Source organism: Lolium rigidum, chromosome 1 (genome assembly GCF_022539505.1).
Source record: "Lolium rigidum isolate FL_2022 chromosome 1, APGP_CSIRO_Lrig_0.1, whole genome shotgun sequence".
NCBI lineage: Eukaryota > Viridiplantae > Streptophyta > Magnoliopsida > Poales > Poaceae > Lolium > Lolium rigidum.
This window is the reverse complement of record NC_061508.1, coordinates 55145192-55216938: the sequence shown is the minus strand read 5'-3', so window position 1 is coordinate 55216938 and position 71747 is coordinate 55145192. Positions and strand designations below refer to the sequence as shown.

The 71747-nt window shown below is 45.0% G+C and overlaps 4 protein-coding genes, 1 long non-coding RNA gene and 2 pseudogenes across 5 annotated transcripts; 3 read left to right on the top strand and 4 right to left on the bottom strand.

The window, feature by feature from the left end:
• Positions 1–9346: 9346 nt before the first annotated feature.
• Positions 9347–12072, bottom strand: LOC124685372 (probable peroxygenase 5). The gene is made up of 5 exons (XM_047219717.1): positions 11959–12072; positions 11764–11849; positions 11096–11196; positions 9596–9721; positions 9347–9506 (listed from the first exon to the last, which is right to left on the bottom strand). Exons 1-5 carry the CDS (start codon positions 12059–12061, stop codon positions 9347–9349), a joined length of 576 nt encoding a protein of 191 aa, XP_047075673.1. The 5' UTR covers positions 12062–12072.
• Positions 12073–18068: 5996 nt separating this feature from the next.
• On the bottom strand, positions 18069–20516 carry LOC124685371 (1-aminocyclopropane-1-carboxylate oxidase homolog 4-like). The gene is made up of 2 exons (XM_047219716.1): positions 19606–20516; positions 18069–18521 (listed from the first exon to the last, which is right to left on the bottom strand). Exons 1-2 carry the CDS (start codon positions 20449–20451, stop codon positions 18267–18269), a joined length of 1101 nt encoding a protein of 366 aa, XP_047075672.1. The 5' UTR covers positions 20452–20516; the 3' UTR covers positions 18069–18266.
• Positions 20517–21806: 1290 nt separating this feature from the next.
• LOC124685373 lies at positions 21807–22558 on the bottom strand. The gene is made up of 3 exons (XR_006997419.1): positions 22232–22558; positions 22080–22151; positions 21807–21985 (listed from the first exon to the last, which is right to left on the bottom strand). It is a non-coding gene; the product is annotated as an uncharacterized LOC124685373 (long non-coding RNA).
• Positions 22559–25068: 2510 nt separating this feature from the next.
• LOC124685369 (1-aminocyclopropane-1-carboxylate oxidase homolog 4-like) lies at positions 25069–27777 on the bottom strand. Its single transcript, XM_047219715.1, has 2 exons — positions 26923–27777; positions 25069–25377 (listed from the first exon to the last, which is right to left on the bottom strand). The coding sequence occupies exons 1-2, from the start codon at positions 27760–27762 to the stop codon at positions 25123–25125; spliced, it is 1095 nt and encodes a 364-aa protein (XP_047075671.1). The 5' UTR covers positions 27763–27777; the 3' UTR covers positions 25069–25122.
• A 1596-nt stretch (positions 27778–29373) lies between these two features.
• LOC124673301 lies at positions 29374–31232 on the top strand (annotated as a pseudogene).
• A 7443-nt stretch (positions 31233–38675) lies between these two features.
• On the top strand, positions 38676–39671 carry LOC124708067 (probable carboxylesterase 15). Its single transcript, XM_047239756.1, has one exon. It carries the CDS (start codon positions 38676–38678, stop codon positions 39669–39671), a length of 996 nt encoding a protein of 331 aa, XP_047095712.1.
• A 2089-nt stretch (positions 39672–41760) lies between these two features.
• On the top strand, positions 41761–56610 carry LOC124708058 (annotated as a pseudogene).
• Positions 56611–71747: the final 15137 nt, after the last annotated feature.

The window sequence follows — 71747 nt, the reverse complement described above, 5'->3', positions numbered from 1 at the left end:
ATTGATTACCTTCGAGAGATTGCATTGAGGAATGCACATAGCTTCACAATGGCTACTCGAACATTTTCCGGCAGGAGCCCCTCAAAGCAATCGGAAGCAATTGCGTCATAATCACGTGGCGGTCGTGAGACTTCGAGTTTTGGAACTTTTTCTCCGCCATGTTTATTATTCCCTTTATATTGGACGAGAATCCTGACGGGACCTTCATACTCGCTCGGGCATTCAAAAAAGATGACCTTCTCTTCTTTGGTCGGAGCGTAGGCGGCACGACCTTGAAACCGTTCCGGATACAGGTCATCGGGGTCTTTCAAACTTTGCTTGGTCCTGCCGTGCTTCCTTTGTATCATTTGACTTCCCATACACGCCCAAGAAGCTTAGGATGTTCACGCAAATATTCTTCGTAACGTGCATCACGTCGATTGCGAGAGCGGACTTCTAGGACTTTCCAATATTCTAGCTCCCGAATATAGATTTCTTCTTCCACATGGCTACGTGCCCGTCGGCTCCCTTCGGAACCGATTGTCCGCCAGGACCCTTTCCAAAGATGACTTTCAAATCCTTGACCATATCAAATACCTCAGCACCGAGTGTGTTCCGCGAGGCTTCGGCCGGTGATCTGCCTTGCCGTTGTAATGCTTGCCTTTCTTTCTTATTGGATGACCTTTCGGAAGAAATCGACGATGCCCAAGGTACACGTTCTTCTTACAATTTGGCAAATGTACACTTTGAGTCTCATGTAAGCAGTGCGTGCATGCATTGTATCCCTTATTTGACAGTCCCGAAAGGTTACTAAGAGCAGGCCAATCGTTGATGGTTACGAAAAGCAACGCTCGTAGGTCAAATTCCTCTTCTTTATGCTCATCCCACACACGGACACCAGGTCTGCCCCACAGCTATAAAAGCTCATCAACTAATGGCCTTAGGTACACATCGATGTCGTTGCCGGGTTGCTTCGGACCTTGGATGAGCACTGACATCATAATGAACTTCCGCTTCATGCACAACCAAGGAGGAAGGTTGTAGATGCATAGAGTCACGGGCCAAGTGCTATGGCTGGAGCTCTGCTCGCCAAAAGGATTCATGCCATCCGTACTTAGACCAAATCTTATGTTCCTTGCGTCAGCTGCAAAATCTTTGAACTCTCTGTCGATCTTTCTCCATTGCGTTCCATCTGCGGGGTGTCTCAACTCCCCGTCCGACTTACGGTCCTCTTTGTGCCATCGCAACAACTTGGCATGCTCTTTGTTCCCGAACGGACGTTTCAACCGTGGTATTATAGGAGCATACCACATCACCTTGGCGGGAACCTTCTTCCCGGGTTTCGGCCCTCAACATCGTCACCGGGGTCATCGCCTCCGATCTTATAACGCAATGCGGTGCATACCGGGCATTCATTCAAATTCTCGTATTCACCGCGGTAGAGGATGCGATCGTTGATGCATGCATGTATCTTCAGAACCTCTAAACCTAGAGGGCGAGACAACCTTCTTTGCTTCGTACGTATCGGCGGGCAACTCGTTATTCTTTGGAAACATATTCTTCAACATTTTCAGCAAGTCTTCAAATGCCGAGTCAGCTGCACCTGCCTGTGCCTTCCATTTCAGCAAATCCGAGTGTGCAGCCCAGCTTTTTCAGACCATCATCGCATCCGGGTACAGCGCCTTCCTGTGATCCTCTAACATGCGATCCAAATTCTCCCTCTCTTTTTCAGTTTCGCAGCGACTCCGTGCATCAGCAATGGTCCGACCAAGATCATCAACGGGATCATCACGTGCCTCTTCTTCACCTTCCCCTTCACCTTCCCCTTCACCTTCAGCATCCTCCATGAAAGTATCACCGAAATGAGCAAGATAGCTTTCATCGATGAAATCATCCCCTTCTTCATCTTCTTCCATTATAACCCCTCTTTCTCCATGCTTGGTCCAACAATTATAGCTTGGCATGAAACCGTGCCGAAGCAGGTGCAGCTGAACATCTCTTGAGGAAGAGTAACCCTTCTGATTCTTACATTTAACACATGGACAGATAACAAAACCCCCCTGCTTGTTCGCATTAGCCACTACGAGGAAATCATTCAAACCCGTACTGAACTCGCCGGAGAGTCGGTTACCGTACATCCATTGTCGATTCATCTGCATTATTATAATATAAAATATATAATTAACCATCATGCATTTGTTAAACTAACTAGCTACAAACAATATAAATTAAACAATGAACTACACACACATGCACATTTTATCAACGACACATCAAAGGTTCAAGTTGCTAACCGCGATCGAGGAGGAAAAAATAAATGAGAAAGCTCAAGTGTGGCTCCAACACTTCATATCATGTTTGTTTCATGCTCTTGGGGCATTTCATCAAACACCTTATGTGCATAAGAGGAACCAAAAGCAAACCTAACACCCACTTGTGAAGCTTGTGAAGAAAATGGCACCAAATGGCTAAGTGTTGGCTGCTGGGTGGGTATATATGGGGGGGCGGCTTTAGCCGCGGTTGGCCAGGCCAACCGCGACTAAAGGCCTTCGGGCACCTTTAGTCGCGGTTGGCCCGGCAAACCGCGGCTAAAGCCCCCACGTGCAACGGCTGGCCACCGAGCGCCCTGGGCCCAGGCCTTTGGTCGCGGTTCGCCTCCCGAACCGCGATTAAAGGTACCATTAGTCGCGGTTCCTTTACCTTCGCGACTTATGGGGCTCACCGGAAGCCTGTTTTTCTAGTAGTGTTTGTCGAGATTTTCGACAGCGGTGTAAGATATGTACAGCGGGAGCAGGCCCGGGCCCATGGGACTGCAGCCCGTCCAACCGCACAGGTCCCCATTTTTTTAAATGATATTCAATTTTTTAAAATAAAATAAATATTGCATGTACATATTACCTTGATATTACCAGAAAAATACAATTGTATGCGGCCTACAAGAGAATGACAAAATGTCCAAATGAAACTTTAATAATTTTATTTATACTGTTCAAAGAAATAGAAAAATCTACTTCCTCATTTTTCTTGTAAGTCTTATACAATTGTATTTTTCCGTGAAAACTTACATGAGTAAGTATCAAGATAATAGATACATGTGTGCATTTTTTTCAATTTTTCTAAAACTTTCAAATAGAATATTTTGAATTTCTCATAATTTGGTGCGCGCGCACCTAGGTCAAACGAATAGGCGTCGCAAAGCTAGCTCCCTATCACCTATGTAGGTATCCCGGTATATTATTGAAGACTCGCAAACGCTTAATTAAAAAAGAGTTTAGGTAATTGAAAAGGAACAGTAGTGTCTCTTAGCAAAAGATTAGTACCCGCTAATTCGGTACCAAGTAAAATGGTACTCTATACGATTTTTTCATCTATCTAAATAAGTTTTGTAACCATTGGATTATTTTTTATCAATATTTATTTGGCAAGTAGATAGCGAGAAAAATAGATATTGACTAGCTAAATGAATTATAGTTTGTCGTAGAAGACATGGAATTCATGATGTTGAGATCAAGAACAAGGCTCTTATAGGTAAATGGCTTATTAAAATTATTACCGAAGGTGGAGTGTGGTAAACACTTCTAAAAAGAAAATACATAGGCTCATATGCATTGTCTCGGATTTATTGGAAACCCATGAATTCGTATTTCTAGGATAACCTAATGGCGACGAAGAAATAACTTTTTTACATATGGTTCGGTCGTAATTAAGGATGACTCAAAAATAAGGTTCCGGGTAGATAAGTGGATGGGACTAATAAACTTTTTTACACTCCGAGACTAATATCTAGCTATGTAAAATAGTGTGCATCACAAAGGCGATACAATCGCTAAGTTGTTGGAGTCTTCACCAAAAAACATGAGGTTGAGAGGAGATTGGGTTGGCCTCAGGCTTGCATCATGGATTACATTGAACAGTGTTTGGCTTCAGTCTAATTGACGTAATGGACAACGAATTTTGATAAAATCTATGAGAGTGGTCAATTCTTGTGGACTCCATATGTAAAGCCTTAATCCAACTATACATGTCAGGTGATAAGAACAAAAGAAAATTAGAACATGAAGGTTTGCATGGTATCTTTGTACAGGTGTAAATTTCACGAACAAGGACATCCTTGTGAAATGCAGGCAGTGAAGTAAAAAAGTGTGTATTATATCACCGTGATGAGACTATCAAGCACTTATAAATTCTTAGTTCTATATGATCAGTCACCTAGCTAGGTAGGTTCTATCTTATACCGCCATGTAACTTTATTAATATATTTGAAAATTGGCTAAATGGTGTGGATCATAGGTTTAAAAAACTTATGCAGGTTTGAGATTTTGCAGTTATTTGGACGCTATGGTAATGTAGAAATGATAAGGTTTTTACTGGTAAATGTTGTTCTCTCATGCAAGTTATCTACAGGTACACAACTTTGCTTCATTCATGGTCGTCTGATGCTTGTAAAATGCATACATGAACTTTGTTTTTATCATATTGAATTCCCACATATTTGCAACATATATGCTGAGAATAACATGTTTTACATTGATTTATGGGGATTTACAAATGATCTTCTTTATTTGGTTTATAACCCTGTAGAACAGGAATACCCTGTTTCACGTATTTTTCACTTTCAGATACCTATACGGAGTCAAATTGACCTGATATTTTTGAACCATCATTTTTTCACCGGGAGAAACATAATGGACTTTTGGAGCACACCTGGCGAGGCCCAAGGAGCGAACAAGGCTAGGTGGCACGGCCTAGAAGTCTGGTCGCGCCATCCACCTCCATTCGCACCTCAATCGTTCGATTGCCCCTGATTCTTTCGCCCACCAACGTATTTTGCCCTAAAAACGACTATATATATGATCTCGAAGAGTTCTCATGAGGAGAGTGCCGCAGGAAGACAGAAACACCAAAACGGAGGCTGCTGCAGAGAAGATTGGAGTGGAAAACTCCGTCGGGATCACCGCCAGAGGGATCTCCACCTTCTTCAACGTCTTCATCAATATCACTATGACCAAGAGGGAGTAGTCCACCTCTGGACTACGAGTTTGTGACAGTAGATTGATCTATTTCTCTCATGTTCTTCATAGTACTTAGTGCCATATGAGCTGCCTATCATGATTATGGTCATATTTGTAATACCTATGTGGTGGATCCTTATTTTATGGTATTGTTATATGAGATCTGATGGTATTATATTTTTGAGATGTGTTGATAGATGCATATTATGTACCCCGTTCTTAAGTTTATGTTCTGATCCAACATCTATGCAAGAGCATGTGTGGGGTCATGTGTGTGTTAGATGGAGTAGTAGGGTTTTAGTAATTGGATAGTAACAATATGTTCAAGAGCTATTATGACTTTGTCTTTCTTTTGCTACCTCACTAGGGATAAATTGAATGCATGTGCTATGTTCATCATGTGATAATAATGGTGATCTTGTTTGTTCAAGGTAGCATATTTCCTATTCAAACTTCATGTCAAAGTACTTATTGCTATGCTCTGTTAATTTTTAATACAAGATTGATGAAGTTTTATTCTTGTGGAGCATAAGAGAGGTGTGTTGCATCATCTCTATGTTAGAACGTGATGTCCATATTAATTTGATCTTACGTATAATATGATTTGTACCTTCGAATCTGATCGATGAATTGCTTTTTGTCCACCACAACTTTACGAGAGAATAGTCAAGTGAAACCATGAACTCCGGTCCACTTTTTATCATATGAAACACCTTTATCTTGCATTTACGTTGTTTTCTATTAGCTGCACTATTTTATTTCGAAAATACAAAAATATTTACTTTTCTTATTTGCATCCAAAACACCAAAAATAATCAATCTCTTTACAGTTTTAACTTAGTTATTTTAGCTAGATTAGTTTACTACTTGTTTTATTACTACTTGTGTTATTTACTTCCGCAAAACCTTGTGTTTGACAACCACACAGTGAAGTAAGGGACACAAGGCATTTACTTACTTGCAGGATTGCTTGAAGAAGAGACAAGAGAAGTACTTTTCCATCCAGTTCCCCGAGAGTTTGATATAAACACTCGAGTCACCCTCGTGGGAAAGATACTTTCTTGATACAACACTCTGCACTTGGAGTCCCAACTTATCAAGGTCTTTTTGGCGTTGCTAGTAGCCGCCATCATCGTCTCAACAAATTGTGTAGAATCGTGACATGTTTATGGAGGTGTTTGCACGGTTAAAGGACACGACGAGAGATGTTTTTATTTAACATGAATGTCAACGTAATATTCAGATTGGTTCTCCATCATCTTAGACTCCTATGTAGTTTCTATGGGGATTACTTGTATTGTGCCACTTTTATTTTATCTTTTGTTCGATCAGATTTGAGCACCGTTTTTTGCTGAAACTTTCTGGTAGCAATTTTTTGACACAATTTTTTAACAAGTTATTTTTGGCTTTATTTTTTCAGAAACAATTTTGTAACATCATTTTGTCGATGTCATTTATCCAATAGTATTATCCCAACGGTGGTCTTCGATGAATCATGAACAATAATATTTAAATTTAGACTATATCTCATTTTTTCAACATGTAATTTCAAGTATAGTTCACTATTAAAACGATATAGCGTGTATGAGCAATTGGAGGAGGACGCTGCTATTTATCTTAGCACGTTATTTTAAACATTGCCGCTAGAGCCATGGCGTTGTGAAGGAGGCTCGGTAATGGAGTTGGCCAGAGAGCGTTGGCAAGCGATGACTGTTATCCTTGAGCAGCAATGGCGAAGGGGTGGAAGAGGTGACCTTCCATGATGAGTTCTCCTTTCTACTAGCGAGATAAATATTTAAATCTATCTGCATTAGCATTTTAAGTGTGGGCGTGTCGGTATACATTTGTATACAAAAAAAATGGTTGTGAACACATAGAAATGAGAAACTTGCATGTTATCGATTCTTGAAAATTTAAAGATTCCCATCTTCGATGTATTTTCTGTATTTGCGCCTAAATATATCTAACAAAGACGATTGCAGAGTTCCCTGATTCCTAGAGCCTCGAAAGACTTTCCCGTTAATTATATTCATCCATTGACTTAGGTCTATGAAATACCTCTGATTATGTTTTCATCAATACGGTCATCATTAGTAGCTCTCGTGTTAAATCCGCAACATTGAAAATAGAAATGGTGGAGCACACTTGACACAAAGTTTACCGTGAAAAAGCCAAATTGGGAAAAAACAAAACCACGGTGGCATGGAGGCCAAATCCACTATAAGAATAATTGTACATGTGATGTTAAAATGATCTTGTATCCACTGATTAATATTCATCTAAATGGTGTGTACCACCTGCTTGCTTTGCCTTGCCTATGATCATAATCTTCAATTGTCATGCTTCATCTCCAAAGATTTCCATATAGCTCCAAAATAACTGTTTGGCCTCGTCGTCTGCGGACAAACCGAATACCGCCTAATCGGTCAGGGAGTGTATTAAATTCCATTGTCCACTAAAAACATGACTAAAATTTAGATTGTAGGAACACCCGCCACACATCCTATATAGCTCGAAACCTATATGTGCAACACGATGATCAGGGTGACGGACAACCGTCACACATCTTGTATGGCTAGAGGCCTCCACCAGGAATGACGACCAACCAGTCACAAAGCATGCTTGGCTCGAAGCCATGATTGCGGGTGATGATCACAAGCCATATAACAGCTCGAAGCCATGATCGGGGATAAAGATCATCCGTCATATAACCTGGTACGGCTTGAAGCTGTGATCGGGATAAAGATCACCCGTCATATAATCTGCTTGGCTCGAAGCCATGATCGGGGACAAAGATCACCCGTCATATAACCTGGTACGGCTCAAAGCCGTGTGTATTTCCATTGGAGATAATGATCATCCATATTTGGGTGGCTCCATTGACGGCAAGCCGAGAGGCCAAAAGAGAGACCACGCCCGCTTGCTATGGGGTCTCTAGATGAAATCTGCAGATGAGCATGTGCAGCGGTTGAATTTAGTGGATGCCGATGGATCGATCTGCTGCTAGTTGGGATGTAGATGTATTTCTGTGGAGAAATCGGTCTCCCTTGCACCTGGCAACCGGCTCTTCGGGGAGAAAAGCATCCGCCTTGCCTCTCAATGTGAGGTCCATTTTATACTTGCCTGTGGCGATCAGGCCTCGCGGAAGACTGCGCCGTCAGTCGCGGAACTAACCCTCCGCAGCATTTTCGGCAAGCGCTCATCCTAATACTCGCTAATGCTTATCAATCCAAACAAAACGATAAGCTAGAACCAGCTCAGTCAAACGACCAGGTTCCGATGCGTGCATGTGCGAGCCAGAACAAATCGATCACCTATGTGCACGTATCATTCCTGAATGGCAATACGCTTCTATTTCTCTCGTACGTGTGCATTAGTGCACATGATCCTCATGATCCTTTGTACTCTTCTTCCTCTTTTTCACTGGGGAAACCTTTGTTGACATTTTGCTTGCACTTTCAACTAATTTGAGATTTATGAACTTGTATAACTATGACAATTCTTCGTTAAACACTACACTTCTCTAATCTCGCAGATTTAGCTTCGCTAGTGACTGAGGTGCCTCGGACTTCTGCTAAGGAATGGACAAAATGAGGAGATAGTGGTTGTTTGGAATCGTACATAATTCTTGAAAAAGTGGAGAAAGTGAATCCCTATCCTATGAAATTCCAGCCTTCATTGGTGCATTTGAAACACTACAAAGGAAAAAAAAATCATGTATAAACAACATTCTTCCGATTCGGGCTAGATGTTTGGATTCCTAGAGAATTTCTACAAAAGCAAAGAAAGTGAACTTCTATCCTACGAAACTCCTGCCCATTCTTGTGCTCCAAGTGCTGTAAAGGAAAATATAAACAAAAAAATGCAAGAATGAATAATAATTATTTTTCTGTCAAACATATTAGTTGTTATAATATTTTAATAATTCCTTGAAGTCACATCAACACGGTGCAAGAGAATACAATGTGTTATGACATTTCTATGTTCATGCAACCATAAAAAAATCGTAAAAGTGTTGGCCTAACCTAGTCAAACATTAGGTTCATAGTTAGCCAAGGACTAGTTACAATGCACATATGTTGAGAAGAAAATAAACAGAAAACATAATAATGGTATCATATATTTGCTGATAAGCAAGACTAGCAAAAACATGTATAATTAAATGGACATGTGAATTGAGAATTTCACAAAATTAAAATGATTGCCATATCTTTAGAATCAAACTCTCAATTTCATTTCACAAATAATGGAAAACAAATACATATGAAGTCACCATAAACACACTAGTTCGGGGTAACAAACTCGATCAGAACCACACCATAATTTACAAATACTAGGTACCATTGGAGGTTTCATCATTTCTTCCTCTCTAATTCCTTAGCTTGCTTTCTCTCTTGCTCCAACTTCACAAACACGCTGCCATCGTAGATTGCCCTGATAGTATCCTTATGAAGAAATCCCTCCTTGTCTTTGCACAGTGAATAGATAAGTTTCCATTCTCCAAATGCACCCGCCCTGCCATGTTTTTTTTTTGCCAAAAATTGAGCTCACGCGAGAAATTCTTGTATTTACATTATTCCTTATCCAGATAGAGTAAATCTTACCGTCCTTTTAAATCATTAGGCTCCCTGTTTGCTTGAAGCAACTCATCCAACTCTTTGCTTGTTAGGGCATCAGGCCTGGTGTGGGCATGCTTCTTGAATATCTCCTCAAACTTCTCAGGAACAAACCTGGAATTTTTACATACAATACAGTTAGAATTTGTGGATCCATGTTACACACCCTAGGACCCTAGGTAAGAAATTCAAACGTTTAGTGTTGTATCATTCCTTATCGAACAACTTAACATCACAAAGTGCGATTCAACAATTGTAGGACTTTCACAAGCAAAACTGGAACATTTTATAGTGACACGACCAAATAGAATTATACATTAATCTCATCTGTTTCGCATTTGGAAGTAATGGCTTATTGAGTGTACATTGCTATTACATTACCCAGGTAACACACAAAAATACCAGATGTTTACTAGCCTTGCATCCATGCCATAAATGTGGAACCGTTCTCTGCTTGTCCCTTTTAGGATTTCATGAGTTGTGACTGGCATCCATGTATCTCCCCCCTCTCCCCTCTCTCTATATATTCATACATATCGCCCCTGTCCACATCTCTCTCCCTCACTCTCTGTCTCCCCCTCTCCCCCACTCTCTTTCTTTACCTACCCCTCTCTCGCTCTTTGTCTCTACCGGACTCCCGCTCTCCCTCTCTCCTTCTGTGTCGCCCTCAACCTCTCCCTCGTTGTCTCCCTCTCTCTATCTCTACATGTATGTCTCTCTTGTGGTGGACTTTTTGATCCTATGATCCATGGAGTCGAACAAATTTGGATTTAAATATTTTTGCGGTTTTCAACTATTTGAAAAAAATTACTCTATGGACTCATAGATGTTTCCCTAAAAATACATTCGAATAATACCAGTAATAAATAATTTTAACTTTGTGCTATAAGGAAAAAATGAGAATATATATTCGAGCGCAGATATAGCGATTTAGTACTAGAACTATTATAAACCATCATATTTGTCGTTGTTGTATATCCCCAAATTAAAATATCCGTCTTTGAAATATATAAGTATGTAGAAAGCATTTAGTTTTAAATGTGGAAAACACTTTATAAGAGTTTTAAAATATTTGAATGTATTTTTTAGAAAAAAGAGCTCCATGGAAGCTAGAATTCATCTCTCCCTCTCTCTCTCTCTCTCTCTCTCTCTCTCTCTCTTGCTCTCTCTCTCTCTCTCTCGCTCTCTCTCGCACATTATTTACCAAGTAATTGGATGAATTTTATTGCATACAATATGTCATTTCTAATAAATAAACTACTATATTTTCTTAAAAACCATGTTACATTAGGCCTATACATAGTTTTTGAGACATGTATTTGACAGCTATTATGATTTGAATAAATTGGTAATATTTGTAGAACTAAGGATTGAATTTATAACAACCTCAACTATGATATTTTCAATTTCCCCATATCACTTTTCTATATTTCGGTGTTCTAAGTTAGATAAGTATTGGGAACGTACTATTATTACTAGTATATATACCTTCCATGGGTATCGTAAGCATCTGTATCACTCCCATGTTTGCCCTTCTGGATATTCTTTACATAGATGGGGAACTTGAAGGCTGGAGCCTTCACATTCTCCTGCATAAATAAAACAAGAGTTAATAATGGAAAACTCAGGTCGATCATCATCACCTCTTTACACCTGAATTAACAATCAAAACCTCATTACGTGTCACTGGAAGTCATTATTTGTTGTAAAACTTGAAGTGGCCGACAAGAAATTAGCCTCACTCTTATAGTTTGTTAAGTTTTGAATGATTCAGACAGAAGGGACTCTCTAATTTGAAGGATCCTCAAAGTTGGAAATAGAAAAATGCATGGATTAGTTTTCATCTTGAATATTGACTTGTTCCTACTATACAAGGCCTTCACATATTTCTAAGTTCTAGATTTGACCAACAAAATAAAATTGATATGCCAAAAAATATACCATTAGAAACCTCTCGAATAAGATTCCAATGATTTATTCTTATGGAATATAACAAATATATTTCGTTTAATGTGTGCCAGGTTAGAATACTTGTTATTTTCTGGGTAGAGCACAACTGTAATGTGAGCACAACAGTACATGAAACGCATCTCCATCATCCACACACAGAGATAGATGAGGGAGCGAAAGTGAGGTTGGTTGTGCTCTTTGCATACCGGGACGGTCTTGGGCCCGACAAAGCTGTTGATGAAGACGGCGCCGACGGCAGACACCGCGACTCCGCACCCGATCGCGCGTAACCCTGCTAAGAAGAAGCTCCACCATCACTGAGGCAAACATTTTGAGGCGCAGAGAGGTAACTGTATATATCTTCGGCAAATTAATCGGCATGGCGCGGGTGACTGACTCACCCTCGTAGGTCTCTGAGGGGTAGATGATGCCGTCCTTGTTCCGGTCGAAGAAGGCGGCGTGCTGCTGCAGTGGCGTCAGCTCGGAGTTGTACACGTCCGCCATGTGGACGACGACGGCTCCTCCTTCAGCTTGCCCCCTGATCGCAGAAGACGCAGAAGCACCGCCGTGAGCGCCAGCATCAGAGGCTTGCCGCCGAACAGAGCGTAAAACAGAGCCATGAACGGTGGAGTTAGTTACCTGCTGTGTCCGCCGATTTGGAGGCCATGCGTGGTTCCGGCGATGGATGGAAAAGGGGAAAGTTGCAGGGAGAAATGTCAGATACGCAGAAGAGGAAAAAGGATGCAGTGGCGAACTGCGATCGACGGCTAGCTTATGGGTGGTACAGTGATATCCGGCGCACTCGTGGGGTATATATGCTCGAGCGGGTAGATGCCGTGCGCGCGCGGGTCAGTCCCAGACGAACATGTACAGCTTACGCCTTTTTAGTTTCCTATTTGATCAACAAGCTTTGCCTTTGCGGACCTGACCCACGACGACAATACCGTAGCCCAAGTATGTGGAGCCTCCATTACCTAGCTCCCTTGCGCTGCCCAAAGCCAATACACAGCTCCATGGACCTAAAAGGGATTAACACCTTTGACATGTACCCACTGCATATCCTGTCGAAACAGAAGTATCTACGTACTGTATACGGTTTGCAATATTAATATATTTCTTTTATAGAAAACATGGTTTTGCAAAAAAAAATTGTCGACTCATTGCTATTTTTTACGAGAGGGGACTTTCAGAGCAGTTGCTCAGTGCGCACCCGTACCTAGACTGTCTATACTGCATCAAGATTCGTGCTAGCTCTTTTTTTTCCTCCTCTCAAACAATTTTGCATTTATATGTCTCACACAACACAATCTTTAAACTTGAAATTTTCCGGTTCACATAAATATAACAACTATAATGTAGGAAAAATATTTCAGATACTTATATCATTATGTATATATATATATCAAGAATTTATTTTGAATTTTAAAATAATTTATAAATTGAAATTGCAAAAAAAATTAGAACTATGGTTCTCCCATTTTATTTGTTATTTTTGAGTGACTTGCAAAAAAAATGAAATCAAAATATTACATAATTTAAGAGATATAAAAAAATAAAAGTCAAAAAGCGTGCAGGTGCGCTGTCGCACCCATTCAAGTTTTTCCTTTTTTCACTGTTATTTTCTCCCCTATGGAAGCCTTGAAGCCAGAATCAAAATCTAACCTTTTTTGTATAACATGCAAAGCTCGCATTGTTTATTATTTTCATGCAAAAAAGCTACTTCAGCTTTTATGTCTTGAACAATATAGTCACTCCATTCCAAAAAAAAAATTAGATATGGGAGCATCGCCTCAGCCTCTGCATCAATAGATGCACACGGCTAAATTTATTAAACCAAAACGTACGAAATCCGTTTACAAAAAATCCAGGATTACACTCATGGGGAAAGCTAAGGTCGATACATGAATCAACCACAGAAAAATGCAACACAAAGACATCCTATCCATTTACTAATCTATTAACGTGTCGCCATCCAGTAGCCCGGGAAAAGAAGTCCTGAGCAACCACTAGCATCCGGTTGCATCCAATAACCATATCCTCTCCATTCCAATTAAGAAGGCCTATGTATTTTAAGTTTTATCTTGCAGCAAGAATTATTCCAAATATATAACAAATTATTGGTATAACATTTGCATCATTAGGAAGTGTATTTTAATATGAATCCATCAATAATAATTATGTACTATATAAACAATATATTGTAGCTCAGTTCTTTCAGTCAAAATTCTCAAAATGGGATTAAAAAATATCTCAAATGTGTGTGCGCCTTAGGAACAGAGGTAATTTGTACATGTCGGAAATTAGAGATGCAAGTGGGTCAATATCAGGGTACCCACTACCCTCTTTATTGAAAACAATTACAATAATTTGTTACAAAATAACGATGTTATGAGAAAAGTTAGTTCATTTTTTAAAACTAAAGAAGTAGAGGTTACCCTTGTGTTAGCCCAGAAATATGCTTGGTGCTTCGTTTTCAGTCTCCAATGCGTAATACTCGCCATGCTTTCCTTTTGAGATGTCTAAACAATATGGTTCACGGGTTCTCCAATCTTCACTCCAATAATCTTCATTGTCTCATCTCCACAAACATCATACTTCTTCCCAAGAAAGATGGGACCCGCGACATCTCCAACTATGGACCCGGCCGAAAAAACCAAGTGGAGCCCACGTTTGTGGGGGCTTGTTTTAGGGTTGAACGAGAGCCTAATTAGTGCTCTCTTCTTTCCATATTAGTTATTTTTAATTTAATAAAGTTCTAACCTTGAAAGTAGCACATAAATTTACTGGGAGCCTAGCCCCCCACTTAGCCCAAGTATGTCCGCACCTGCATGCTAGGCTTGACAGCAAGTACAAGAAAAATCTTGATGGGCATCATCCTCACGGCCTGATCTCTTCGGAAGCACTGCAATGGCTTGGTTTGGGGAAGAGGAGAACCTAGGCCACATTATATTCTACATTGAATAATACTCCCCCCGTTTTAAAATACTCTACATTTTAGCTTAAAAAATTATTCTAAAATAATCTAAATTCTAGCTTTTAGGCAACAAGAACACAGAAAACAAAGCGGTCCTCCTTTATCTATTGGATATCACTATTTTTCATGTAGCTTTGATTGGTTGTTTACCTACTTAAGTAGTACCAATAAATTCAGTACTAATTTATCTGATTTTTTCTAGAATGTAGATTAAAACAAAACGGAGAAAATACTTTTAGTGACCGCTCCCATGATATGTGGAACAAGTGATTCATTCCAGCAGTGTGACCTAAACAGACTGTTTTGATTCGTGCGGACAGAAAGATGGCAAAAGCATGGCACATCGTCATGACCTAAATAGACGTGAGTCAGCAAACCGACGCATTTCCTACCTAAATTAAATTTGGATAAAAATGTGGTCACGTGGACAAAAGACGGAGCCGTCACCAAGGATCCTGCCAACGGTGCAGCATGACCCTTGGTCGCCGTGGACGCCGTGGTATGAGTATGACTGAACGGCAGCGCCTGCAACCGAACCAACGACATCGCCTGGCGCCACCAAGGCCTTGACCACCACCGGTGGTCATCACCATCGACGATGACGTGGCTGGAGACACCCTAACACATCCATCGGAGGGCACGCACCGGCCGGCGAGCGAGCGACACGTCGACGTGTTCGTCGCATACACCCTCTGCTATCTCCTTTCCGATTTGGGCGCCGAGAGAAGCCTTGACGTGCACGATCCATGGATTCGATCGCGCTCAATCAAAGTCGTGCACGATCAACCTCAGTCTCCAGCACGTGCGTACGTGTGCACAGTCCACGGGCAGATCGCCGATTGCTATAGTAGCCTTTCCGATCGAGAGCTGCGTGTTCTGCCGGTAAGCTGTTCCCTTCACGCCAAACTACCGGCCGGGCCGTAGCTTTCACGGCCAGATCGATGGATAGATCGGCGCCGTTGTGTGGCCGTGCAAGTTTAGTTTCTTCCCCAATGCAGCAAAGCTAGCGAGCCTGACGGGCGATATCTTCCGGATTGCACTGCACCCTAAACTGCATGTTGCGGAATACGTTGGAGACTTGACGATTTCACGAGCTACTACCCTTTCCAGAACAAAGATTAATGTGCACGCTTGTTGCTTCTATTCAGATCACAAGGCGGCCGGCCCTGCCGGCCACTCCAGCTTATGTATCCTCTCTGGTTGCTCGTTCAGACTGCTAGCTAGCTGTGTAGCTATCATATAGGGCTAATTGGTATCACATCGAGAGCCAACAGCCAACACCACTCACCGTATTAGTAATTACGTGGAGTCTGGAGTGTAGTAACACTCACATGTTGGACAAGACCACATGCTTAATAGATCCGGGCACTAGATTATCATCGATAAGATTCGGAAGAAATCAATACCAACATCCAAAGCATCAGATGAGTGGGATGGCATGGCTCTTGTCTCAATCATCAAAATAAATTAAACATGTTCGTCTTAGATCATGACAATTTATATTTTCCTTATCAATAGGTTTAGTAGACTAATGTGACGAAACAACCAATGACGAATAAATTATCCACTGATATTGGTTTGTGGCAGCGAACTTAATTTACGAGTCTGTTTACGTCGGGCATAGCTCAATGTTTTCGTATTACGACATACTACATGCATATGTGGCTTGTTTACGCTTGCCAACATGATCTCAACTGAACTATTCTTATTATTGTCTACATTCAGCCATACAGTAACAAGGTTTATAGACTTTAATCTGAAGTAAACTGTTTTAGTTTGACCAAGTCTAGGAAAAAAGTATCACCATCTACAATACCAATAAATACAACATGAAATTGGGATTTAAAGTTCGAATATAAAGAGTGATACTCCGTGGTAGCATTCACATTACATCAGACTCCGTGGTAGCATTTACATGGTCCGAGGAGTACATCAGATTGCACCTCTACTCTACAGTCTGCACTCTGCTTTTTGGATATTATTATTTCAAGGACTTGATGGACCCCTTGTGTTTTTCAAGTATAAAACTTCATATGCTAAACCACAAAAATCAAGATTTCTCGTGACCAAAGGTGGAGTATATGAGCAATAGCATTCGTTTGGACAAACTGCCTGCAAATCAGCTCTGCATGGTAAAATAATTGGACTTGTTTACATGCTTTCCCGAGGTTTATAGAAATTAACCATATGGCATGAATGATACGTAATTCCCCAGACGTATAACTTGATGTGGCAAGCTATGCTCCGGTATGTTGGATGAGAGAAAAGAAGAGTATGTTTGTTTCTTCCCCAGTTCAACAAGTTAGCTAGCCTGACGGGCGATCTTCTGGATTTCACTGCACCCTAAAGTGCATGTTGCGGAATAAATTGGGCCGTCGAAGACTTCAGGAACAGCCTTTTCCAGAACAAAGATTAATCTGCACGCTTGTTGCATCTGTTCAGATAAGACGGTGGCCGGCCATTTCAGCTTACCCTCTCTGGTTGCTCATTCAGACTGCTAGCTGTGAATTAAAGATAAGAAAGACTCGATTACAGATGAAAACGGGGTGGAAACGAACAGAACTGACTGGTGCCACATTTGTTTTCATATTTTTTTTCAAAAGCAGAGGCGACCGCAAGAACCCTGAAAGAAATGTGACAACAGATACTATGAATGATAGGTAATTCTCCAGAAGTATAACTTGATGTGGCAAGCTATGCTCCAGTACGCTGTATGAAAGAGACGAAAATCATGGAGTAACTTAGGATTTATTTTTGCTTCTATCTCGACATAATCGAAAGTGGGATATATCATAATTCAGGAATTTTTCAAGAATTCAAGATGGGCTGAAGATGACTAAAACATATGTGGTGGGCTGTACAACCACGTACACCTCGGACCAACCACGCTAATCTAGGTCACATATTATGGCACTACACGGTTAATAAGACAAGGATCAATCACCAGATCCAAACATTTTAAATGTTTCTGGAACTAACATGAGAACAAAATGGAACTTACAAGGCTAATGAATTTCTGAACTCCACCCAAACAAGCCGCTCATTCTAGATGTGTAAAGTCTCCGCAATGTGGCTTGAAGAGCAAAGCGTTGGGAAATTGATTCCCATGTCTGCATTACACATATTTCAATTAGTTTGCAACATATTTTTTAATATAAATAAGTTCCAACCAAGTGGAGAAAGAAGTAAAGAATATAAGCATGTGAGCCAATTTGCAGAGGTACCTTGTTCTCATTTACGAAACGGCAGATACTGAAATTTTGACAAAAATGTTCAGGCTAGTAGGTCAAGAAATGATAGTTGCAGAAACAAATGTACACATATAATGCACATATTGGTTCACTTGAAACTGCATTCCTAAGAACATGTGAAAACAAAGTATGCAGGCTGGTTGGGGAAGGATTATTGAAGGCATAGAACCAGATTTGAGGCCACAATTGGCTCCATAAGCCAACCATTGAGATACAAACAATATGATGATTGCGCAAGAAAGTTACTATAATTTATTTTGGGATACGCTATGTAGACAACACGAAATAGAGAGCAGCATGACTTGTCCCGGAAAGAGTAATGTCTTGCATTATCAGAAAACGTGAGATGGCTACATAGTAACATGTCTGTAAAATGAAACATCACTTCCTCTGTTCCCTTTTACAAGACATTTTCACAAGCCTAATTGGCTTGTGAAAACATCTTATAAATAGGAATGAAGGGATTATTTGGCAACAAATAATCTTACAACTTGAAGTGCTCGATCAGAGCTTTGCTAGCAAGGTCTCGTTTAAAGAAGGCCCCTAAAAATTCGGACATGGTGAAACTCCTGTACTTTGGTGGGTTTTCTGAAGTAGCTATCTCTGGCAGTGGTCCATAAAAGACGGACTCCCCTCTCTTTCCAGGATTGAAAAAGATCCCAACAGATACTCTGGCTTCTTCGCACGAATTCATTACCACTCTGTGTTCCACACTCTTGTACTTATCATTGGACATTATCTGATAAAAGGATATGTAAGAAAAAAATAAATTAGCTGCAGAGATGATATGTGCCTCCTGAAGTTGTGCACCATGTTTACAAAAAAACTTACTAGTTTATATACATGCTGTGTGTTTAATAGTCTAGTCGGACAATTTATCAAACACTGCAAAATAATTTAACAAACAATACATCATATTTTTCATTGTTGATTACTTTCCAGCTTCATAACATTATTAATAACATGAAAGAAGATGGTAGTTTGTGCAGATTAACAAAAATCATGTTGAGCACGTTCCACCGAATCTGATAAAACAGAAGAAGTTGACCCACATTTACAAATCATGTCGCTCCTGTTGATGGAAGACAGAGTCAGTATTTTTTTACAATAAAGCTAGTGAATAGCAGATTAAGAATTAAGCTAGTTTTGTCAGAATTATTCTTTTTGAAATTATTGATGATAATGTAGTCAAGATTGTCTAGAATTTGGAAACATGTAATGTTGAGTAGTTTGGAGGTTCACGTGAACTACTTCCTACTAGTATAATCCATCCATTGCCACTTAACTAGCGCAATGCGCCCTATTTAGTACTCCAACTCAAGATGTGTGTTTGGCTTGGTTGACTCCATAAAAGGTGTTGAACTGCGCCATGTTTAAAATAAGGAACATGTGAAAATGGCTTTACAAAGTGTGTATTACGTGATTCAACTTTAAAGCAAGCTGAATTCGACAAAACTATGGTATTTCGTATCTGTTTGCATGAGTTTGCCAGGTAACAGCATTCAGTCACCACTATACTAATATTCAGTCTTGCTAAAACAGAATCCAGCAGTCCAGTCTAAAGACACAAGTATAGTACATACTAAGACAAAGCCAAATACATTTGGACATGGATTCGTAATTAAAAATCGATAGGATTTCACTTGGAAATAGGAGATGGATGGAAATAATGCAATCGACAAAGCAAATACTATTCAGCAACAGGTCTTGTTGATGACTCGGTATCAAATATAACTAGGATCAGGTTGTTACATACTGTATTTTATAACTACTACTAGTAGATTCAGTCGGGAGCATTTGGGGACTGCCGGAGTGCATTTTACCTGCAAGAGATCCCCGACGTTAATCACAAGCGCGCCTGGTACAGGCTTCGCGTCCACCCAGTAGCTCTTGCCGTCCTTATCCGTGTGCTTCACCTGCAGGCCGCCGACGCCATCCTGCGCGAGGACGGTGAGCACGCCGGGGTCGGTGTGCGGAACCAATCCCATGGTGCGATCAGGCTGGGGGCACACCGGGTAGTAGTGGCACACCATCAGCTTCCCCTCCAGGCACGAGGCCTCCTCCAGCGTCGCCTCCGGCAGACCGAGCCCCTCGCAGAGCAGCGCCATCACGGCGCGGGCAACCGCCGCCGCGTGCGCTTCCCACTCGACGATCTCCGAGCGGCAGACCTGCGGGATCCGCTCCGCTTCGCAGCGCGTAGGCCCGAACATGAGCTGGACGGTGTCGCGCCAGCTCGCGGCGGGGGAGCTGTACAGGTCCACGTTGGAGGAGTAGGAGACCCCGCCGCCCATGGCGCGGCCGTAGTGCGCGGCGCGCTCTGGGGCCGGGAGCTCGTGGAAGGCGCGCACCGCGGCGAGGGCCTTCGCGGGGTAGTCGGAGGGCACGAGGGCCTCGTGGTTGACCAGGTAGAAGAAGCCCCAGTCGCGGGCGGCCTCCGCGGCGGCGGCGGCGGCGAGGGGCGCGGGCAGGGAGAGGTCAACGACGGGGATGGAGACGCCGGGAGGAGCGAGCGGGATGGAGGCGTAGGGGTCGGGGTGGACGAAGAGGTCGGGGACGGCGGAGACGCCGGACTCGACGAGGCCGCGGACGCCCGTGCGGGAGTCGTCGAAGGCCTTGAGGAGGGCGGCGCGGCCGGAGTCAGGGGCGGCCGCGGCGGAGGAGGATGCCATGGCGGTGGAGTTGCGTGTGTGACCTCGGTTGACTTAGAAAGTACTAAGAGGATAGAGCTGCGAAGGCTAGCTGCATGTGAGATACTGTTCGCTTGGCGGGAGTTCGTGGGCTACTTTTGTAGAGTAATAATCAAGGTCAACGACGCTACCAGCTGGGATACAATTTGGAGTGACAGCAATTGAAACTTTATAAATCATCAATGGCCTTCATATCATTTACTACTACCCCCTCTGGCCCTCTGGATGGAGCACACCTCTATTTAAAATAAGTGGCTTAATACACGAATATATCTAAACGTATTTATTTTAATTCATGCATACATCGTACTACCTCCGTCCTTATTTTACGTGTTTTTTGTTTAACTAAGAATTACTTCAAATAAATAAAAATTATTTATATGAAATTAATATCATTAAAAAGTGCCTTTCAATACGAGACCAACCATACTAATTATATATAATGCAATTAAGATTCTGTTGCTAACTTTTATGGTCAAAGTTCATCTTGAAATAAGCATGCATTTTATTCTTTGAAACGGAGATAGTACTTCTTTATCTAGAAAAACCAAGTCACTCTACAATGGTCATGATAACTTGTCTAAATTTATTCGTCCAGCTGATGCTTCGGGACTAGTACCCCAACATCAGCCATTACACCTCGGCGCTAACGAATGGGTCTCACTATAAGTGTTGTTGTTATTTTGTGGTCAATCGATTTTTTGAATGAATTGCAAAAATTGCGCAGTAGAGTGGTAGATCTCAGTTCTCGGAACGTAAGATGGCATCATTTCGTAAAATTGTTTTTCAATGTGGTAGTTTTATGCTATATACACTCTATGAAACTTGATGACCTGAATCGCTATTTTCCATCATAAGAATATTTCCCTGGCGGAAATAGACATTGAACTATTTGGTCGAACACTTAGGCATCACCTTCAAGACAACGACGACGACGACGTGCGCACATAGCTGAGCAAGCACCGAAAAACGTAACTGAGCTAGGGAAATGGAACAGCAGCGCATCGCTCTAGGCCTTCTATGAGCGAGAGGCATGTCGTGGGGAGGCATCGGAGATGCTCATGGCGCCATGGCGGAAGCCAACGACTGTCGGATGGTGGAACGGCTCTTGGCCGTGTGCAACGTCGGCACACACGTTGGGCATTGTATCAGATGGGTGAGGAGTAAACGCAGCAGGGAGCTGGGCGCGGAGGAGTGACGCCGGTGCCACGGCCTAGCGGGACAGAGCGACACAAGATTTTCCACTTATCTTAGATCTCCCAGCCGCCTCCTCGTACCATGGAAGAAAGCTGAGTGGGCGGAGCTGATGGAGGCAATTGTGAAATCAGTGGCTGTCAAAAACATTGCAGTTCATATCAAATTATCAGGGACAGCTAAATCATGCTGACCGCAAACAACTAGGAGCAGTCACTAATGGACACTGAATAACGAAAGACAGAAGCAAACTGTAGATTTAAGACAAATGACAGTCAGTATGCGCAGTCATGTACACTGAATAACAAAGGATAGAAGCCACCTGCAGATTTAAGAAGAATGCCATGTTAGGAGCAATATGGCAAAGACATGACAGTCAATTCAAAGTGTAGCCATTTTGCTAAGATAAATACTACCATGTTATTATAGCAGCCATGTGGCAGAGTAAACACCTTCATGCTGTGGCCTATGAGCAGGCCCGGTGAGAACTGAGAACAAACGCAAAAATGCTTTGAGTCCAGCCTGATAATAAACGCAAACAAGTCAAAACTGAAAGTTTGAAACCTACCCATGTCAACCTGCGTCCTATCTGCTTTTCGTCCAAGTCTTTCACAGTCAGCTTCTTCATGTCTTTCCCAAAGTTAACAGAAAGGAACCAAGTGGGATGGATGATTGGTTATTCTCCACGCGTATCACTTACATCATACTAATAGTTTGGGTTTTGTTTTTCAAGAACTATATCTTTCTTCGAACTAAAGAATTACTTGAAACTATAACCCAGGAAGAATACAAAGATGCGACAAAGGCATGTCCACTCTCAGACTCTTCTGGACCATTTGTACCTTCCTCCATTTTGCAGATTTAATGAAGTAGTCCAAAGGCACCATAGTAACGCTATCAACAGTAGAAGCAGTGGCGGAGCCAGGAATTGAGACGAGGGGGGGCGAACACTAAAAGGTGTGCCACCGGCGAAATTTTTTTTTAACAACACATGTAATCCACAATTGTACGGAAAGAACAATGTAAATAAGTCGAAGTCTCACAATATTATAGCTCACAAAATTTAGGCAAAAAAGCAAGTGTATTCAGGGTACCATATTCATCAATTGATCTCCGAACTCCAGGATCAGCAAGAACATTTGCTATATCAAAAATTTCAGCAGCATTTGATTGTTGAGTATCCTGCAACACAGAAATTGAAATCAATCTTTCAGCAACATCTCCTACACACTACTGGTCACTAGACAATAGACATCATCAACAATAGACAATAGACACAGAAATTGAAATCAATCTTTCACCTAATCTGGCGTAATCTCTTGAGGTTTCTGGAAATCGCTGTAGATTCTTCTTGCTGAGCTAGAGCCAAGGCTGCTGCAGCTTCGTCCTCCTCGGCCTGCATCTCTATCCACTCCTTTTCTTCGTCAGAATCCATCACAGAGAGCACCGGCCACCGGAATCTCAGATGGGGCGGGCGCCGGCCGCCAGGAGATGAGCGGCGCGGGCGAGGGCTGGCGAGGGCAGGGTGGGCAGGGAGACAGAGGTCGGGGCGCCGGGGCGGGCCAGGGCGGCCGGGATGGGCAGGGAGGTGGCCCACGCCGGCGCGATGGGGGGCGGAGAGTGCCGGCGCGCGGAGAGCTTGCCGGACGCCGGTCGGGGCGACCTTGCGGGGCAGGAGGGCGCCGCGGCGGGGCAGGGCGACCGGGGTGGGCAGGGCGGTGGCCGCGCCGGCGCGCGGAAGCTTTGCAGCGCGGAGGTCACTGCGTCGTGGTCGAGTGGTCGTATACGAGTCGTAGTATCTATTTTTTTTCTGGCCAAAATCGAGGGGGGGCAACCGCCCCACGTTGCCCCACTAGTGGCGCCGCCAATGAGTAGAAGGCAGATTCCGTCGAAATATAATGAAGGCATGAGTGGTACCATCATAAAATCTTTCACTCACAACCAGATGGAGTGAGAAAGTAGAGAATGTTAGTCAACCAAGGAAAGATGGGTGGATGGCCAAAGCCATGTGTACAAATAAGAAATCTCGACCAATCTTGCACCAAGGTGCTACAGTAGCCAACACCACCCAGGACACCGATCGGTAATTTTTTTGTTTGTAAATAACTTTCTATTCTATCTAATTTGATGGCAGAGCACCTAAACTTTTCCTCATAAAAATGCAGTTTCCAGCACAATGCTACAAGATATGCAGTTGATATGGAAAAACAGAAATACCTTATATCTTAGCGGGGAAATTGAGAATATAAGACATATTAATGGAAGTGGGGTGAAAGCACAGCATACTAAGGTTATTAACAGTCGAATGGAGATTCATAGGAACTAGAATCAAGGCAGAAATGATATACCAACAAATCTATCTTTCAAAATCAGATTGCCAAAAATAGAGAATGTCAACCAGAGGCAAGATCGGTGGATTGGCCAAAGCCATATGTATGTATCAGGAAACCTAGACATCTTTACACCAAGGTAGTGCAACAGTAGCCAGCACAGTGTAACTAAATACACAAGTGGTACAAGAAAATGAGAATACCTTATATTTGAGTGGCGAAAACAAGAATGCCTACAAGGAACTATATACCTTTTATGATAAATAAGTAAAACATCCAAACAAGCTGAAGATGACTGAAACATCATGGGCTGTACAGCTGCACCTCGGACAGACCAAACTAATCTATCTCCAGATCATACGTATAATAAGGATCTATCACCAATCATCTAAAACATTTTAGAGGTTTCTGATACTGACCTGCTCCATTTGTGCTTCTGCCAATATTTCGAGAAAAAGGAACTGACATGAGGAGAAAAGAAACTTAGTAAGAGGAGTTTCTGAACTTCTCCCAAAGAAGTCTCACATTCTAGATGTGTGAAGTCCCTGCAATGTCCCATCTGTATTATCCATACTTCAATTAGTTCGTAAAATATATTTCCATATGAAATTAGTTCAGTAAAGTGGAGAAACAAATACAGAATATAAGCATGCGAGTCAAGCTGCAGAGGTACCTTGTGCTCATTTAGCAAACGGCAGATACCAAAATTGTGCCAGGTATGCTCAGGCTAGTAGGTCATAAGCAATGATAGTTGCAGAGAGAAATGCACACATATAATATGATGTACATGTTGGTTCACTTGAAACTGCACACCTTAGAACATGTCGAAACTTTACAAGAGGAAACACCATATCACCAAGCGAAGTATGCAGACTGGTTGGGGCAGGCTTGTTGATGGTAGACTAGCCAGCTTTGAACCACACTCAGCTCCATAAGCCAAGACATTTAGATGGCAAGAATCTGATGATTGCGCAATAAAAAGACTAGAATTTATTTTGTGCTGCACTAGTAGAAACTACAAATTAGAGAGAAGCATTACTTAGCCCAGTAAGAACAACTGTCTTGCATTATCAGATGGTTACATAGTTACATGTATGTAAAGTTAATCACTATTTGACAACCAATAATCTTACAACTTGAAGTGCTCGATGAGAGCTTTGCTGGCAAGGTCTCGTTTAAAGAAGGCCCCTAAGAATTCGGACATGGTGAAACTCTTGTACTTTGGTGGGTTTTCTGAAGAAACTAGCTCTGGTAATGGCCCATAAAACACTGAGTCCCCTCTCTTCCCAGGATTGAAGAAGACAGCAACAGATACTCTGGCTTCTTCACATGAATTCATTACCACCCTGTGTTCCACACTCTTATACTTATCGTTGGACATTATCTGATAAGACATGTAAAAAATTTTAGCTGCAGCGATATATTATGAAACTGACTTTCAAAGTTGAGCCCCATGGACAGATCCAGTGCGGGGGCTATGGGGGCCAGTCCCCCTCCCCCAAACTATTTACAAACAGAACTTATTTCGAATATGTGCTGCATTTTTAGTATAATCTAGCCCAACAATTCAACAGACACGAAAAGGAACTTAACGAATAATACATCATCTTTATCATTGGGGATTTGGTAGGACTTACTTTTCAGCTTAATAACATTATTAATGACATGGAACGAGATGGTAGGGTCAAGATCAATAAAAAATCATGTTAAGTGTTCCATTAAACTTAATGAAACAAAATAAAATGGTCCCACATTTACAAATCAAGTAGCTTCTTTTGAACTGCTGTGCATCATTGATTAACCGTGAAGCTAGTGAATAGCAGGCTACTAATTATTACAGACAGAGAATTGTTGAATAATTTTTTAGTTATGGAGTACATTTATTAAGCAAGATAGTTTTCGAAAATAATCATCATAATGTAGTCAAGATTACCTAGGACTTGGAAACATGTAAACTTGAGTAGCTTAGAGTTTCATAGCACAATTTGAAAAATGATGTAATAGCAAAATCCATTCATTGCATCTTACTTGCCTGTTGCGCTCAGTTTAGTACTTCAGCTAAAGATCTGTGTTTGCATTCGTTAACTCCAAAAAAAAAACTGTTTAACTGCGCTACGTTTGAAATTATGCACATGTGATGTGCAAATGGCTAAGCATGTATTTATGTGATTCAATATAAAACAAGAATGTACGCATCATCAGGCTACTGAAATATCATCTTAGAGAATTTGAGAAAATTAATATATTATGCTGTGTTTCAGCGAATGGTTTCTTTTTCATGGATTTCATACCTTGTGCATGAATTTTGTCAGGTAAAAGCATTCAGTTGTCATGATTCTAATGTTCAGTCTTGCTGAAACTAGTGAATGGGAAACAGAATCAATCCAGTCTAAGAACACAAGTACTAAGCCCAAGCCAAGTATATATTAGAACCAAGAGATAGAGGATTTTATTTCAGAAAAGGAGATGGACGGAAATGAGGACAGAGCAATAATCTTCACCAACAGCTTCTGTCAAACATTCAGCATCACATACTTCAGGTGGATGCACAACATGAGGCGAAAATGACACCAACTATGACCTGAAAGCATCCTTGGGCCTGCGCTACATGGTAGTTACCTACTTGAATTGCCCTCAATAGGTTTCTCTAACTTTCTTTCTTAATGTGACAATAAATTTTGTTTGTGGGTTTGAAGTTGGAAACATCCAAATGCTCACAAGCTAAAGTTAATTAGTACACATCTGAAAACATTTAGAAAGTATTCGAAGGTGTACACCTTGTTCCTAATTCATCTGTTTTGAGCAGAATTGGTAGTAGAACATATGCTTTAGATAATTCAAATGTATAACTAAATCGAGTTGTTACAGACTGCATTTCGAACTGAATTCAGTTGTGCAAGTATTTGGACATTGACAGAGTTCATTTTACCTGCAATAGATCCCCGACATTGATCACGAGGGCGCCTGGCACAGGCTTCGCATCCACCCAGTAGCTCTCGCCGTCCTCGTTGGTGTGCTTCACCTGAAGGCCGCCGACACCATCCTGCGCAAGGACGGTGAGCACGCCGGGGTCGGTGTGCGGGACCAATCCCATGGTGCGATCAGGCTCGGGGCACACCGGGTAGTAGTGGCAGACCATGACCTTCCCTTCCAGGCAGGAGGCCTCCTCCAGCGTCGCGTCCCCGAGCCCGAGCCCCTCGGAGAGCAGCGCCATCACGGCGCGGGCCACGGCGGTGGTGTGCGCTTCCCACTCGAGGATCTCCGAGCGGCACACCGGCGGGATGCGTTCCGTGTCGGGCCGCATAGGCCCGAACCCCAGCTGGATGGTGTCCCGCCAGCTGGCGGCGGGGGAGCGGAACAGATCTACGTTGGAGGAGTAGGAGACCCCGCCGCCCATGGCGCGGCCGTAGTGCGTGGCGCGCTCGGGGGCGGGGAGCTCGTGGAAGGCGCGCACCGCGGCGAGGACCTTGGCGGGGTAGTCGGAGGGGACGAGGGCCTCGTAGTTGACGAGGTAGAAGAAGCCCCAGTCGCGGGCGGCCGCCGCGGCTGCGGCGGCGGCGAGGGGCGCGGGGAGGGAGAGGTCGACGACGGGGATGGAGACGCCGGGAGGAGCGAGCGGGACGGTGGCGTAGGGGTCCGGGTGGACGAAGAGGTCCGGGACGGTGGAGACGCCGGACTCGACGAGGCCGCGGACGCCCGTGCGGGACTCGTCGAAGGCCTTGAGGAGGGCGGTGCGGCCGGAATCGGGGGCGGCGGCGGCGGACGCCATGATCGTCGGGTTGCGTGCGCCGGTTGACTTGGACGAGTGGAGAGGGTGGAGACGATAAAGATGTTTGTGGGTAGTGTGCAATTGGGAAGACTTCTTATCCGTTCCCCATTGTAACCGGTAGAACCCTCGCCGTGTGTCCGACGTGCCGGCCGGGCGGCGGTGTTCGGAGACAGTCAGGTGCCGGCATGTGACCTGTGCCGGCGGTGACGAGAGGAGGACCATGGTGGCCGGACGCGCGCGAAGAAGGTGCACCGCCCCGGCGACCAGCTTTGGTGGTGGCGAACTGGCGATGCTCGACGGCTCTGGTGCTCTACCACGGTGACGGCGTTGCTCAACGGTGCGGCGAGCAATGCGATCACAACCGATTTGAGCGATGGGAAAGTAAACACTTGTATTCGGGCGACCGATCTGGGGGAGTTTTATCGATGGTTCCAAGCCGCGCGTAGATTACGCTCCTTCCCGTGGGTCAATCTGCCGCCTTCCACATACCCACGTGAGGTCAGCGTGCATGAGCTGCCACACCAGTTGTTTCCTCGGTATTGCCGGTTGACTTGGATGCCTAGCTAGCTAAGTATTTTAGTTGTAACTTAATTTGCAGCAAATTTATGCTTGCTTGACCGCTTTGAATTGTTCACAAATATATAGTAGATTTTGTTATAATCGTTTGTCATTTTTGTAAAATAAGTAGTTAGTTGATTTTTGTTGTAAATAAATCCGTAGTGATTTAGTTTTTTTTTGTGAATCAGAGCTTTCATTAAAAATCAGACAGGATTACAATCATTCAAAAGCGTATTGGATAGAAAACCTGGGCTATAGTTAATCCACAGGCACCTCCTCCTACCTGCACTAGCTTGCTTTGCACATAAATGAGCCGCAAGATTTGCATCGCGTCCTATGTGTTTCAGACTAAAGCTAGAAAAGGCTCTACTCAATTCCCTAATTTCCTGGCATATCGACATCAGTTCTGACCTATTGTTCTCCTCCTCTTCACAAAGCTTCACGACGATCAAAGAATCAGTCTCAAAAATAACCCTCTGGTAACCCCTTTCCACTGCTAATCTAACACCATCACGTAGTGATTTAGTTGTTACTTGACCACTTTGAATTATTCGCAAACATATGAACTTTTGTTGTAATTGTCTGTTATTTTTGTAACAAAAAGTTTGTTCACTTTTGTTGTAATTAAAGTTGTAGCAATTTAATTGTTAGTTGACCACTTAACATATGGATTTTTGTTGTAATCATTTGTGCTTTTCGTAAAAATAGTTTGAGCATTTTTGTTTTAATTAAATCTATACCAAATTAATAGTTGCTTGACCATTTGCATTGCTTGCAAATATATGGATTTTTTGTTGTAATATTTTATGATTTTGGTAATTAAATTTGTACCAAATTAATAATTGCTTCACCACTTTGCATTGTTCACGAATACATGGATTTTTTGTTGTCATAGTTTATATGTCCTCTTTTCCTTTTCACTGCCTAAAATGAGTATGCAGACGGCGTCGTTGACCTTACTCCACAAAAGGAGCCCACGAATTCCCGCCAAGCTCACTTGCAGCCTTCTCAGCTCTGTCCCTCTCCTTTCCAAGTCAACTCACGCACGCACGCAACTCCACAGCCATGGCATCCTCCACCGCCGTGGCCGCCCCTGAATCCGGCCGCGCCGCCCTCCTCAAGGCCTTCGACGACTCCCGCACGGGCGTCCGCGGCCTCGTCGAGTCCGGCGTCTCCACCGTCCCCGACCTCTTCGTCCACCCGGACCCCTACGCCTCCATCCCGCTCGCTCCTCCCGGCGTCTCCATCCCCGTCGTTGACCTCTCCCTCCCCGCGCCGCTCGCCGCCGCCGCCGCCGCGGAGGCCGCCCGCGACTGGGGCTTCTTCTACCTCGTCAACCACGACGCCCTCGTCCCCTCCGACTACCCCGGAAAGGCCCTCGCCGCGGGGGCGCGCCTTCCACGAGCTCCCGCCCCCCGAGCGCGCCGCCCACTACGGCCGCGCCATGGACAGCGGGGTCTCCTACTTCTCCAACGTGGACCTGTTCCGCTCCCCCGCCGCGAGCTGGCGCGACACCATCCAGCTCGGATTCGGGCCTACGCGGTGCGAAGCGGAGCGGATCCCACCGGTTTGCCGCTCCGAGATCGTCGACTGGGAAGCGCACGCCACGGCCGTTGCCCGCGCCGTGATGTTGCTGCTCTGCGAGGGGCTCGGTCTGCCGGAGGCGACGCTCGAGGAGGCTTCCTGCCTCGACGGGAAACTCATGGTGTGCCACTACTACCCTGTGTGCCCCCAGCCTGATCGCACCATGGGACTAGTCCCGCACACCGACCCCGGCGTGCTCACCGTCCTTGCGCAGGATCGCGTCGGCGGCCTGCAGGTGAAGCACACCAACCAAGACGGCCAGAGCTACTGGGTGGACGCGGAACCTGTACCCGGCGCCCTCGTGATCAATGTCGGCGATCTCTTGCAGGTAAAATGCACTCTGCTAGTCCCCAAATGCTCCCCACTGAATTTACTTTCTAAATAAAGTCTGTAACAACTTGATGGATCCTAGCTATATTTGAATTATCTACACACTACAACATGTATTCTATCAATTCTGCAAAACCTGATGAATCAACAACATGTGTACATCAGCTTGCTCAACAATTTCCACATGTTCGTTTTTTTTTAATATAGGGCAGTTCAACAATTTTTATTTAGTCAATGAAGCCAAACACACATCTTGAGTTGGAGTTGAGCTAGTTAAGGGGCAATGGATGAATTTTTCTATTAGCAAATAGTTCATACTGTGTTATGAACCTCCAAACTAATCAACATTACACGTTTCCATGTCCTAGACAATCTTTTTTTTAAAGGTAAGAACACATATATTAACAGAAGCAACATGATTTGTAAATGTGGGTCAACTTCTTTTGTTTCACCAGATTCGGTGGAACACTCAACATGATTTTTGTTAATCTGCACGAACTACCATCTTCTTTCATGTTATTAATAATTTTATGATTTATGAAGCTGGAAAGTAGCCCACAATGAAAAAGATGATGTTTTGTTTGTTAAATTATTTTGTAGTGTTTGAAAAATTGTCGGACTAGACTATTAAACACGCAGCATGTATATAAACTAGTAAGTTTCATTTGTAAACATGGTGCACAACTTCGAGAAGCACATATCTTCTCTGCAGACTTTTTTTTTCTTACATATCCTTTTATCAGATAATGTCCAATGATAAGTACAGGAGTGTGGAACACAGAGTGGTAATGAATCTGTGCGAAGAAGCCAGAGTATCTGTTGGGATCTTTTTCAATCCTGGAAAGAGAGGAGAGTCGGTCTTTTATGGACCATTGCCAGAGCTAGCTACTTCAGAAAACCCACCAAAGTACAGGAGTTTCACCATCTCCGAATTTTTAGGTGCCTTCTTGAAACGAGACCTTGCTAGCAAAGCTCTGGTCGAGCACTTCAAGTTGTAAGATTATTTGTTGCCAAATAATCCTTCCATTCCTATTTATAAGATGTTTTGGCAAGCCAATTAAGCTTGTGAAAATATCTTCTAAAAGGGAACAAAGGAAGTGATGTTTCATTTTACAAACATATAACTATGTAGCCATCTTTCTGATAATGCAAGACATTACTCTTACATGGACAAGTCATGCTGCTCTCTATTTCGTGTTGTCTACATAGCGTATCCCAAAATAAATTATATTAACTCTCTTGTGCAATCATCATATTATTTGTATCGCAATGGTTGGCTTATGGAGCCAATTGTGGCCTCAAATCTGGTTCTGCCTTCGACAATCCTGCCCCAACCAGCCTGCATACTTTGCTCGCTGATATGCTGTTTCTTCCAGTAAAGTTTTCACATGTTCTTAGGAATGCAGTTTCAAGTGAACCAATATGTGCATTAAATGTGTACATTTCTTTCTGCAACTATCATTGCTTGACCCACTAGCTTGAGTATGTTTGTCAAAATTTCGGTATCTGCCGTTTCGTAAATGAGAACAAGGTACCACTGCAGCTTGGATCACATGCTTATATTCTGTATTTTTTCTCCACTTGGTTGGAACATATTTATATTAAAATATATGTTGCAAACTAATTGAAGTGTGGGTAATGCAGACATGGGAATCAATTTCCCAATGCTCTCTTCAGCCACATTGCGGAGACTTCACACATCTAGAATGAGCGGTTTGTATTGGAGGAGTTCAGAAATTCATTAGCCTTGTAATTTCCCTTTTGTCCTCATGTTAGTTCCAGAAACATTTAAAATGTTTAGATCTGGTGATTGATCCTTCTCTTATTAACCGTGTAGTGCCATAAGATGTAACCTATATTAGTGTGGTTGGTTCGAGGTGTGGTTGTACAACCCACCACATATGTTTCAGTCATCTTCAGCCCATCCTGTACTCTTTCTGGGTTATAGTTTTGCGTAATTCTTCAATTCGAACAGAAATATAATTCTTGAAAAAAATCCTGAATTATGATGTATCCCACTTTCCATTATGTTGAGATAGAAGCAAAAATAAATCCTAAGTTACTCCATGATTTTCGTCTCTTTCATCCAGCCTACCGAGCATAGCTTGCCACATCAAGTTATACATTTGGAGAATTACCTATCATTCATGCTACATTGTTCATTTCTATAAGCTTTGGGGAAGAAGGGAAATATGTCGGATTATTTTACCAAGCAGAGTTGATTTGCAGGCAGTTTGTCCAAAGCAATGCTATTGTACATATACTCCATCTTTGGTCACGAGAAATCTTGATTTTTGTGGTTTAGCAGCAAGCGTGCAGATTAATCTTTGTTTTGGAGAAGGTATTTCCTGAAGGGTTCAACGGCCCAATGTATTCCGCAACATGCAGTTTAGGGTGTATTGCAATCCAGAAGATCGCCTGTCAGGCTAGCTAGCTTGTTGAATTGGGGAAGAAACTAAACTTGCTTTCGTTTCTTTCATCCAGCATACCGGAGCATAGCTTGCGACATCAAGTTATACGTCTGGATAATTACCTATCATTCACGCCACATGGTTCATTTCTATAAACTTTGCGGAAGCATGGAAACAAGTCCAATTATTTTACCATGCAGAGCTGATTTGCTGGCAGTTTTACCAAACCAATGCAATTGTTCATGTACTCCACCTTTGGCCACGAGAAATTTTGATTTTTTTGGTTTAGCATATGAAGTTTTTTACTCAAAAACACAAGGGGTCCATGAGTCCTGGTTTGAAATAATAATATCCAAAAAGCAGAGTGTAAAGGTACAATCTGATGTACATGTAAATGCTACCACGGAGTCTGATGTAATGTGAGTGCTACCACGGAGTATCACTCTTTCGATTTTGAACTGGTTCGACTTGGAAATGGTCCAAGTTTTATTTAAATACACAATTAGTGTCCATGATCCAATACAATTAGTTTTATTTAAATACACAATTAGTAGCATCTCAAAAAGGATGTAACTGATTTATCTAAAGTTGGATTTGTCTAAAAAGGATGTAGCAGATTTATCTCAAACTTTAGATAAATCTGCTACATCCTTTTTGAGACAATTAGTGTCCATGATCCAATACAGGAAGGTTTGGTCGTACCCGAAACATAGTATCGTCATTGCTGGGCATGGCATCCCAAACCTCGCTGCCGACGAGGAACACATTCATAGCCTTACATACTGGCACAACTCACACTCGACGCCACCCCCCTCCCCCCCCAATTTAGCGGCTTTGGCATTGCCAACGCTGCTTTCCGAAACTGCCACCATGCCAGGAGTTAGTTGTGCCCTCGCTGACACGAGCGGAGTCGGTCTCGCAACTTTGTTGAACTAGTTTCTTTTCACCGTTCCTAAATTGCCTGCAATATTTGTCAAATGTTGTAAGCCCCTTGGCACGTAGGAAACTTCACAAAAGCGGGTACGGAATTTTAAAACGGCAGTAGGTAATTTAACATTAACAACGACATTAATATTTGTCAGTGGTGTAGGCCCCCTTACAGCAGTGATGGGTATAAACTTCATGACAACACGATGCAATGCATCTGTAGGCAACTCCAAAACAGCATAGGCAACCTCACATCACGGGTAGGCAACTTCGCAGCACCACGAGGCAACTTCACATAAGCATGAAGCAAGTTCGGTGTTACGGTTGGCAACTACCTATCAGCGGTAGGCAGCTTTATAACAACGACAAGCAACTTCACACCAGTAGTAGGCAACTTTCACAGCCGCGAAAGGGAACTTGACAATTTGGTAACAATTTTTTGCTAGAAAAAATTACAACTAAGGTATATTCTACGCAACTTCTCAATAACAACGGAAGTCCAGAGTGACACTAGGGAAAGTCTGAACAGGTGCTCGGGGAACTCCAGCGCGGGACTCGTGGAAAGTCTAGAGCATATGGGGGAGTTTCACAACGAATCCATCCGATCATATGTTCCTGCGGGTGGGGACCTCGAGTCCGAGGGGTGGCATACATTGGCGCGGGGAGGACGAAAATTGTCAACCGAGTACAAAAAAAGAGAGCAACTTAATCGTGATAGAAGGCAAATTTCAAGTAATATGGTCACGGTGAAAGGCAATTTATAAGCATTGATAAACAATATTATAAGCAACTTAATCAAGGTGGAGGGCAAATTAAAGTTGTTATATGCAACTTTGTCACGGTGTAGGCAAAATGCAGGTTCTATCTAAAAAAGGTCTACCTAGACACAAATCACAAAAAAGGTTGTAGCCTATTTTTGAAATTCCTGCCAATCCACGGGTCTTCAAGCAAAATACCGAGCATAGCTTGCCACATCAAGTTATACATTTGGAGAATTACCTATCATTCATGCTACATTGTTCATTTCTATAAGCTTTGGGGAAGAAGGGAAATATGTCGGATTATTTTACCAAGCAGAGTTGATTTGCAGGCAGTTTGTCCAAAGCAATGCTATTGTACATATACTCCATCTTTGGTCACGAGAAATCTTGATTTTTGTGGTTTAGCAGCAAGCGTGCAGATTAATCTTTGTTTTGGAGAAGGTATTTCCTGAAGGGTTCAACGGCCCAATGTATTCCGCAACATGCAGTTTAGGGTGTATTGCAATCCGAGAAGATCGCCTGTCGGGCTAGCTAGCTTGTTGAATTGGGGAAGAAACTAAACTTGCTTTCGTTTCTTTCATCCAGCATACCGGAGCATAGCTTGCGACATCAAGTTATACGTCTGGATAATTACCTATCATTCACGCCACATGGTTCATTTCTATAAACTTTGCGGAAGCATGGAAACAAGTCCAATTATTTTACCATGCGAGCTGATTTGCTGGCAGTTTTACCAAACCAATGCAATTGTTCATGTACTCCACCTTTGGCCACGAGAAATTTTGATTTTTTTGGTTTAGCATATGAAGTTTTTTACTCAAAAACACAAGGGGTCCATGAGTCCTGGTTTGAAATAATAATATCCAAAAAGCAGAGTGTAAAGGTACAATCTGATGTACATGTAAATGCTACCACGGAGTCTGATGTAATGTGAGTGCTACCACGGAGTATCACTCTTTCGATTTTGAACTGGTTCGACTTGGAAATGGTCCAAGTTTTATTTAAATACACAATTAGTGTCCATGATCCAATACAATTAGTTTTATTTAAATACACAATTAGTAGCATCTCAAAAAGGATGTAACTGATTTATCTAAAGTTGGATTTGTCTAAAAAGGATGTAGCAGATTTATCTCAAACTTTAGATAAATCTGCTACATCCTTTTGAGACAATTAGTGTCCATGATCCAATACAGGAAGGTTTGGTCGTACCCGAAACATAGTATCGTCATTGCTGGGCATGGCATCCCAAACCTCGCTGCCGACGAGGAACACATTCATAGCCTTACATACTGGCACAACTCACACTCGACGCCACCCCCCCCCCCCCCAATTTAGCGGCTTTGGCATTGCCAACGCTGCTTTCCGAAACTGCCACCATGCCAGGAGTTAGTTGTGCCCTCGCTGACACGAGCGGAGTCAGTCTCGCAACTTTGTTGAACTAGTTTCTTTTCACCGTTCCTAAATTGCCTGCAATATTTGTCAAATGTTGTAAGCCCCTTGGCACGTAGGAAACTTCACAAAAGCGGGTACGGAATTTTAAAACGGCAGTAGGTAATTTAACATTAACAACGACATTAATATTTGTCAGTGGTGTAGGCCCCCTTACAGCAGTGATGGGTATAAACTTCATGACAACACGATGCAATGCATCTGTAGGCAACTCCAAAACAGCATAGGCAACCTCACATCACAGGTAGGCAACTTCGCAGCACCACGAGGCAACTTCACATAAGCATGAAGCAAGTTCAGTGTTACGGTTGGCAACTACCTATCAGCGGTAGGCAGCTTTATAACAACGACAAGCAACTTCACACCAGTAGTAGGCAACTTTCACAGCCGCGAAAGGGAACTTGACAATTTGGTAACAATTTTTTGCTAGGAAAAATTACAACTAAGGTATATTCTACGCAACTTCTCAATAACAACGGAAGTCCAGAGTGACACTAGGGAAAGTCTGAACAGGTGCTCGGGGAACTCCAGCGCGGGACTCGTGGAAAGTCTAGAGCATATGGGGGAGTTTCACAACGAATCCATCCGATCATATGTTCCTGCGGGTGGGGACCTCGAGTCCGAGGGGTGGCATACATTGGCGCAGGGAGGACGAAAATTGTCAACCAGTACAAAAAAAGAGAGCAACTTAATCGTGATAGAAGGCAAATTTCAAGTAATATGGTCACGGTGAAAGGCAATTTATAAGCATTGATAAACAATATTATAAGCAACTTAATCAAGGTGGAGGGCAAATTAAAGTTGTTATATGCAACTTTGTCACGGTGTAGGCAAAATGCAGGTTCTATCTAAAAAAGGTCTACCTAGACACAAATCACAAAAAAGGTTGTAGCCTATTTTTGAAATTCCTGCCAATCCACGGGTCTTCAAGCAAAATAACAAAGAGATAATCTCCTTTGACCTTTTCTCCATAAAACTGCCGCATGGGAGTTGTTTTGGATACCGGTTTGATAATTTTCTCAGAGGGGGCTGGGATTGCCGGTAACCATGGTTACCGGTGGTAACCACTTAAATACCGCACGAGATCTGAAACCAAAATTTGAATTCAAATGTTGAGAAAATTTGAATTTAGTTGGTTACCGCCTACCAAGGTCAGAACGCGAGGAGGGAGCGTGAGGGTTCAGCTGCGATGGGGTGAGATCGAGCAAGTGTGTAGGGTTCAACTGCACGTTTTTGGGCTAAGCCCAAATTCAAACCGGGCCGTATTTTTTTGGCCGAGAAGCCCATTTACCGGAGGGGGCTGGGAAATGTGGTAACCGGCCGGTAACCTCGGTAAATTAACCGGTAACCAAAACCTTGTGGCCACCGACTCCATCCTGTGATGGGTCATTGTCGAATGGAGCCGGCCGCTTCAGGAAGAAGCACCACGCAGGTGTCGCGACACTGCCTCGGGTAGGCGGACGCAGGGATCCGCTCCGGTGAAGAGACGCCGCCAAGGACGGTTCCTGGGCTGCGCGCGTCGCGGGGAATATGGACTCTGGAGCACGCCAACGAAGGGAACCGGAGGCATGGATGCGAGGCTGCGGCTGGCGATGCGCGGGAGGAAGTGCACCATGGCTACGCGGGAGCACCATCCGGAAGGAAATCGGGGAGAGAAGCAAGGTTAGGGAGACGGTGAAGGGTTGACGACGCGGGTAGGTTCTTCTGGAGGAGCCGGTTTCGTTGTTTAGCGCGTGCGCTCGAGACGCCGATTGAGCGCAGCTGCGCTCGGAAGATTTCGGGTAAAAATAGTTGTATTTTAAGCTTTTTGTACTACTCCCTCAGATACAAAATATGTATTCGTGACTCAGTATAAACTTTGTAATAGTCTAGTTAACGGGAGTGATGTTTTGGCACATGGGAGCATATGCTCCCTTTATTTTGAAATACATGTTAGACACATTTTAAAATGTCAAAAAAATTGAAACAAAAATTTCGCACGTACATCTTCATGTGCTACGCGCTCACAAAGTCGTTTCATGAAAAATCGACATGCCATGTGACGTGTGTAAAAAAGACAAAATTCGGTGCTGAAACAAAGACTTGTCACAAGATAAATTTTCTCTTTTTCGCTTAGGCTACAAAAAATATCATTTTTTCGTGAAACTTGACGAACACACATATATTATGGAGATGTACATGTAAATTTTTTTGTCAAAATTTTTTAATACTTGGAAATATGTTTTTATGGTAGAGGGATCATACGCACCCGGGAGCCGAATTGAGTTTCTGTCTAATTAACTTAGTACAATTTTTTTAAAAAAACTTAATTACTAAAGAAGTCGAATCAAGCTAACTCACTAGTTGACCGTTTTAGGAGTCCAACCGAACTGGCTCAGCTCGCTCGAATTCTAGGTCTAGTAGACTACCCACAATGAGAGTATCATAGCTAGTATCATGCATCACATGCATGCAAAAAGCTGATGTGTCACATTAATAAATGAAGAAAAAGATGGTAGTACTAGTATCATAGGTAGATACTGTATCATAGCACGTAGAACTAGAAAAATTAATGTCAAATCAATTTTGTACACACTTTTGCATTGAGATTCTACAAATCACTAAATATAATTAACGTATGATACTACTATATGATACTATGCATTGTAAAGATAGTATCACACACTAGTATTATATGCATGATACTACTGTATGATACTCCCCATTGTGAGAGGATCCCCGAATGAACTCGGGAACATAACAAAAAACGAAGCTAGAGTTTACATCCGAGCCACAGGGTGAGTCAATACTTGAGAGCTCGTATACAGTTGCTGCTATTTAAATGTCCCTAACCTGGCGACTCACCCAGAAAACACAAAAGCACCATCACTAGCTACATTGCCAAGACAAGATGGCCTCTTCCCCGTCGCCGGCCTCCGCCATCTCCGGTGACGCGCCGCCGCGCGTGGTGGAGGACTGCCTCGGCATGGTCCAGCTCCTCAGCGACGGCACCGTGCAGCGGGCCGTGGCCCCCCTCGTCCTCCCCGGTACGCCGTCGCAGACCACGTCCCCTGTCCCGTGGAAGGGGGTCACCTACGACGAGACCCGCAACCTGCGCCTGCGCATGTACACCCCGTCCACCGACGCGGGCAAGAAGCTGCCGGTGCTGGTCTACTTCCACGGCGGCGGCTTCTGCGGGGGCAGTTTCGCCATGCCCAGCTTCCACGACGCCTGCCTCCGCCTCGCCACCGAGCTCCCCGCCGTCGTGCTCTCCGTCGACTACCGCCTCGCGCCAGAGCACCGCCTGCCCGCGGCACTCGAGGACGTCGACGCCCTCTTCTCCTGGCTGCGCGGCCAAGCCACGTGCCTCCTCGAGGGATCGGCTGACCTCGGCCGCGTGTTCGTGTCGGGCGACTCGGCGGGCGCGAACATCGCGCACCACGTGGCCGTCCGCGTGGGATCGGGCGCGCTGGACGCCGGCCCTGTCCGGATCGCCGGGTACGTGCTCCTCTGGCCGTACTTCGGGGGCGAGCGGAGGACGGCGTCCGAGGCGGCGTGCCCGGGCGACGTGTTCCTGACGCTGGCGCTGTACGACCAGATGTGGAGGCTGGCGCTGCCGGCGGGCGCGAGCAGGGACCACCCGGCGGCGAACCCGTTCGGCCCGGAGAGCCCCTCGCTGGACGGCGTGGACCTCCCGCCGGTGCTCGTCGCGGTAGGCGGCGGCGACATGCTTCTGGACCGGAGCGCGGACTACGTCGCTCGGCTCAAGGCCGCGGGGAAACGCGCGGAGCTGGTGGAGTTTGCAGGGCAGGGCCACGGGTTCTCGGTGTTCGAGCCACATGGCGAGGCGGCGGGTGAGCTGGTCCGCGTCGTGCGCCGCTTCGTGCTCAGCGCGCCGCCCAACTGATCGGTGCTCGCGTTGCTTGTTTGGCGCGGCTCGTGTATGTCGTCGTCTTGTGAGCTGGGACGGGTTTGTCATTTTTTTTTTGAAATTGCTTTTGTCATTTTCTCATCAACGGTCAAGTAGTAATAAAGCTATGAAATGAATTCGTGATATACTAATATTTAACGCACTAAAGGTTTGTGCTTCTCTGGCCGTATGTGTTTTTTTTTTTGAATTATAGTTGGACTGTTCAAAACTACACAACGGGACTGTTCAAAACTAGCTGTTGCAGATCCCGCTGGACCTGGTGATGAGATGCTTTAGTCAGCTACTACAAAACTCTTGCGTTTTAGCCCCAGGTCCTTCACCTCTTAAACCCAAAAGGGTTCCTGGCCAAACTTCTATATATTTAGAGGAAAAATGTCACTCTAGTCCAGATCTCAGTCATACCGAGTACTATAAAAAAAAAAGGGTGAAACTAAGAGGCATTAATTGAATGTGATTTGCAGGAACATGTGAAGAATGATTAAGAGACTTCTATTTGTGAGATAATAATTAGATATTCTTGTTGTATTGCTCATGTTTCTTCTCATATGAAGCATTTGGACATGCTCTACATCGTAGGAGTTGTAGCCGTAGTTCAGGTTTGCTACCTTCTCTTGATTTATTTTGTTGTAACATATGAATATATGTGAGCCGAGGAAAGGCATCACTCCTGACTACTCCTAAGAGCATCCAATAATAGGACCTTGATTTTCGGCATGCTTGTCCGAAGGGGATACGAGCTAGCAAATATGCCCTGGTCACCACACTACTAGGAAAAGGCTTATAGCCGCACTTATTACCGCCGGCGAATTTGGGTCCAAGTGGCCGGCGGTAACGCCTTTCAGGCCCACCTCGCGTTACCGCTGGCGAATTTGTTTGGGGGCGCCAGGGCTAACCCATTTATCGCCGGCGAATTGGAACAACAGGTGCCAGGGATGTGGTGGGCCGCGAGCCACATAATAGGTCTCCTCTTACCGCTGGCGAAAACGGGACACGTTCGCCGGGGGTTCACCCTCTACCGTCGGCGAGTACGGGCCACGCGCGCCAGGAGAACTTGGGCTACCTGGGCTGGAAAATACCTCCTGCCCCCGTTCACACCCACCCACCCACACGGAACACAATCCCTCGTCTTATCCCTTCTCCTCATGATCCCCTTTCTCTCACACGCGCATGCGCTGCCGCCGGTGGAATCAATCCCCAAAATCCAGCCACCGCAAACCTCCACCCCCCGCCCACCGTCGACCCAGCCAACATCGTCCGACGCAACACCGTTACCCCCAGCGAATAGGCTAGGTGCCGGCGGTAACAAATACCGCTGGCGAATCGGAGAACGTGCCGGCGATAAGTTGGAGTTACCACCGGTGAATCCGAAGACGCCGGCGCTAAGCGCTTACGAGGTGATCGCCGGCGGTAAACCTTTTCAGGTCGCCGGCGGTAAGCCTTTTCCTAGTAGTGCCACGTTGCTGCGCAGACGCGCGGAGCTCAGGATTGATATATGTTCACATTGTCACTATGTAAGGATTCTGCGTGTGGCGTATTGTAGTACTATATGTTTGCTTACGAAACATGTGGCTCCACCCTGTTTGATGACTGTTCACAGACGTGGTGTAGAGAAATAATAACTTGACTCCAACCAAGTCTTAGAATAATATTTGGGTTGGAAGGTGCCTATGAAGCACCATTTGCATTTGCCAATCCTTTAACATGTGCTATATTTTTTCCTTCTACAAGTGTGAATAATTATAAAAACCGTATAATGGTATAAAGCACACTCTGCAATATACAAAGATGTAGAACTAACTAAAAGCTTCACCCACCATGCAGCCGGTATCTGAAAGACGTGTGTATCGCATGCTTCTAATCTCTCGTGCAAACTAATCCTGTGTCCCCACCATTTTCTCCCTCAGTTGATGCTGCGCCACGTTCCACACCCCTCACTCTCCACCCTCCAGCAGTATTTATAACCGGCTTTCGGCAGTCTAAGATCTGGAGAAACTCATCAAACGCCATCACAGTCGCTACGTTTTCGCGCTCCAAAGAGCTCAGTGATTCCTTTTGAGTTTGAGAAATGGGAAGGAGATGCCACGCCGTCGCGGCGCTGTGTATAGCCTACATTGTCGCCGCCGCTGTTGCCGCCGCGACAAGGGTCTCTCGCCCGGCGGCACCGTTGCAGCAGCGCCGTCGGAAGCGAGCACCATGGGCAAGATGGCCAGTTCAGGCGGAGCAACTTATCACCACGTGTGGCCGGTATGTAATGGTAGAATTAAGAAGCCCTTCTGTTTTTGTTTTGTGTTTGCCCAGTTTGGTCGACTATGTCATTCTTGCTAATGACATGTCCAAGCACTGGTGGAAAAACAGGCTTCCGGGAAGCCCCATAAGTCGCGAAGGTAAAGGAACCGCGACTAATGGGGCCTTTAGTCGCGGTTCGTGTGGCGAACCGCGACCAAAGGCTCCGGGCCCGGGCGCACGGTGGCCAGCTGGTGCACGTGGGGGCTTTAGTCGCGGTTGGCCAGCCCAACCGCGACTAAAGGTGCTCGAAGGCCTTTAGTCGCGGTTGGCCGGGCCAACCGGGACTAAAGCCCCTCCCCTATATATACCCATCCAGCAGCCAACACTTAGCCATTTGGAGCCATTCTCTTCACAAACTTCACAAGTGAGTGTTAGGTTTGCTTTTGGTTCCTCTTATGCACATAAGGTGTTTGATGAAATGCCCCAAGAGCATGAAACAAACATGATATGAAGTGTTGGAGTCACACTTGAGCTTTCTCATTTATTTTTTCCTCCTCGATCGCGGTTAGCAACTTGAACCTTTGATGTGTCATTGATAAAATATGCATGTGTGTGTAGTTCATTGTTTAATTTATATTGTTTGTAGCTAGTTAGTTTAACAAATGCATGATGGTTAATTATATATTTTATATTATAATAATGCAGATGAATCGGCAATGGATGTACGGTAACCGACTCTCCGACGAGTTCAGTACGGGTTTGAAAGATTTCCTCGTAGTGGCTAATGCGAACAAGCAGGGGGGTTTTGTTATCTCGTCCATGTGTTAAGTGTAAGAATCAGAAGGGTTACTCTTCCTCAAGAGATGTTCACATGCACCTGCTTCGGCACGGTTTCATGCCAAGCTATAATTGTTGGACCAAGCATGGAGAAAGAGGGGTTATAATGGAAGAAGATGAAGAAGGGGATGATTTCAATGATGAAAGTTATCTTTCTCATTTCGGTGATACTTTCATGGAGGATGCTGAAGGTGAAGGGGAAGGTGAAGAAGAGGCACGTGATGATCCCGTTGATGATCTTGGTCGGACCATTGCCGATGCACGGAGACGCTGCGAAACTGAAAAAGAGAGGGAGAATTTGGATCGCATGTTAGAGGATCACAGGAAGGCGCTGTACCCCGGATGCGATGATGGTCTGAAAAAGCTGGGCTGCACACTGGATTTGCTGAGATGGAAGGCACAGGCAGGTGTAGCTGACTCGGCATTTGAAAACTTGCTGAAAATGTTGAAGAATATGTTTCCAAAGAATAACGAGTTGCCCGCCACTACGTACGAAGCAAAGAAGGTTGTCTGCCCTCTAGGTTTAGAGGTTCCGAAGATACATGCATGCATCAACGACCGCATCCTCTACCGCGGTGAATACGAGAATTTGAATGAATGCCCGGTATGCACCGCATTGCGTTATAAGATCGGAGGCGATGACCCCGGTGACGATGTTGAGGGCCGTAAACCCAGGAAGAGGGTTCCCGCCAAGGTGATGTGGTATGCTCCTATAATACCACGGTTGAAACGTCTGTTCAGGAACAAAGAGCATGACAAGTTGTTGCGATGGCACAAAGAGGACCGTAAGTCGGACGGGGAGTTGAGACACCCCGCAGATGGAACGCAATGGAGAAAGATCGACAGAGAGTTCAAAGATTTTGCAGCTGACGCAAGGAACATAAGATTTGGTCTAAGTACGGATGGCATGAATCCTTTTGGCGAGCAGAGCTCCAGCCATAGCACCTGGCCCGTGACTCTATGCATCTACAACCTTCCTCCTTGGTTGTGCATGAAGCGGAAGTTCATTATGATGCCGGTGCTCATCCAAGGTCCGAAGCAACCCGACAACGACATCGATGTGTACCTAAGGCCATTAGTTGATGAGCTTTTACAGCTGTGGGGCAGACTCGGTGTCCGTGTGTGGGATGAGCACAAAGAAGAGGAATTTGACCTACGAGCGTTGCTTTTCGTAACCATCAACGATTGGCCTGCTCTTAGTAACCTTTCGGGACCGTCAAATAAGGGATACAATGCATGCACGCACCGCTTACATGAGACTCGAAAGTGAACATTTGCCAAATTGTAAGAAGAACGTGTACCTTGGGCATCGTCGATTTCTTCCGAAAGGTCATCCAAGAAGAAAGAAAGGCAAGCATTACAACGGCAAGGCAGATCACCGGCCGAAGCCTCGCGGAACACACTCGGTGCTCGAGGTATTTGATATGGTCAAGGATTTGAAAGTCATCTTTGGAAAGGGTCCTGGCGGACAATCGGTTCCGAAGGGAGCCGACGGGCACGTAGCCATGTGGAAGAAGAAATCTATATTCGGGAGCTAGAATATTGGAAAGTCCTAGAAGTCCGCTCTGCAATCGACGTGATGCACGTTACGAAGAATATTTGCGTGAACATCCTAAGCTTCTTGGGCGTGTATGGGAAGTCAAATGATACAAAGGAAGCACGGCAGGACCAAGCAAAGTTTGAAAGACCCCGATGACCGAGCATCCGGAACGGTTTCAAGGTCGTGCCGCCTACGCTCCGACCAAAGAAGAGAAGGTCATCTTTTTTGAATGCCCGAGCAGTATGAAGGTCCCGTCGAGATTCTCGTCCAATATAAAGGGAATAATAAACACGGCGGAGAAAAAGTTCCAAAACCTGAAGTCTCACGACCGCCACGTGATTATGACGCAATTGCTTCCGATTGCTTTGAGGGGCTCCTGCCGGAAAATGTTCGAGTACCCATTGTGAAGCTATGTGCATTCCTCAATGCAATCTCTCGAAGGTAATCAATCCGAAGTTCTACCACGGTTACGGAACGATGTGGTCCAATGTCTTGTCGGTTTCGAGTTGGTGTTCCCGCCATCCTTCTTCAATATTATGACGCACCTCCTGGTTCACCTAGTCGATGAGATTTCCATTCTCGGTCCTGTATTTCTACACAATATGTTCCCCTTCGAGAGGTTCATGGGAGTATTAAAGAAATATGTTCGTAACCGTGCTAGGCCGAAGGAAGCATCGCCAAGGGCTATGGAAATGAGGAGGTAATTGAGTTTTGTGTTGACTTTGTTCCCGACCTTAAGCCGATTGGTCTTCCTCAATCGCGGCACGAGGGGAGACTAAGTGGAAAAGGCACGATCGGAAGGAAATCAACGATATGTATGGACGGCCATTCTCCGACCGAAGCACACCACACGGTTCCGACTAATTCCAGCTTGGTGGCTCCGTACTTTGAGAAACACAAGAATATTTTACGCTCGGACAACCCCGGGAAGCCCGAATCCTGGATTAGGAAGGCCCACATGGAGACTTTCGGCAGTTGGTTGAGAAAACATTTAATGAGTGACAATAAGGTTGTAGATCAGCCGTACATGTTGGCCAAGACACCATCTTCGACTATAACGACTTTCCAAGGGTACGAGATAAATGGGAATACATTTTACACGATCGCCCAAGATAAAAAGAGCACCAACCAAAACAGTGGTGTCCGCTTTGATGCAAAGCAACCGAGAATGGGCAAAAGGTCACATATTATGGTTACATAGAGGAGATATGGGAACTTGACTATGGACCCTCCTTTAGGGTCCCTTTGTTCCGGTGCAAATGGTTCAAGCTAACAGGAGGTGGGGTAAAGGTGGACCAGCAATACGGAATGACAATGGTGGATTTCAACAATCTTGGTTACCTTGACGAACCATTCGTCCTAGCGAAAGATGTCGCTCAGGTTTTCTATGTGAAGGACATGAGTAGCAAACCGAGGAAACGGAAAGATAAGAAAACGATCAGTACATCATGCGATGATCCAAAGCGCCACATTGTTCTTTCAGGGAAAAGAAACATCGTGGGAGTGGAGGACAAGACAGACATGTCGAAGATTATAATATGTTTGCTGAAATTCCGCCCTTCAAAGTGAACACCGACCCAAGCATTAAGTTAAATGATGAGGATGCTCCATGGATACGGCACAATCGTAAGCAAGCAGGGACACAAGGGAAGAAATGATGTGTAATAATTTATTATTGTACCAAACTTTGTTGAATGAATCATGTGAATTATATTACCCGTGATGTGTTTGGTGTCCATTTTCGAATGATTCAATTGACTCGAGATAGCACCGATGATACATGAAATTTGGAGTGACTAAGTCATACTCCTGCATACATGAAATTTGGAGTGACTAAGTCATACTCCCGCATACAGGAAATTTGGAGTGACTAAGTCATACTCCTGCATACATGAAATTTGGAGTGATTTAGTCATACTCCTGCCTAGGCGTATAATATGCATACTCGTAGTCTTCATAGCCGCCGCTGTTGTACTGGTAGTCGTCGCCTTCTAAGTTGTCGGCGTCGTCGTCGCTCGCTGCCGTCGTCGCTGTCGTCGGGCGGCGCTCGTGGCTCGAACCGAGGGTAGCGCAGGCGGGGGATATCGCCGGCCGTGATGTAGTCCATGACGCTCTGCGAGTCCGGCCGTACCACCATAGCCGACGGCCGGCCTCGTGGAAGTTTCCGGGAGGCGGACCGTCCTCCTCATACTCGGCGAGCGCCCTCTCACGCCGATTGATGAAGAAGGCATCCCAAGTATGCTGGTTATCGGGATGCCGGCCGGGATTCATCCGCTGCTCCGGCGTGAGGTCGAGGTAGTAGTGGTTCGTGATGGCCGCCCGGCGCGCAGTACTCGAGGGACGGGAGGGACCGGCACGCCGCCGGCGCTTAGGCTCCAGCCTGGCGAGGACGCGGTAGCCCGGAGGGCAAGGGTAGTTCGAGGCGCAAAGCTCCTCCACCTGCTGGTAGGTTAGAGTGGGTGCGGTGGAAGCCATGAGAGGGTGATGAGAGATTGTAGAGATGTGATAATGCTGGCCAAGCCGGGCTACCTATATGTAGTGACAAATGGCGGGAAAAATGGGAGCGGGAAGACAGGAGGCGGGAAGAAAGAGGCGGGGAGAAAGTGGCGGGAAGAAATTGGCGGGAAAAAATTGGCGGAAAGAAAGAGGCCGGAGAAATTGGCGGGAAGAAAGTGGCGGGAAGAAATTGGCGGGAAACAATTGGCGGGAAGAAATTTTTGACAATTTGTATTTTTAAAATTTTGAATTGAATTAGTTTTATTTTTCTGAATTTTTTGATATATTATTTGTATTTTTAAGATTTTGAATTGAATTAGTTTTATTTTTATGAATTTTTTGATATATTATATGTATTTTTAAAATTTTGAATTGAATTAGTTTTATTTTTCTGAATTTTTTGATATATTATTTGTATTTTTAAGATTTTGAATTGAATTAGTTTTATTTTCCTAATTTTTTTGATATAATATTTGTATTTTTAAGATTTTGAATTGAATTAGTTTTATTTTTCTGTTTTTTTGATATATTATTTGTATTTTAAAAAATTTGAAATGTATTAGTTTAATTTTTCTGAATTTATTGATATATTATTTGTATTTTTAAGATTTTTAAATGAATTAGTTTATTTTTTCCGAATTTTTTGATATATTATATGTATTTTTAACATTTTGATAAAGAAAAGAATTTTGAAAAACGCCTTTAGTCGCGGTTGGCCACACCAACCGCGACTAAAGGTTTTTTCCGCGGAAAGGAAATTCGGGCGAAAAAATGCCTTTGGTCGCGGTTGGTGTGGCCAACCGCGACTAAGGTCACCTTTAGTCGCGGTTGGCCACACCAACCGCGACCAAAGGCGCTTCCTATATAAAGGCGCGGCGCGAACCGCCGCGCCAGACTCTTCTTCTCCGCCAGATCTCTGCCGCGCGCGACCGTCGACCTCCGCCCCGCCCTGCGACGCCGCCGTCGACCGCCGCCGCCCGCCTGCGACGCCAACGCCGTCGACCGCCGCCCCGCCCTGCGACGCCGCAGCCCCGCCCTTCGACGCGCCGCCGCCCCGCTCGACGCCGCCGCCGTACGTACGTGTGCCCGCGCCGTGTGTGTATCTCTCCCGCGCATATGCGCGCCGCCGCCGCCGCCGTACGCCGTCCAGAGAGAGGGAGGGAGAGAAAACGACCGCCGCGCACGCCGCCGCCGCGCACGCGCCGCCGGCCGGAGGCGCGCGGCTGGCCGGCCGCCCGCCACATACGCCCGCCGGTTTTTTTTTTTGGAATGTTAACTGAAAATTGACTTAATAAAATTAACTTAATAAAAAATCTCTCTCTTTTTTAACTTAACATAAAATTAACTTAACTAAAATTTTGACTTAATAAACTTAAAACTTAACATATTATTATGACTTAATAAAATTTTGACTTAATATGACTTAAATTTTGACTTAATATGACTTAAAATTTTGACTTAATAAAATTTTAAGTTTTGACTTAATAAAATTTTGACGCACGAGACCGCGCCGTCTCTCGTTTGCCCAACCGGTTCACGTCGCCCTTTCCCCCTCGCCACGGCACTTGTCCGATGAATCCGCCGCGCGCGACACCCTCTCCCACCCCTTCCTCGCCCTCTCCTTTTGCCACCGCCCTTTCGCCACCGCCACCGCCCTTCTTCACTTAATTAATTTGTTTTGACTACATGTTTTCAGGACTGACATATGGCGGACGATAGAGGTGACCCGATTCTGGACAACTATGATCCGGACGCTGAAGAACATATCTTCGGCATCATAAAAGGCGATGTTATATATGTGCCGACCGGAGAAGAAGAAGATGATATCTCTTCTTATCTGAACCTTGAGGGTGAAGATGAAGGGCGCCGTCAGCAAGATGATGCCGAAGAAACGTCGATAAACGACGATCTTCGCTTGGAAGTAGCAACCACCTCCGGCGCCGAGGTATATATATATACATATTGAGCGTCCGGTGATACAACTAACCGATTTGAATAAATTAATGTGTGTGTACTAACGCGCGCGACTCTCTTTCTTATTTTAGCCCTCGGCCGGATCGTCGAAAAAATCGAGTACGTCGTCGTCAAAGCGTGGCGCAACCAAGACGATGAAACCAGGAGAAACATGCACCATCGATGTTGTCGACGAAGAAACCGGCAGGCCGCTGGAGCCCAAGCAAGAACGCCACCAAGTTTGTCGGCTAATGCGGAGCCGTTGTTAGAGACAACGTCTCGATCACCCGCCAGAGTGGAATGAGCCAAAGAAGGCACGTGTTGGTTTCACTTTTGTCGAACAGAGAGAAAAAAAGATTGCTTCAATAAGCTTATGGAACATTTCGTTCTACCTCCGGAATACCGCAAATACGATGAGGAGGGTAACAAGATTGCGGAAAACAAGAAGAGGCGCAAGCTAGTCAAACAGTTCGCTCTTTCTAGGATGGCCAACGCATTCCGGAAATACAAGCAAAATCTAGCCCATGACTTTGTCAACCAGGGCAAGACTCCGGATTTCAAAGGACAATATGAGAAACCGCAACATGATTGGCCAGAATTTGTGAAGCAAAAGAAATCGGAGCAGTTCCTTGAACTATCGAAAAAAATAAGGAAAATGCGGCCAAGAAGGAGTACAATCATAAAATGGGGCCAGGAGGGTATCGCTTTGGCAGCCTAAGTGGGAGAAGATGGAGAACGAGCCGAGGGCGCGAGGAATCCGTCCAGGTACGGAGGGATGGGACCCAAGGGCCAAAAGCTGGTGGTACGGGCATGGGGGATCGCCGAACCCGGAGACAGGGGAGTGTGTTTACCAGGGCAAAATAATTACACCCACCCAAAACCTTATTGAGGCAATGAGGGATGCTCAAGAGGGGAGGATCAGGTTCAACGGAGAGAACGACGCCCGACAAAAGCCCTCGGGAATCCCGAACACGGAGGACGTGTACGAGGCATGCCCGGGGACATTTCGTGGAAACTAGGGTTCCCCCGGAAAGATGACCCGTACGGTTACGAAGCCGTAAGAGAAAGATGGATTGGGATGCGGATGTTGTGGCGAAGTTGGTAACGGAAATGGATGTGATGAAGAAAACCGTGAGTGTACTAGTCGCCGAAAGAGATGCAGCTCGGGCGCAGCATGAAGATCATCCAATGGATCTCGGAAGCCGGCAGCGGAGAAGAAGCAGCGTGGCTTCCACGGAGGCCTCACCGGCTGGTGCACCGACGATCGAAATTACCGCACCGGAGCCTCAGCCGGTGGTCGAGGTTACCGCACCGGAGCCTCCTCGCTACCCCGTGGACGATATAAAGGAGATGAAAGCATGTCATCCGTATTATCCTATCGGGAACATGTCCATGAAGGTAGCCATCGGCGGTGCTTTACCACCTGGAGCACTCCACCACAACAACCCCATTCAAGATGGCTATGCTCGTGTCACGGTGGAGGAGATAGTCCAAGGGTTTGAGGACCTGGACATTGACATTGCTACACCTGAAGGGGTGAAAAGACTTGGAGATGTCAAGCGCCAGTTCATTCTATGGCATAAGAAATTTATCAAGTTTCCAGGCGAGGCGCCAACAAGTCCACCCCCGTACGGTGGTGGTGGTGGCGGTGGCGGTGACGGTGGCGGTGGCGGTGACGGTGGCGGTGGTGCTTCACCTAATACACCTCATTCACGTCAGCCGACGCCGCCCCCCAGTCCTCGTCCGGCGGGTGATCAGACACCGGTACCGCCCCCCAATCCACCTCCGGCGAAGAAGCAGAAGCAGTCCTTGGTTATTAACCCGGACCCTTACGTACCTAAGTCCACAAAGGTACCGGAGGTATCACTGAAGCCTCTCCCCAGGAGGTCTTGGGAAAGTAGTGCCGAGGAAGTCGAGGCGGGCGCGGCTGCTGATTTAGAGAAATGGAAGGCAAGCGTCCAGAAGAAAATAGAGGGCGAGCCCAAGCCGGTATATTCTCGCCAAGGAAAAGCAGTGGGCTAAGTCATTTTTGAACACACCGTCCCAAGCCGCGAAGAATCCGCTCGACGACTATTTACGTGAACTTCGTAGGCAAGCGCTCGCGTTCAAGAACAGGAAAGAGTTGGCGGAGAAGAAAGCCTTGAAGGACGAGGCCGAGTCAAAATTAGAAAGGGGGAAAGAAGTTGCCCAGCTCGGGGAACAAAGTAAACAATCGATCGCCCCGCTCATAGTGCAAGCCGCCGGTCCGGATGCCCCCGATATCATAGCAGCTGCGGCAGCACATGGATTGACTGTAGAAAGTGCCAGAAAACAAGCGGCCGACTTAGGTATCACTCTTCGTGCGGTGTTAGGCCTTGATGAGGCGCCAATGAAGGACGTAGTATTTACATATGTGAAGAATGGCCCTCTCATCGAGCCTCGCGCAGGAAGAGGATCTACCTCGACAAATGAAAGGTCTGCTAAATTGGTACAAGGGTTACATAAAACATGAAAACGCCAAAGACTATATCTATGCGGAAGTTAAATATGAGCATCACTTCAAACGTTACTGGGTACAAGTTCCTCTGAGTGAATTGTTCCAGCTGTTCAATCTGCGCGACCTCGACAAATCTATCATCAGTTGCTACGTTCTGTAAGTGATTTATTAATTTCTACCCCATCTCGTTCATTGCCTGCACTATATATATATATATATATATATATATTGTCCTAACTATCTTGTTGTGTACGCTATATATTATGCAGAATGAAGAAGCGGGAAATGCGAATAAGGAACATCCATGATGTTGGGTTCATTGACCCACACATCGTTAATTCATATGTGCTAGAACACCACCCCGCCGACGTGGAGGAAGACCTGTGGCGGTTTATTAGAAAACAGCAACGAAAAGTGATATTCTATTTCCTTACCATTTTGGGTGAGTGTTTCTGTCTTGAGCACATTCTCTTTTGTTTACTCCATGCATGGTATGTGGCTAATCGATGAGTTATGCATGATCTGTGCATGTATCGTGTCCGCAGGTTCCACTCGGATTCTTATGGTAATTAAAGTTCAGACCTCCTCGGTTCTCGTCCACGACTCTCCGAATATGGATCCGGCGCTTTGGGGCGACATGAGAAAAATGATGCAAAAGTAATTATTTTCATTCATTTGCGCTCTATATCGATCGGCCTATTTCGTTCATCATTTCCTAATATCAAGTAACTAATTAATAACTCTCTTGTTTATTTAATTTTCTTTGCCTCGTAGGGTTTGGAGACGGTTCGTAGATACCAAGGTCGGTGAATTCAAAAAAGAGCTACATTTTAAAATGGCGAGTGCCGACGATCGGGGATACTCAGCCACCGGGGACCAATCTATGTGGATACTATGTTTGTGAGAGGATCCGGAGATACCGCAATGAGCGGGACCGGACGTGTGAGAACAACATCCCGAGGAATAACCTCCGGAAGACGCTTAGTCCGAAGCTCGCTTCCGACCACTTCAAGAGGAACTAGCTGGATGGTTGGCGAGGGAAGTCATCGATCCTAGAGGAGAACACTATTACGATGACGTAGATCTTTATAGGCACCGGAATTTGTAACTAACTTGTTCAAAATTGTATATGGTCATCCGATATTGAATATATATTGTATATGGTCATCCGATATTGAATATATATTGTATATTACTCTTGAATTCTTTTTGGTTCTAATTTCAAATTTGTTTGAAATTGTACATTCATATGCATGTATGTATACAGTACCGTAGAATATGTGAAACTCCTTCAAAATTAAAACCCAAAAGAAATAAAATAATACAAATTAAAAAGAAACCAGATTTAGGGGGAGGGGGGCTAAACCCTAAACCCTGCGGAGGCCTTTAGTCGCGGTTGGCCGGAAGAACCGCGACTAAAGGTCCTCCGCCCTGGCGCTCGCCCTGAGGCCCACGTGGATGGGCCTTTAGTCGCGGTTCGTGAGGAACCGCGACTAAAGGGGGGGGCCTTTAGTCGCGCTACTTTGGTCGCGGTTGGGCCACCGCGACTAATGGCAGTTGCCAACCGCGACCAAAGCCTGTTTTTCCACCAGTGAAGCTACATGGTTCACGCAGTAGGGCTCTAATTGAAACTTGCCACCTTTCTTGAGTTGGCTCTGACGGCTATGTTTCCGTGTGAGCCAACTCAATAATGAGAACTGCAATTAATTTGGTGTGTTTTGTTGGTTTGTATTCTACGTAGCCCATGAAATTTGGATGGCGAATAGTGTTGGGGTCATTCGTTGGATTCATCGGGGCAGCGTTTGGCAGCGTCGGCGGAGTAGGTGGTGGTGGGATCTTCGTGCCGATGCTCACCTTGATCATGGGCTTCGATCCGAAGTCATCCACGGCGATGTCAAAATGTGAGGGTTCACTTCATTTACATACTAACTAATTTGTTTATAGTTTTACAAGTATCTTGTTCTTAATATTTGCACTGAATTTGCAATATATGCAATCTATCTATGCATGTCCATTTATCATGTTCTATTGTTCTTCTGCACAATATGGCATTATTTACTAGTCTACCCTCATTGGTAAATAGATAATCTTTTCGAAACTCATACGGTCTTCAGTTCTGTACCTTGGCTGTTACTTACTGAACATACATGTATGGAGTTTTTTTACTATGAAATAATTTTCCATGACAAATATAATGATGCATTTTAACTTAAGCAATCTATTTATTTACATATAATTAGTCAAAGTTAGAATTCTTTGACTGCACCCTTTCTTATAAGCAAGGTATTTACTGCAGTAAACAGTACTACTTGCTTTTCCAAAGAGAAACGGCAGGAAGTGCTCCTGCGTTTTTTTGGGGAGAGAGAGAGAGAGATCCCCCTTCCTTAAGAGTAGAAGCTTGTTCTGCAAGCATTCTAAAGTTTTCTTCTGTAATTTGAACTGCAAGATTCATCTGAATATGTTCCATCAATTAATTAACAAGATTTGCTCTTAATATCTGTCATAGAACAAAGAAAAAAAAGGGAAATCATCACAAAAGATCATACCTGTCAAAGATGAGTTAGTTTTATCATTGTTTCTGAGAATCTCTTCCGCAGGTATGATCACCGGGGCTGCTGTTTCAACCGTGTACTGCAACCTCAAGCTGAAACACCCAACTTTGGACATGCCAGTGATAGACTATGATCTAGCCCTGCTCATACAGCCCATGCTCATGCTGGGGGTCAGCATTGGAGTTATTTGCAATGTGATATTCCCTGACTGGCTTGTCACCGTTCTCTTGATCATCCTTTTTCTATGTGAGGTTCTCAAACTTGTCTTGAAACTGTGACAGTTAAGTCTTTTCTGGCTGTAGCTAACTTCAGAATGCATTTCCAACTTAAACTTCAGTTACCTCGAGTAAATCTTTTCTGAAGGGAGTTGAAACATGGAAGAAGGAGACACTCATAAAAAGGGTAATGCCTTTATTGGTATTTTTCATTAGATTTTCTTTGTCATTGCATATCCTTATGAGGATGCTAATAGGGTCCTTAATTTGCTAACTCATTTCAGGAGGCCGCCGCAAAACAAGCACAACCATCCAGTAAGAACGAATAAAGCTATTAACCATCATTCACAAAATACATTTTCTGATTAAAATACATAAAACTGTTGCTTATATTTTCTTGATTTACCAGGTGAAGAAGTTGTGTACACCCTTCCGCCTACCAAGACAAAAACCCGGTCAGATGAAGCGGTAAACTAAATGAAGAATATTTACATTCCTTAGCCGTAGTAAAAATCTTCTCAAGTACGTTGTATAAGATTTGATTTTGGTTGATAATGTAGGAATCCATCTGGAAGAACATTTACTGGAAGGAGTTTGCCCTTCTTGCCTTTGTTTGGGTAGCATTCCTTGGGCTTCAGGTCGCTAAGGTGAGAAAACAGTTACAGTTTCAAAATGTAGCATTACGACGTAACATTACATCTAGTACAATTACTCCTTTATTAAGAGTTTTAAAATGTAGCACGACATAACATTACATCTAGTTCCAAATGTAGCATTGTTTGGAGTATCTACTAGTACCGTTTAAGTTTTCAATGATCAGTTGCTTTATTAAGAGTTTTAGATGTGTCAACTTCCGTGCAATTATTCCTTTTGATGACACCCCTACATACATTGACAGGATTTACAGAGTAGTACAACTTTAACATTAATGTATGTCATTATAAATTTAGAGAACTGAAAAAACTTGTATGTCGTGAAATATTATTAAGTATTTTTGGATTTTTTATCCATAATGGTAGCTACGCATGGGGCAAGCACCGTTGGTTTTTGCAATCCTGAGAAACTGTAACACTGATAGAAAGTCTTTCTTATGTTGATTTTGATGTTCGCAGAACTACATGGCAATTTGCTCCCCGTGGTACTGGGTGTTGAGCTCACTCCAGGTATTTTGCTGCCTCTCTCTAACTCATTATTCAAATATATTGCCTACAAAACTGACACATAGTTACGAATTTGAGATTGTTATGGGATTCAGGAAAATTTCCATGCCACTGACTAAAATGCATGAACATATTATAATCAATTATAGCTTAGGAACTATTGTCCCATGGGTTGTAACCATTTGGAGCTGTTTGCAACGGGTGTAAAGTTTGGATCCTTATCCTGTTTGTCTTCAATTTATTTCGATTTGCAATTTTGCTTCGAGAAAAAAATACATGTTGCCAGCTTGCATCATCTGAAACTGAGATTCCCCCTACCAGTATTATCACCAGGCCCTGATTAGCACTGCTTAATTTTTTCCCAAGCGACCCCTCACTGGGTCGATTTTCATTACCGTCATACCGTGGAGATAACGAAAACGGCATACAACAGTTGTGTTCAGAAAGACGAAACTAAAGGGGGCGGGGGCGGGGGGGGGGGGGGGTCGCCGCCTACTGCTAGCGTTTACGGAAACAATTACAAGATAAACTGTTTTAAACCAACTAGACAAACGATAACATCAGAGGGAACCAGCCATATCGCTAGCCAAAACTAATATTATCACTGCTTAATATTACTATCATCTCGTGTTACACAAACACAGTCTCTTTACGTGTTCCATATGTGAGCAGATCCCGGTGTCAGTTGGGGTGACCATGTACCAAGCAGTAGGTCTGGCACAGGGAAAAAGGGTGATATCATCAAGGGTAAATAAGCAGGCAAACCTGAAAGCTCACCAACTACTGGTATACTGCTTCTTTGGCATCACTGCCGGTGTCCTTGCCGGTCTGCTTGGCGTTGGTGGGGGCACCGTCATGGGGCCTCTCTTCCTGGAGCTTGGTATCCATCCGCAGGTAAAATCTTTGTTTGTTCATGGAAAGAACACAATGCCTCAATCATGGTTTCTCACTCTTTAAACTGATGCAGGTCTCAAGTGCTACAGCCACCTTTGCAATGATGTTTTCGTCTTCCATAGCCGTAGTAGAATACTACCTCCTGAACCGGTTCCCTGTACCATATGGTACTGTCGATCTCTTTTTGTTTGGTTCTTTCTATGGTAATCATGGAGTAATAATTTCTTATCTGAATTTCCCGCAGCTCTCTTCTTCACCGGTGTGGCATTTTTTGCTGCGATTATTGGTCAGCGGGTTGCGAGGAAGGTGATCAATTTGTTAGGGCGGGCATCATTTATCATCTTCATATTGTCCTCTTTGATATTCGTCAGCGCGATTTCTCTAGGTAACAGTTTATCCCCCTTCGAGTAGCCTCGCTGCAACCATTCGCGGTGGGATATGGTGTCACACCAAACACACTCTTAAATCTGATGTCTGTAGGTGGAGTCGGCATCGCCAAAACGAGTCACAAGATGGCGCAGCACGAGTACATGGGATTCGACAGTTTTTGCAAATATGACGCATAGGAAGATGCAGCCTGCACGCATACAAGAACAATGTAATTAATCATGCAGTTTCAGTTGAACGGGAGGACGACGAGATCATTAATTCAACCAGTAACACCCAGTGTAGTCGATGATTAGATGGCATGTACTTCCAGATGGATATACAAATTTTGAAGCAATGCCTTTCTTGGTAGATAGATGCTCGTTCTGACTTTTGATAAACTAGCACAAGGGCCCTCGCAAATGCGAGGGAACCATCTTTAGTTTCCTGAGAGTAAAGTATTAAATGTATTATTCTATACTTTATTCTAAAATTCATATTATGTGATACAAAATAATACCCTTCCACGGCCACCGAAAATAATATTCAATGCAATCAGAAGTCCCCATTGCAAGGTAACACCTTTAATATTCAATTTGTGTCAATTGATTATCATGTGAATTTTTAATATTGGATATTTTTCTATAGCAAGGGATGTTTAACCTCCCTGATCAGTTGTGTACTTGCTTCAAGCATCAAATCGACCATTTGGTTCAAAATAATTTCAACAACGCAAGCTTGATTCAGGCCATATGGGTTATTATACTATTTATTCTCGCTGAAAAAGTTACTGCTTTCATGTCAACATTGGTGATATGGTTATGTTTCACTAAATGGTTTATTTGTTGTAACGACATGTCAATGGATGAACGATGAGGCGATTCAACATAATTTGCTACTATATTCCTCTTCGTCCGTCGTTATTTCCTCATATACCAAATGTGAAATAAATATTTTGAAGTCATTAGTGAAATAGTTAAATGCTAAAATCATTTTTATTAACTTCTTGTCAATGATATTTTATGTAATATAAAAACTAATTAAATGATAATTAGATTATTTCTAAGTTAAATCTATTCATTTGATGTTTTGTTAAAATCTAAATTTAATCCCATGAGTGAAATTTATATAGTAATTATGGATTTGCTAATTTTTATTATCATCTTGAACTTGACATAGGTACAAATCAAGTTGTATTCTCTATTGACCAGTTCCGCGGACTACTTGACCCATAACTTTAACCGGTGATTGAACTATTATATGCAGCGATCGATTTAATTTGCATAGCACACTTATATATAGTTGATGTTGTTCGCGTGTATGGGATGTTTCAATTTGTGGGTATTTGTTTCAATGATGACCACATCTCTAGTACAAATAAAAAAGTAAAAAAAAAAGGCTAGATGTGATCAAATAGGACTCACTGAGGTTGTAAAGATTCGGTGCATCGTTGGGGTGGAGGGAGCGATGCCCGGGCGAATAAATTTGCCTCAAATCCACTCCCATACCGGCGGCGACCTTTATGGCGGCGTCCTGGAGTTGATGGCATCGTGTGCTTGTCGATCCTTCAGATTGGCGGCTTGGTCTTCTCATATTTCTTCGGATCTAATGAGATCTATTTCTCGGCGTGTCACCGACGTTCATCGTTATCCACGACGGCGTTGGGGGTCGGGGCTAGATGATTCTTCTAGAGCGGAGATGTTGGTTCGAGGTAGTGGATATATCATTCTTCTCTGACTTCGTCGATGTGAGGCGGCGGATCCTGGTCCAAGATAGCACGGGGACGTCCCCGGTTGACGTGCCACATCAACATGTGCCTCGCTCCTTGCAACATGCCTGTTCATCGACTCACAAAGCCTGATTGGCGGCGACCTTTATGGAGGTGTCTTGGAGTTGATGGCATCGTTTGCTTGTCGATCCTTCAGAGCGGCGGCTTGGTCTTCTCGGCTTTCTTCGTATCTGACGAGATCTATTTCTCGGCATGTCGCCGACGTTCATCGTTATCCACAACGGCGTTGGATCTTTCAATGGTGGAGGCTTGGCTTCTCTTCTAGTGTCCATCTCGGCGGCGCTGGAATTGGGTGGCGGCCGCGGGCTACGGTAGTTGCTGGAAACCCTATGGATCATTTTGTATTTCTCGATCTTTTAGAATTTTATCTGCAAATTTCGGTTAATCATTTTATCTCGGTTTGTCTTTTAATTTTCACATGTGTTGCTTTAACTTGATTTTCAATTAATGAAATATATGATTGCTCTCAAAAAAAATATTTTTTTCAATGATGGTGTTCACCTCATGCACGTTTATGGGCAATACTAAAATTGATCGGTAGCCCATATTGACTCTTTTTCTTTGACACGTACGTACTCATATTTTCTTCCTCTAACCACGTCAATCTGTTCCTAAAATAGATACAGGGTGATACTTAGAAGACGTGCTCATTATGGACTCCCAATGCAAATGATTTGCACGTATATGCTCAACGTACGTGTCCAATCCGGACTCAACGGTCAAGCTCTGGCCGGTCTAAATTTGGTAACAAACTATGTTATTGTACGACTTCTATGTTCATATTTTAGACTTGTCACGTGTCTAAACTTTTTAGGTAACACATAGATCTATTAAATCTTAGCCGTTATCAGCAAAATCAACGGTATAATTATTTTTAGGCTATGTGGATTAATGTGGTGGCTCCGTTAAACATCTGTATTTTGCTTTTAGTAGATAATAGATAGATAGATTTAGAGAACGTTTTTTTCTTGGTTACTCATGTTACTTTTAAACATGCATGCCTTCATTCGTAGAGTCAGCAAATTAATCATGTCACAGTAATCAGAATCCTTTGTGGTTTTCGCACCTTTTGTATTTTCACCTAACAGATTCTGAAGTGACTCGAGATCTACTTGGTCCGATATAGCAAAATGGTTGAACAACGCCCAGGTAAAGCAGAGGTTGTGAGGCATCTGATTAGAGCATCCCCACTCGTTGGCGCTCCCCACGCCCAAATCCGGCGAAATTTTCGTCCGGATTGGATGAAGATTTGGCGTGGGGAGCGCCGAAGTTCCAGCCGTCCCCCCGGCAGGAAACCCCCAACCTCGACCATTTGACATATTTCAAACAAATTCAACATAAAATTTAACAAGTTCGGCAAACAAGAGTACGAAAATTGCTGAAACAAATTCGGCGATAATCAGTACAATGTTTAACAGGTGCTGAAACAAATGAAGCACACAATTTCACAATTTTTCAAACAAATTAAGACAGACTAGTTGGCGTCGGCGTTGGCGTTGCCTCGGAGTCTCCATATGTGCTCCACCAGATCATCTTGCAGCAGCTGATGCATTGTAGAGTCTCGAATCTCCTGGCGCATAGCAAAGAAGGCGGCCCATGATGGAGGCACCTGGTGATTAGGCTGTGCAAGAGGACCCTCTCTCTCATATGGTGCTTCTTGCTCAGCCAGAGGAACCGGATGCTTTCGCTCATCTTCAATAATCATATTGTGTAGGCATACACAGCAGTTCATCACCTCCCACATCTGATCTTTGGACCAAGTCATAGCGGGGAACCGGACGACAGCAAATCTCTGCTGGAGGACACCAAATGCTCGCTCGACGTCTGACGTGGGCATAACCCTTCGGGTACTCAACATTGCCATACCCGGTGCAAACTATGAAGGTGGACCAGCACAAGGACTCGACAAGCTGGACCTGCACGCGCCTCAACTGGACTACAAGGAAAGAAGACTCCAATATGAATCCTACTAGGACTCTTGTAAACCCTAGCTTGGCTGATATATAAAGCCAGGCAGGGGCACCCCTTAGGGACACACAATCAGAAACATAATTTTAGAGGCAACACGCCTAGACACCGCAACCCGCGGATTAGAACTAGACTAGATCCAACAACTCCGCCTATGGCGGCCCCCTGTATACATATATTCATATAGTGGATTGCTAGCAGGACGTAGCGATCCTCCACCGTGGGGACGTGAACCTGGGTACGTCGTGTACCGCCTCGCTCCCGGAACTTCCGTCGTCGCCTTTCTCTAAAACCCAAGCCCCTCATGGTGGGCATTGCCGAGGAACCGCCTCATCAATTGGCGCCGTCTGTGGGAAACGCGGCGACTGGATTTCGTCATCCGGGCGGGATCTGTCGAGTACGTCATCAACAAGATTAGAAGATCAGAAAATTTGGATTTAATCCGAAAAGTTACGCGGGCGGAAATCTACATCTACATCAACAGCTGGGTCACATCTGGCTGACTCGTATTCGCCCGGCGAGTTCAATTCCATTGACAACTTCGTTTGGAGGCTGCTATGTCCTGTATTTACGCACGCAGGATGGTTCACTTCGATTGCGAAGATCGCGGCCGCAGCAGTCAGCTTTTCTGGTTCACATCATCTATGGAAATAGTATCGGGTACAGACTCAAGTGGCTATGTGTCAGGAAGCAAAGTGCAACCCACGCTTGTCCATTGGGAGTAATTGGCGAAGTTTCCAAAACATCATCTATTGTTGCATGGTGCAAAGATCAGCAAATAAAAAAGAAAGAACAATAAGAGAAGAGAGCGGGTGGCTGTCAAAAGTCAGCGTGATTTTACCTACACGGCAGGAGCACCCGCAAGGAACAATCAAACTACCGCACAGCCGAATTAGGTCTCGAGAAGCAGTGCAAGCTGTACATCACCAAGCCCAATCGCAGCTACAATTTCTGAAGTTCCAAAGGAAAATTCAAAGAGTGGATCAAATTGCTTGCTAGTAGAGCTAGCTCGCATACATAAAAATTTCCAGTGGAAACAACGACATCACGGATCCGCCAGATTCATCATCCGACACAAGGATCATCAGTCTTTGCGCCCCAATATAACTGCAGTTTGGAACAAAATTTCGGGTACCTTGCTCGGATGACCGCGCCCGCTGTCGCGCACCAGCCGTACTCGGGGGCTCGCCTACCGCGGACCCGATATATTCGGATGCTCACTCGCCGCGGATCGGCCTTGTCAACCGCGTCCTCTTCATCAGCGACGTCAGCTAGGCGCCGCGTGGATTATTTTGGATGGCGCAATTATTTCGGCTGCGCCCGCTGTATGGATTAACTTGGATGGTGCAATTACTTCAGCCGCGCCCGCCGCATGGAGTATCTTGGATGGTGCCATTATTTCGGCTGCGCCCGCCGCACGGTCCCTCGAAGATTCGACTGTGCTCACGGTCCCTCGAAGATTCGACTGTGCTCACGGTCCCTCGAAGATTCGACTGTGCTCACGGTCCCTCGAAGATTCGACTGTGCTCACGGTCCCTCGAAGATTCGACTGTGCTCACGGTCCTCGAAGATTCGACTGTGCTCACGGTCCCTGGAAGATTCGACTGTGCTCACGGCCCCTCGAAGATTCGACTGTGCTCACGGTCCCTCGAAGATTCGACTGTGCTCACGGTCCCTCGGAGATTCGACTGTGCTCACGGTCCCTCGAAGATTCGACTGTGCTCACGGTCCCTCGAAGATTCGACTGTGCTCACGGTCCCTGGAAGATTCGACTGTGCTCACGGTCCCTCGAAGATTCGACTGTGCTCACGGTCCCTCGAAGATTCGACTGTGCTCACGGTCCCTTGAAGATTCGACTGTGCTCACGGTCCCTTGAAGATTCGACTGTGCTCCCGGTCCCCTGAAGACTACTATTCCCATCGGGAGCACCGGTTCGCTAGGCGCTAGTTCGCTGGAATCCACGCTGGAATCCAAGAAGATATGAAGACTATTACTCCCATCGGGAGCACCGGATCGCTGGGCGCTGGTTCGCTAGAATCCATGCCGGAATTATAGAAGATATGAAGACTATTACTCCCATCGGGAGCACCGGATCGCTGGGCGTTGGTTCGTTGGAATCCACGCCGGAATTATAGAAGATATGAAGACTATTACTCCCATCGGGAGCACCGGATCGCTGGGCGCTGGTTCGCTAGAATCCATGCCGGAATTATAGAAGATATGAAGACTATTACTCCCATCGGGAGCACCGGATCGCTGGGCGTTGGTTCGTTGGAATCCACGCCGGAATTATAGAAGATATGAAGACTATTACTCCCATCGGGAGCGCCGGCTCGCTGGAACCCAAGAAGATTTGAAGACTATTACTCCCATCGGGAGCGCCGGTTCGCTGGGCGTCGCTTCGCTGGGCGCTGGTTCGCTGGAATCCACGCCGGAATACAAGAAGATTTGAAGATTATTACTCCCATCGGGAGCGCCGGTTCGCTGGAACCCAAGAAGATTTGAAGACTCAAGTTTTGAAGAATTGCAGTAATTCGGGACACCCGAACTACATCGTCAGGAGCCTTGTTCGTATATTTCAACGAACATCGGTGCGATGGAAAATACGCCCAGAGATTGCACTCTAAAAAAGCCTCTGAAACTACGAGTGCTATGATGCATAATCAACGGGGACATTGCTCTTTTCCTTTGCTATAGATGCCTCAAAGAGTGCCGCAGATAGCTAGGATAATGAAAAAGCCTCTGAAATTACGAGTGCTATGATGCAAAATCAACGGAGACCTTGTTCTTTTCCTTTGCTATAGATGCCTCAAAGAGTGCCGCAAATAGCAAAGGATCATGAAGCAACGAAGATCTTGCTCTTTTCCTTTGCTATAGATGCCTCAAAGAGTGCCACAGATAGCAAGGATCATGAGAAAAACAAGGACATTAATCCTTCCCTCTGCTTCAGATGCCTCTACGAGTGCCGTACAAAACATGAGTTTGGAAAATATAAACACAACCCACGTTCGATATTTTACTTATGGAAATATCAAAGAACAACGGGCTCATCGGCAGAATCATTGCACCCGAAATATTCGGGAGTGACTGTCGAAACTTACAATCGGTTGAAAGCAAAGTTGCGCATACAACAGGTTTAGCAAAACCTGCAACACGAGCTGATCACTCATAATGATTTGCTGACCAACTATTATACATACATCTAACGGGCAATTAAGATTTGCTCCTTCAAAATTTGCCAACGGCATTGACACGGTAAAAGTGCATATACATGTACCTACCAAAAAAATTACAAACAATGGCATCAACGATGCTCAAGGTGCGTTTTTCCCCTTGAAATAAACAACAATGTGTCAACGGCACCTGAAGAAAACTGTAAACATCGGGTTGCTCGACTTGAGTCTACCCACGGTTGCAAGCATCAGTGCCCAAACTCGGGGGCTACTTCCATCAGGAGCGCTGGATGCGCACCCGATAAAATTATCGGCTCCTCAGGGCCATCATCTAAATTATCGGCTCCTCAGGGCCATCATCTAAATCATCGGCTCCTTAGGGCCATCATCTAAATCATCGGTTCCTCAGGGCCATCATCCAAATCATCGGCTCCTCTGGGCCATCATCCCAATCATCGTCTCCTTAGGGCCATCATCTCAATCATCGGCTCCTCTGGGATATCATCTAAATCATCGGCTCCTCTGGGATATCATCTAAATCATCAACTTCTCTATCAGTGAAATCATCAGAGTTATCGGCATCATGTTCTCGGAACGCGAGGACATGTACGGTATTTGACTTAGCATTTTTTAACACCCTATACATAACTATTTCATATTTATCTAAAGGCTCGGGGGCTACTCCCATCGGGAGCGCTAGTCGCGCACCCGATAAAAAATATGGCAACCTCGCCAACAAAGAAGAATAAAGTTGAAGACATCGGCATCAACAATCAAGATCTTCGAGTAGTACAACTTGAGTCTATGCGTGGCTGCAAGCACCCGCCCATAGACTCGGGGGCTACTCCTATCGGGAGCGCTTCGCGCACCCGACCAAAAGCAACTTTGACTCTACATCAAGCACAAGATTCAACAGATGATCAAGTCATTCAGCGAAGGCAACTTTAGTCCCTGCCCAAAGCTTCACTTCGGCCAGACACTCGGGGACTACTGACGTGGGCATAACCCTTCGGGTACTCGACATTGCCATACCCGGTGCAAACTATGAAGGTGGACCAGCACGAGGACTCGACAAGCCGGACTCCGCACGCGCCTCAACTTGGACTACAAGGAAAGAAGACTCCAATATGAATCCTACTAGGACTCTTGTAAACCCTAGCTTGGCTGATATATAAAGCCGGGCAGGGGCACCCCTTAGGGACACACAATCGAAACATAATTTTAGAGGCAACACGCCTAGACACCGCAACCCGCGGATTAGAACTAGACTAGATCCAACAACTCCGCCTATGGCGGCCCCCCGTATACATATATTCATATAGTGGATTGCTAGCGGGACGTAGCGATCCTCCACCGTGGGGACGTGAACCTGGGTACGTCGTGTACCGCCTCGCTCCCGGAACTTCCGTCGTCGCCTTTCTCTAAAACCCAAGCCCCTCATGGTGGGCATTGCCGAGGAACCGCCTCGTCAACGTCTTTTCGGCAAGCTTCTTGTTTCTTGACAAACTCGCAAAGTTTGGGGGTGCCAGGGTTGGAGATAGTCTTCACAAATGTTGCCCACTTTGGATAGATACCGTCTGCAAGGTAGTATCCTTTGTTGTAGTGCCGACCATTGATCACATAGTCCACCGGAGGAGCATGACCCTCAACAAGCTTGGAAAAGACCGGGAGCAGTTTAGGACGTTGATGTCATTGTTGGATCCAGGCATACCAAAGAAAGAGTGCCAAATCCAAAGATCATGGGTAGCCACCGCTTCAAGTATCACAGTGCAGCCTTTTTTGTGACCCTTGTACAATCCCCGCCACGCAAACGGACGGTTCTTCCATTGCCAATGCATGCGATCAATGCTTCCAAGCATCCCTGGAAAACCCCTAGCTTCATTTGTTGCAAGGATCCTCTGAGTGTCTTCGACAGTGGGTGATCTCAAGAAATAGTCCCCAAACACTGCTATGACGGCCCTGCAGAACCGGTAGAAACAATCAAGGGCGGTGGACTCCGCCATCCGAAGATAGTCATCTGCAGTATCACCGGGAGCTCCATACGCCAGCATCCTCATAGCCACTGTGCACTTCGCAAGTGACGAAAATCCAACCAAACCGAGTGCAATCCGCCTTGCATCCGAAGTAGGGATCAAAGTGGCGGATGGCATACACAATTTGCGAAATAGCTTTCGCTCATCCCGAAACGACGCCGGAAAACACTCTCACCGTGCAATGGATTGTCGGCGAAGTAGTCGGCGTACAACATGCGGTAGCCCTCCATTCGCTATCTCGGCTTGCACTTCCGGCGACCTCGTGCCGACCCACCACGTCGACCGGTCTGCCGGTCCGGCGTACATGCTTGCCAAGCAACCAAGGATCATCATGTGCTCGTCGTCTTGGGCGGCCGCTGCCATCTCTTCTTGCATAAGCTCGACGAACATCTGCTCCTCCTCTTCGTCCGAGTCCATGGCCGGCGAGGCAAATGGACGAACACCGACGGGCGTGGTCGAGGCAACCCGAGCCGCGAGCGACGAGGAGCAAGCGAGCCGGAAAACAGGCCGGCGGAAGAGCGACGGATAGGCCGTCGTCCAAAGTCGGCGGAATATAGGCAGGTGGGGAAGGAGGGGCGGCGGAATCTGGGCAACAAGCCGGCGGGGTGGTGCCGGCGGCGAGAGAGATACGAGGGGTGGGGGAGATTTTGAGCGATGTGGCGGTGGGGTTCGTGCGTCGAGTCACCGACAGATCGGGCCCTTCCCCGCTTTTCACTCGTCCGGAGTCCCCGAGCGCTCCCGGGGGCCGGGGTGGCGTGGGCTCGCCGGATGGATGAAGGGCCAAATCCGGACGAAAACGAGGAACCGGGGGCGCGACTGGGCCGAATCACGCCGTCCGGATGGAAAAAACGCTCGCCGGGGGCCTCGGCGGGGGCACGAGTGGAGATGCTCTTAATTCCAGGAATAATCCAAGTCTTCTTCAATAATCCCATCACTTCATCAACCACATTAACATTCTCACTATCAAAGGAAGCTTCTACCAGCATTTGATAGATAATATGGAGATCATCAGAACCTCCACCAAGGGACCTACCAGCAAGGAACTTCACATTTCTGCATAGTTCCTGCATCGATCTTCAGCTTATGTGAGTTCGGAATTGATCTGTGAATTCTGTTATCAACCTGTGCATTCGATCTTATGCTACTTTATTAATAAAAGGCCGTGTGCATCATCATGATGCAGAAGCCGGGGTTCAACTCCCCATTTCGAAAAAAAAAACCTGTGCATTCGATCTTCAGATTTCCGTCGGTTGTTTTCTGCCGATCAGCACCCCAGCCCTGCCGCCCGTCGATCAGCGCCTCAACCCTCAGCAGCACATATATCTTTTGTGTGGCCGCCGCCTCTCGATCGTTTGTTGACTTGTGAGACGACGCGGAGAAAATTAGAATTTTGGGGAATTTTTTTATTTTGAGAAACACAGTATAACACGCAGACACTCACATACACATGCAAACACTCACCCCTATGAATGCACACACGCACACCCTACCCCTATGAGCACCTTCGGAAGACTGAGCCGGCGGATTGGATCTTTTAACGAAGTCACCACATGCGCTCGGTGTTGACGGGAACATCGCCTCCCATTGAATGAAATATTTCGTCTTTATTAGACACACAGATGATAAACCTGGGTTTGAACTCTGGTTAGCCGGTGCTGAAAAGGACAGGTGATACACATGTGGGGGCAGGAGTAAGTACCAAATTCTAACTTATAGTAGTACTACCAAACAGTGACATACTATTAGGCTTTTGTGTGGATACAAATAAAGTGTGTACAGTGGTCAAATCCAGCAGGGAATCTCCAACACACGACAACGGTGAAAGATATGGGGAGGGCGCCATATGGTTTTTGAGAAAATTTGCGTCCCTCCATAGAGATCGTATGCCACGATTTAATCAGCAAGCGTGAGGAGTGAACCAAACTTTTCCTCCGCGCAGGTCGTACGCTACCTCCGTGTTGGCCTGCGCCAAGGTCCCGATAATCATCAATCCTAATTATCCTATGGCAAGTACAGAGGGATGGGTGGGCCGGGTTAGTGTACCCACTTATTGTCATGTTGGGCTAAAAAGGACTGGTGATACACGGGTGGGGCAGGAGCAAGTACCAAATTCTAACCTATAGTAGTACTACAAGACAGTAACATACTACTAGCCTTTTGTGCAGATACATGTAAAGTGTGTACAACGGTCAACTCCAATAGGGAATCTCCAACACACAATAACGGCGACAGATATGATGAGGACGCATATCGTCACGAGAAAATTTGCATTCCTCCACGCAGGTCGTACGCCATGATTTAATCAGCAAGCGTGAGGAGCGAACCCAACTTTCCCTCCGCGCAGGTCGTACACCACCACCGGGTTGGCCTGCGCCAAGGTCCCGATAATCGTCAATCCTAATTAGCCTATGGCAAGTGCAGAGGGATGTGTGGACCGGATTGGTGTACCCATCTTGCTACCATGTTGGGCTAAAAAGGACGGGTGATACACGGGTGGGGCAGGAGCAAGTACAAAATTCTGACCTATAGTAGTACTACCAAACAGTAACATACTACTATCCTTCCATACGGATACATGTAAAGTGTGTATAGCGGTCAACTCCAGCAGGGAATCTCCAACACACAACAACGGTGATAGATATGGTGAGGGCGCCATATTGTCACGAGAAAATTTGTGTCCCTCCATGCAGGTTTCGTATGGCACGATTTAATTAGCGGGCGTGAGGAGCTAACCCAAATTTTCGTGTTGGCCTAGGTCAAGTTTCCGATAATCGTCAATTCTAATTAGCTTATGGCAAGTACAGAGGGATGGGTGGGTCGGGTTGGTGTACCCACTTGCTGCTATGTTGGGCTAAAAAGGACGGGTGATACACGGGTGGGGCAGGAGCAAGTACCAAATTCTGATCTATAGTAGTACTACCAAACAGTGACATACTACTAGCTTTTCGTACAGATACATGTAAAGTGTGTACAGCGGTTAACTCCAGCATGGAATCTCTAACACACATCAACGGTGGTAGATATGGTGAGGGTGCCATATCGTCACGAGAAAATTTGCGTCCCTCCACGCAGGTCATACGCCACGATTTAATCAGCAAGCGTGAGAAGCGAACCCATCGCAGGTTGTACGGCACCTCCGGCTTGGCCTACGTCAAGGTCCCGATAATCGCAATCCTAATTAGCCTATGACAAGTACAGCGGGATTGGTGGACCGGGTTGGTGTAATGACCTGGAAAAACCATGTATTAGTTTTTCCTTTTTGCTTTGTTTTTCCACGTCGTTCCATAATCATGCATGCATCACATCCATGTTTTGATAAAATAAAACTATTTTATAAAATCAAATTATTTTGGTTTTCTTTCTCCCACCTCTCTATTTGAATTCAAACTATGTTTGAATTTGAACCTTGTTTGAAAACCAGTTTTCAAATCGGAAAAAGGAAAAGAAAAGATTTTAAAACCCAACCTAAACCTAACCATGGCCTTTTTCTTCTCTCTTCCTGGAAGCCTGATAACCCACAAGTATAGGGGATCGCAACAGTCTTCGCGGAAAGTAAAACCCAAATTTATTGATTCGACACAAGGGGAGGTAAAGAATACTTATAAGCCTTAACAACTGAGTTGTCAATTCAGATGCACCTGGAAAAGCACTAATAACAGGGGTGATGTGAAAGCAGCAGTAATATGGGAGCAATAGTAAAAGTAACACAACGAGTAGTAGCAGTAATATGAGAGCAATGGCACCAGAAAATAGTTGATACTACTTCCAATGTCATATGGAAACGAGTATATGATGATGAGAGATGGACCGGGGTTCCCAGCTATCTACACTAGTGGTAACTCTCCAATAACAAGTGTTGGGTGAACAAATTACAGTTGGGCAATTGATAGGGTTGAAATAGCATTAAGACAAAACATCAAGATTATTAATAATGTAGGCATGTTTTCCATATATAGTCATACGTGCTCGCAATGAGAAACTTGTACAACATCTTTTGTCCTACCAGCCGGTGGCAGCCGGGCCTCAAGGGAATCTACTGGCAATTAAGATACTCCTTTTAATAGAGCACCGGAGCAAAGCATTAACACTTGGTGAAAATATGTGATCCTCATATCTAAGCCTTCCCCTCCAGCTTATCCCGATTCTGCTGTCACTCTGGGGCCTCGGGTTCTGGACATAGACATGTGCAAACAACTTGTAGATACAATCTAAGCAATAAGTATAGATCTTAAATCTAAGATCATGCCACTCGGGCCCTAGTGACAAGCATTAAACACAACAAGATTGCAGCAACAATAACTTCACAAACTTTATAGATAGACTAATTGATGACGCGTAAGCACACGCCCGATGGGAACCCCAAGTGGAAGGTGTGATGCGTACAGCAGCAAGTTTCCCTCAGTAAGAAACCAAGGTTTATCGAACCAGTAGGAGCCAAGAAGCACGTTGAAGGTTGATGGCGGCGGAGTGTAGTGCGGCGCAACACCAGGGATTCCGGCGCCAACGTGGAACCCGCACAACACAATCACGTAACTTTGCCCCAACGTAACGGTGAGGTTGTCAATCTCACCGGCTTGCTGTAAACAAAGGATTAGATGTATAGTGTGGATGATGATGGTTGTTTGCAAAGAACAAGTAAAGAACAATTGCAGCAGATTGTATTTCGGATGTAAAGAATAGGACCGGGGTCCACAGATCACTAGTGGTGTCTCTCCCATAAGATAGCGAGATGTTGGGTGAACAAATTACAGTTGGGCAATTGACAAATAAAGAAGGCATAACAATGCACATACATATATCATGATGAGTACTACGAGATTTAATCGGGGCATTACGACAAAGTACATAGACCGCTATCCAAGCATGCATCTATGCCTAAAAAGTCCACCTTCGAGGTTATCATCCGAACCCCGATGTCTACGGGAGCTTCTATTCTTGTAGACGAGTGTTGGGCCTCCAAGAGCAGAGGTTTGTAGAACAGCAGCAAGTTTCCCTTAAGTGGATACCCAAGGTTTATCGAACTCGGGGAGGAAGAGGTCAAAGATATCCCTCTCATGCAACCCCGCAACCACAAAGCAAGAAGTCTCTTGTGTCCCCAACACACCTAATAGGTGCACTAGTTCGGCGAAGAGATAGTGAAATACAGGTGGTATGAATAAGTAGTAGCAACGGCACCGAACGGTGCTTTGCCCGAGACGAGTAAACAAGCAAGTAGTAACGCAGCAATGAGTAACGCAGAGAAACAAGTAAACAAGCAAGCAACAGCAGTATTTAGGAACAAGGCCTAGGGATTACACTTTCACTAGTGGACACTCTCAACATTGATCACATAACATAACAGTATAAATGCATACTCTACACTTTTGTTGGATGATGAACACATTGCGTAGGATTACACGAACCCTCAATGCCGGAGTTAACAAGCTCCACAATAATGCTCATATTTTAGTAACCTTTAGTGTAAGATAGATCAACGGACTAAACCAAGTACTAGCATAGCATGCACACTCGTCACCTTCATGCATATGTAGGAGGAATAGATCACATCAATATTATCATAGCAATAGTTAACTTCGCAATCTACAAGAGATCATGATCATAGCATAAACCAAGTACTAACACGGTGCACGCATCGTCACCTTTGCACACATGCAGGAGGAATAAAACTACTTTAATAACACATCACTAGAGTAGCACATAGATAAATTGTGATACAAAACATGTTGCAATCTTAAAGAGATATAAATAAGCACCTCACTATGCCATTCAACATTGAGTAAGTATTCTGTGAAATATGGCCTAAGAGACCCACACGGTGCACACACTTGTCACCTTTACACACGTGGGACAAGGAGTCTCCGGAGATCACATAAGTAAAACTCACTTGACTAGCACAATGACATCTAGATTACAAGCATCATCATATGAATCTCAATCATGTAAGGCAGCTCATGAGATTATTGTATTGAAACACATAGGAGAGAGATGAACCACATAGCTACCGGTACAGCCCCGAGCCTCGATGGAGAACTACTCCCTCCTCATGGGAGCGAGCAGCGGTGATGAAGATGGCGGTGGAGATGGCAGCGGTGTCGATGGAGAAGCCTTCCGGGGGCACTTCCTCGCTCCGGCAGGGTGCCGGAACAGAGACTCCTGTCCCCCAGATCTTGGCTTCGCGATGGCGGCGGCTCTGGAAGGTTTTCCGTATCGTGGTTCTTCTTATCAGGGTTTTCGATCCAGGGGCTTTATATAGGCGAAGAGGCGGCGCAGGAGGGCTGACAGGGGGGCCACACCATAGGGCGGCGCGGCCCCCCTCTGGCCGCGCCAGCCTATGGTTTGGTGGGCTCGTGGCCCCCTCCGACCTCTCCGGTGTG

What these genes read in the sequence shown, in the direction of transcription:
- LOC124685372 (XM_047219717.1), bottom strand. Translation starts at nt 12,061, where the DNA reads ATGGCGGACGTGTACAACTCCGAGCTGACGCCACTGCAGCAGCACGCC. An exon ending in CCCCTCAGAGACCTACGAGG is followed by an intron (nt 11,850 to 11,958) that starts GTGAGTCAGTCA and finishes TCTTCTTAGCAG; the next exon opens with GGTTACGCGCGATCGGGTGC. An exon ending in GCTTACGATACCCATGGAAG is followed by an intron (nt 9,722 to 11,095) that starts GTATATATACTA and finishes TAAAAATTCCAG; the next exon opens with GTTTGTTCCTGAGAAGTTTG.
- LOC124685369 (XM_047219715.1), bottom strand. Translation starts at nt 27,762, where the DNA reads ATGGCGTCCGCCGCCGCCGCCCCCGATTCCGGCCGCACCGCCCTCCTC. An exon ending in ATGTCGGGGATCTATTGCAG is followed by an intron (nt 25,378 to 26,922) that starts GTAAAATGAACT and finishes ATGTCTTATCAG; the next exon opens with ATAATGTCCAACGATAAGTA.
- LOC124685371 (XM_047219716.1), bottom strand. Translation starts at nt 20,451, where the DNA reads ATGGCATCCTCCTCCGCCGCGGCCGCCCCTGACTCCGGCCGCGCCGCC. An exon ending in ACGTCGGGGATCTCTTGCAG is followed by an intron (nt 18,522 to 19,605) that starts GTAAAATGCACT and finishes TCCTTTTATCAG; the next exon opens with ATAATGTCCAATGATAAGTA.
- LOC124708067 (XM_047239756.1), top strand. Translation starts at nt 38,676, where the DNA reads ATGGCCTCTTCCCCGTCGCCGGCCTCCGCCATCTCCGGTGACGCGCCG.